Source organism: Rutidosis leptorrhynchoides, chromosome 11 (assembly GCF_046630445.1).
Source record: "Rutidosis leptorrhynchoides isolate AG116_Rl617_1_P2 chromosome 11, CSIRO_AGI_Rlap_v1, whole genome shotgun sequence".
Classification (NCBI taxonomy): Eukaryota; Viridiplantae; Streptophyta; class Magnoliopsida; order Asterales; family Asteraceae; genus Rutidosis; species Rutidosis leptorrhynchoides.
In genome coordinates, this window is record NC_092343.1 from 85946710 (window position 1) to 86018798 (window position 72089).

The following is a 72089-nucleotide window of genomic DNA, read 5'->3' on the forward strand; positions in this document are numbered from 1 at the left end:
GAACGTCTGGTAGATGAGGTTGTGGCTCCCCCTGCTCAGCACCGTCATTTTCCTCATTATCTTCTACTTCCGGTATTTCATCTTGCATTGTATGTTCATGTCTTATAAATGATTCTGTTGTTGCCTCTGGCACCTGAGCAGCAACATTTGACTTCTGAGATATTGTAGGCTTTTCAATATCTTCTATTGTCTGGCTTTCATGGAATACCATGTCCCTACTGACTTCTTCTCCTTTGGATCCCATAATCTGTAACCAAATTCTTCATCTCCATAGCCTATGAATATGCATGGAGTGGTCCTTGCATCCAGCTTCTGTGTGAGCTCTTTGGATACATGTTCGTATGCCAAACATCCAGATACTCTTAAGTGAGAGTATGATGGGTCCTTTCCAGACCAAAGTTTCTCCAGAACTTTAAAATCTAATGGTACTGATGGAGATCGGTTGATCAAGTAACATGCGGCTCTGACTGCTTCTCCCCAGAATGGCTTTCGCAGCTTAGCCATACTGAGCATGCTCCGAACACGTTCCATGATTGTTCGGTTCATTCTTTCTGCTATACCATTGTGTTGAAGGGTACGCGGAACTGTCTTCTCATGTCGGATGCCATATGATCTGCAATAGGCATCGAACTGCCTGGAAGAGTATTCACCGTTGTTGTCAGATCGAAGGCACTTTAACATCTTTCCTGTCTCACGTTCTACCATGACATGGAACTATTTGAAGTAATCAAAAACCTGGTCCTTCGTCCGTAAGAAATATACCCACACCTTTCGAGAAGCATCATCGATAAACTTTAGAAAGTATCGATTTCCGCCAATTGATTCAACTTCTAAGGGACCGCAAACATCAGAGTGCACTAGACTGAGTAACTCTGATCTTCTCGTTGAAGATGAATTAAACGAGACTCTATGCTGCTTACCAAACAGACAATGATTACAAGGATTTAGTGCAGCGTCCTTGTCTACATTGATAAGCTCCTTCTTTATTAGGGTAGACAACCCTTTTTCACTCATGTGACCGAGTCTCTGGTGCCATAAATTTTGTGACGCCTCTTTTTCTGCAACATTAAGGACATCTGTACAGATCTTCACATGAGTTTTGTATAGTGTGCCACAAATGTGTCCTCGAGCGACTATCATAGCGCCTCTTGACAATTTCCATGTGCCTCTACTGAAATGACTATCATAGCCCTGTTTGTCAAGAGCTACTCCAGAAAGTAGATTTAGCCAAAGATCTGACACATGGCGAACATCCTTCAGAGTGATTGTGCTCCCGGAAATTGTCTTTATCGTGACATCACCAATTCTGACAATCTCAGCAAAACTGGAATTTCCCATTTTCACAGCTCCAAAGTCACCAGCTTTGTATGTTGTGAAGTATTCCTTATATGGAGTCACGTGGTAAGATGCTGCAGTATCTACCACCCATTTCGTGTCTTCTCGTGAGACGTGAAGGCATGTCTCATCATGGGTTGAACAATAAGCTACATCACCAGTGATAGTAACTAATGTTTCTTCACCCTTATTCTTCGATTGTGAACTGCTCTGACCTTGTTCTTCTTTCAGTCTTGTGACGACCCGGAAATTTTCGATCAAATTTAAACTTAATCTGATTATAATTCCGACACGATAATCAAAGTCTGTAATGTTGAGTCTTAAAATTTTTAATTTGTTTTTTATATATTGAATTACCCTGTAACTATTTCCAATGATTCACGAACCATTAATTGTAAATAGATATGTGTGTATGTATATATATATAATAATTCGAAATATAATTTGAAGTATTATATGTTGTTGTTATCAAAAAATTAATAAAATAAAAATAGGATATTATAATAATTATTATTTAAAATATATCTCTATATATAAATAAAGTATATTAAAAATAAATATTAAAAAGTAGTAATACTCGTTTGATGTTTTGATTGATATTAAGCAAGTTAAATTCAAACTTATGTAATTTTAAAATAAACAGTGATACGAAAATGAGTTCTATAAATTTTAGGCCTATTAAAAATGTATTTAGGAACTATTTGTTAAGTTTTAACACTTTTTATATTTTACACAGAAATGAGAGGGAGGTTGATGTAATTTTTATTTAATACATTAATGACCAATTTTATACCATAATGACCAAAATAAATAAATGTAGCTAATTTAAAAATATGGGATTTTTCTTAAGACTTTTATTCGTCACCAATTATCAACGGAGTACGAAATAGTAGTCCTCCAAAACTGTCGGTACAACTAATCATAATAAAGGGCGAACTATTTCTGATTGATATAATCACACATTTAAATCTTAAATCATATTATAACTACTAATTGATACTATGCTTAATTGAAGAATTTATATGATTACTGTGTTTGTAGATACATATATGTTTTAAGCAAATAATCGAATCTTTCTGGCTGTCTTTGTTTCCATTCATTATCATATATGTAATATATATACTCATATAACTGTGCAAGATGTATCACCTTTCCATCCATCTTTCCATATTATTGTAGTGACCCGTCCTAATCCACTTGGACGAAGTCTTCAGCAGATGGTCCCATTGCGAGGTACTAACCTCTATATGTCATGAACGACTCCATGTAATATCTTTAAAATGAGCAAATGCACTGCGGAAGATTTCTTTCATACCTGAGAATAAACATGCTTTCAAGTGTCAACCAAAAGGTTGGTGAGTTCATAGGTTTATCATAAACAATAAAATTCATCATTTTGATAGACCACAAGATTTAAATGCTGCATGGTACAAATGGGCCCGAATCCTATACCCACCTGTAATGTACATGCAATATCTTTTAAATACAGTACACCTTTCTCGTGTACGAAAACCATTTTTCATAAATCTTAGTAACCGTACACATATCTTGTGCACAAAAATAACATACACATAACCTGTGTATAAAATCATTCTCTCGATACATAACATTCACTTTTCATTTCTTTCATAGCTTGGCTTGGTAACCGACCTTAACATATAATGCGCATAATAATATCCCCAAAACAGAACATCTCGTCTGTATAATAATCATATAAACTTCGAAGTACTAAACACCACTGAAATGTCCCGTTCATATTGATTATAAACGTTCCATATTAATTGATTTCGTCGCGAGGTTTTGATCTCTATATGAGACTTTTTTCAAAGACTGCATTCATTTTTAAAACAACCATAACCTTTATTTTATCGATAACGGTCTAAAAAGCATTACGTAGATTATCAAATAATGATAATCTAAAATATACCGTTTACACACGACCATTACATAATGGTTTACAATATGAATATATTACATCAAAAATAAGTTTCTTGAATGCAGTTTTACATAATATCATACGAGCATGGACTCCAAATCTTGTCCTTATTTTAGTATGCAACAGCGGAAGCTCATAATAATCACCTGAGAATAAACATGCTTAAAACGTCAACATAAATGTTGGTGAGTTATAGGTTTAACCTATATATTATCAAATCATAATAATAGACCACAAGATTTCATATTTCAATATACATCCCATACATAGAGATAAAAATCATTCATATGGTTTGAACATCTGGTAACCGACATTAACAAGATGCATATAAGAATATCCCCATCATTCAGGGACATCCATCGGACATGATATAAAAACTCGAAGTACTAAAGCATCTGCTACAACGGATGGGGTTTGTTGGGCCCAATAGATCTATCTTTAGGATTCGCGTCAATTAGTAGACTGGTTTACTAATTCTTAGGTTACAAGTAAAAGGGGCATATTCAGCTTCGATCGTTCAACCATAGAAAGTAGTTTCATGTACTTGTGTCTATTTTGTAAAACATTTATAAAGCTGCATGTATTCTCATCCCAAAAATATTAGATTTTAAAAGTGGGACTATAACTCACTCTCACAGATTTTTACTTCGTCGGGAAGTAAGACTTGGCCACTGGTCGATTCACGAACCTATAACAATTATGTACATATATATCAAAGTATGTTCAAAATATATTTACAACATTTCTAATACGTTTTAATGTTTTAAGTTTATTAAGTCAGCTGTCCTCGTTAGTAACCTACAACTAGTTGTCCATAGTTAGATGTACAGAAATAAATTGATATATATTATCTTGACCCAATCCACTACCCAGTGTATACACGTGTCAGGCTAGATCACAACTCAAAGTATATATATTTTTGGAATCAACCTCAACCCTGTATAGCTAATTCCAACATTACTGCATATAGAGTGTCTATGGTTGTTCCAAATAATATATATAGATGGGTCGATATGATATGTCAAAACATTTGCATACGTATCTATGGTATCCCAAGATTACATAATATATTAGAATATATGTATTATACAATATAAGTTAGCTAGGATATGATTAATATAGATTTGTTACCAATTTTCACGTAGCTACAACAAGTAAAAATATCCAATTTTGTTTTACCCATAACTTCTTCGTTTTAAATCCGTTTTGAGTGAATCCAATTTATATGGTTTCATATTGAACTTAAATTTATGAATCTATACAGAAAAAGTATAAGTTTATAGTCGGAAATACACGTTTTTGTAAAGGTAGTCATTTCAGTCGAAAGAACGACGTCTAGATGACCATTTTGGAAAACATACTTCCACTTTGAGTTTAATCATGATTTTTGGATATTATTTCATGTTCATAAGAAAAATCATTTTCCCAGAAGAACAACTTTTAAATCAAAGTTTATCATAGTTTTTAATTAACTAACCCAAAACAGCCCGCGGTGTTACTACGACGGCGTATATCCAGTTTTACGGTGTTTTTCGTGTTTTCAGGTTTTAAATCATTAAGTTAGCATATTATATAGATATAGAACATGTGTCTAGTTGATTTTAAAAGTCAAGTTAGAAGGATTAACTTTTGTTTGCGAACAAGTTTAGAATTAACTAAACTATGTTCTAGTGATTTCAAGTTTAAACCTTCGAATAAGGTAGTTTTATATATATGAATCGAATGATGTTATGACATCATTACCACCTCAGGTTTTGTGGATAAACCTACTGGAAATGATAAAAATAGATCTAGCTTCAAAGGATCCTTGGATGGCTTGAAAGTTCTTGAAGCAGATTCATGACACGAAAACAAGTTCAAGTAAGATTTTCACTCGAAATAAGATTGTTATAGTTATAGAAATTGAATTAAAGTTTGAATATGAGTATTACATTGTATTATAAAGATATCTTACTATAAATAAGAAAGATTTCTTGAGGTTGGATGATCACTTTACAAGATTGGAAGTAAGCTAGCAAACTTGGAAGTATTCTTGATTTTATGAAACTAGAACTTATAGAATTTATGAAGAACACTTAGAACTTGAAGATAAAACTTGAGAGAGATCAATTTAATGAAGAAAATTGAAGAATGAAAGTGTTTGTAGGTATTTTTGGTCATTGGTATATGGATTAGATATAAAGGATGTGTAATTTTGTTTACATGTAAATAAGTCATGAATGATTACTAATATTTTTGTAATTTTATGAGATATTTCATGCTAGTTGCCAAATGATGGTTCCCACATGTGTTAGGTGACTAACATAGGCTGCTAAGAGCTGATCATTGGAGTATATATACCAATAGTACATACATCTAAAAGCTGTGTATTGTACGAGTACGAATACGGGTGCATACGAGTAGAATTGTTGATGTAACTGAACGAGGATGTAATTGTAAGCATTTTTGTTAAGTAGAAGTATTTTGATAAGTGTCTTAAAGTCTTTCAAAAGTGTATGATTACATATTAAAACACTGCATGTAAATACGTTTTAACTGAGTCGTTAAGTCATCTTTAGTCGTTACATGTAAATGTTATTTTGAAACCTTTAGGTTAACGATCTTGTTAAATGTTGTTAACCCATTGTTAAATTATTGCATTATCATGATATTATTATATATTAATATATCTTAGTATGATATATATACAGTTAAATGTTGTTACAACGATAATCGTTACATATATGTCTCGTTTCGAAATCATTAAGTTAGTAGTCTTGTTTTTACATATGTAGTTCATTGTTAATACACTTAATGACATGTTTACTTATCATTTATCATGATTAAACATAGTGTATCAATATCTTAATATGATTCATATGTATTTAGTAAGATGTTGTTATAACAATAATCGTTATATATATCGTTTCGAGTTTCTTAATTCAATAAACTCAATTTTATGTATATAACCCATTGTTAAAATATCTAATGAGATACTTACTGAAACGACCCGTCCTTATCCACCTGGACGAAATCATCAACATTTGGTCCCATTGCGAGGTGTTATCCTAAATATGCCATGAATGACTTCATGTAATATGAGCAGATGCACAGCGGAAGACTTAATTCGTACCTGAGAATAAACATGCTTAAAAGTGTCAACCAAAAGGTTGGTGAGTTCATAGGTTTATCTTAACAATCATTTCAATATATTAATAGACCACAAGATTTCATATACACAAATGTTTTAATAAAAATATTCTAAGTGGTTGAGCACTTGGTAACCATACTTAACATTTAATCAACGTCGCATATTCCCTTTGTTATGAAATCTCACTACACCGTACCAAGTGTAGTCTACAAAACGAAGTACTGTGCAATCGTTAAATACTGGTCGTCCAGTCCGGTTGGGGTTGTCAGGCCCGATAGATCTATCAACAGGATTCGCGTTTACAATACCCATGTAAATAGTAGTTACCAAGCTACAGGGAAATATGCCAGTGGTACAACTCAACGTAGAATGTATTTTTAAGTATTTGTGTCTATTTCGTAAACATTTATAAAAGCAGCGCATGTATTCTCATCCCAAAAATATATATTGCAAAAGCAATTAAAAAAGGAGCAAATGAAACTCACCATACTGTATTTTGTAGTAAAAAAACATATGACGTCATTTAACAAGTATATGGTTGACCTCGGATTCACGAACCTTTATCATTTATTTTTATATATTAACGCACATAATTGTAATCGAATAAATTTATATAAATACATCTTAAATTATATATACCTTATATATTTAGTTTGTAATAATAATATTGTTAATATGAAAATAATAATAATAATGATGATAATAATAAAAATGATAATTTTATACATAATGTTAATTTTAATAAAAATATAATTTTAGTAAAAATGATAACTTTTAACAATCATGATAATAAAATAAAAAGTTGTACTATGTTTACCATAAAAATTACAATTTTGATAATGACTCTTAATACTAATAATACTTGATAGTAATTAATGTTAATAAGAAAAAAATATTAATGGTAATAATAGTTATAATTTTTATGATAATAATAATAATGATAATAATAATAATAATAATAATAATAATAATAATAATAATAATAATAATAATAATAATAATAATAATAACAATAATAATAATAATAATAATAATAATAATAATAATAATAATAATAATAATAATAATAATAATAATAATAATAATAATAATAATAATAATAATAATAATAATAATAAATAAACTACCTTTAAGCTTTTCCCAAAAAAAAATGTCTTGGACAGGTCTCACACCCGAGACCTCTCGGTACACAAACAAACAACCTCCTAAACCATTGAACTATATCCCTAATCTTGTTTTAATTCCTTTGATTTAATATTTATTATGCTCGAATCCGTTTACCCTTCTTCTTAACTAACAAACTATCATCATCGTATCTCTTTATCATAATCATAAACGATTATCATCATATTCAAATCATCATCCTCATTATTTATCCTAATCACATAAAATCATAATGATATCATCTTAAATCATCTAACCCTCATCATCAACTTTATAATCAACCTCACGCTCATTCTGTGTAGTATCCCATCGCCATTACATTACAATGCAATTCTTCTTCTTCTAATTATGATTCGGGGCCCAACAATTCTCGGCCCAATAGAAAAAGAAAGAAACAAGGCCCACGATGTACAAACATAAATGAAGCCCAATAAGGGTTTCGGTGTTTAAGTTTTTAAAAGGAAAATCTCAGCCGACATTTTATATACATAAGGGATGATTCGAGCAGGAACTCCATCATACACACATTATCTTTATCTTTACAGCTCATCATCATTAATCATAAAACAATTGCTATTAAATCATCATCATTATCGTCTTCCATCTCTATCAACATCTTTCATTCATCACCATATTCACTGTAACCGCCAAAAATCGAAACAGGAATAAAAAATGATACAGCAGCAGCAGTAGCGAAACCAAACTAGCTACGGTGCGAGTGGCGATTATTAGAAAGAGTGGTTAAATGGTGGTGAAGTGGTGATCATTGCAGCTGAAACAAACCAAAAAATATAAACAAAATAGTGGCGGTTATAGGTGGTTTATGGTGGTGGTCTCGGTGGTTGTGTTTTAATTCGAACTGTAAACAGAAACAGAAAGAAGGAACTGCAGTTGTCTATAGCAATTATGATCGTGTGTAATATGAAGGTGTTTCACTGCTGTAGCAGTAGAATAAGCTTGCTAGTGCACGAAAAAAAATATATATATATATATATAAGAAGAGAGGGAGTAGGTATTGGTGAGGTGATCGTGTTGTAGTTGTTTATGTTGGTACCCAAACACCGAAACAGAAGCAGTTTAGCCAACGGGTCTTATGGTGTTGGTTTGTGGGTGGATTGAAACAAAACAAGAAGAATGATATGTATGTGGTATATGTTGGTTCTTGTTGGTTGTCCAACGGTTTAGTATTGACCATGATGTCTTGGTTTTTGATGAAGATGGTGATCGTGAGTATTTGAAACGGAACAAAAATTTAGAACAGTTTGATGGTGGTGTTTGTGTGGTCTTACGAGGTGTAGGTGTTGCAACGAAGAAGAAGAAGAAGAGGTGTAGGAGTAGTAGAAGATTGTTTGAAACATGAGTAGAAACAATTGGTTTTGTGTTGGAATTAGATGGTGAGTTGGGTTGATAACTTCATTGATATGTATATAAATATATATAATTATAAAAAGAATGGATGATGGGTTTTATTGATTTACCTATATGTGTGTGTCGGCAAGAGTATCACAAGTCAAACAGGAGAGCAAAAATATAAAGTTGAAGTGGATGTCTACCAGAATTTGTGAAATCATGTTTGTCTTAGAGTAATTAAAAGTTTGCTTCCAGACAGGAAAACAAAAATGAATACAGTTTGATAGTGAACTTAAACGGATTCATAATATTAATTAAGTTCATATTTTATATATAATATTAATCATTAATAATCAAATACTAATAATAATGGAATTAAAAATATTAATATCAAATATTAATAATAATAAGAATAATGATAAAATTAATTAAAAACAATGATAATAATATTTTTTTAAATAAAAATGATATTTTTTAGTAATAATAAGGATAATAATCATAATAACTAAAATTAAAATTTTCTACTAACCATAATAATAGTGATATTAATAATGATAGTAATATTATTAGAAATATTAATAATAATATAACAAATTAAATGTTTCAAATTCTTTTATATCTATAGATGCATTTATTTACAAATAGTTGTTCGTGAATCGTCGGGGATAGTCGAAAGTCAAACGAATATGTGAAATAGTTCAAAATTTTTGTGACTCAACATTACAGACTTTGTTTATCGTGTCAAGAATATTAAATCGTATCGAGAGTTTGGTTTAAAATTAGTCGAAATTTTCCGGGTCGTGACAGTACCTACCCGTTAAAGAAAGTTCGTCCCAAAATTTGAGTGAGGTAGTCATGGCTAACAATAAAAATGTTTTCATGAAGAATATGAATTGATAAATAGAGTTTTATCATCATTGAGTAATATGAATAAAACAATTCGATTACTTGAAGTGTATGAGTGGAGCTATCACAAATGAGTTAAATGAGAAAATAAAGATTCGTTTTGACTTTTTGACGTAGTCACGGTGGATTTTCAGAATTCAAGGAATATAAAGAAAATCTTCTAATCAGAAAGAAAATATATTAGCACAAATTATTAGCAACTATTGGAATTACGAAATAACGGAAATATCAAGGAAATATTTCAGTGATATGCTTAGAGATTAAGTAGAATGAAAGAGTTGTGTAACATGGCACATGATGATGGTACTGAGAATCATCACGTTTCATTAGAAACTCAGCATGACTTACTGTAATATAATTACGTTGGCCAAGCGCATTATATTATACTAACTCATGCCCCAGTTCCCAACACTTATCCACAATTCATTCATAATTTTTACTCAGATTTTTACAGAAGTTTCCAATATAATGGAATATAGAAAACACGAAGAGGTAGATAATTTCGGACAAGAATATTTATGAAAATATCTTCAGAAATATCGAAGATATTTATGACGATATTTTTGGAATTTCTAAGTTCGATGGTTGATGGAAAAGATTTTCCGCAAGATTTTAACATGAGTAAGGAGCAAGATATTCGTTGAAAGTTTCAACGGATCCAGAATTACCTGGATTCTTTGAATATAGGGTATGGTCTTTGTATTTGTCCTTGGTCTCCTTCATGGTTAGCTCAATCCGTTTTTCAGTACCAAATTTTCTATCGAGCGTTCCTAACAATCCCTTCTTTATCATCAAACTTTTGGCCGTTTAAACCATCTACAATTTTTCTGTTTCCTCTGCATTTAATGCAGCCATATCTGCATCGTCGGTTATCATTTCGAGGTGTTTTCAGGAGAATTATGTTTTTAGATGATTAAACGCTGATGGTAAAATGGTGGAATATAAAAGATTCTCCGGTAACGAAGGCGAAAAGACAACGTATATATCAGGGTTATAATTTGCTAATCTGAGTGAAAAGTCGAAGTTGACTTGTTGAAGCTGTGACAAAATTGGCTAATTTGGAAAGGAATTGCATAGTTATTTTGGGTAATAATAATACTAAAGGAATTAACACAGCTATGTGTTAAACGTTTATTCAATTTCTGAGGGTTTTTCAGGTGCATATCTATATGCATCAATCTTTTCTTCCGTAGGTGAAGTGCAGCTGGTTCATCCTCTCGATTGAGGTGTTTTCAAGAATCATGAAAGGTTCGAACGCAGATTGTAATCGTCAAGATACAAATGAGGTTTAAGATGAAATCATGTGGCAAACATGAAGAAATGTTTAGTTTCATATGTTATAATCAGTATTTTAATTCATTTTAATTGTCCAATATTATTAGTCCACAGTCGATAGTCCACACTTAACAGTCCAATAATTCATATATAGTTTAATATATAATATTCGAATTAATTAATACGTTTCGTGACCCGTATACGTCTCAGACTCGATCACAACTCAAACTATATATATTATTGTAGAATCAACCTCAACCCTGTATAGCTAACTCCCGCATTACTGCATATAGAGTGTCTATGGTTATTCCAAATAATATATATAGATGCGTCGATATGATATGTCAAAACCTTGTATACGTGTCCCGATTTATCCGACGATATGTAAAGTGCGTAAAATAAATAACAGAAATTAAATGACGATAAATAAAATTACGATAAATAAATTGTGAATAATAAAATGTAATCAGTTAGCTAGGAACAGTTAGCGTAGATTCTTAACAAAATTTCAATTAGTTAATTCGTTTGTTTCTAACAAATTTTATCTTGTCCAATGTTTTCTTCATTATGCCACTTGTTGGATTCTGATAGGTCAAAAACCAAATATAAAATTGAATGAAAATGATTATTCTGCGGTGATCTGATTCGTATCTTTGTGGATGTAAGTAGGATAGTAAATGACTGTTGAATCGGATTTAAAGAATGTACAGTGTAACTTATTAATGTGAAACCCAAATATTCCTCGGGTATTACCTACGCGTTAAAATATTTTCATCATTAACAGTTGGTACAAAAGAATTTTTTTTAATTACAATCTTTATGAAAATATACGTACATATATATTTTCTTCAGATGTAATCATGGATTTAATGAGTCAATAAAATATTAAACTCATTTGATTTATCGTTAATACTAGATTACATAATCTCTAGAACTTTAGAAATTACATAATCGCCATGTTGAGGGGAGATAATCGATGTAGAATAATATGTAGAACGAAGATAAAGTAGATAGAATGATACGTAGAACGATGATTATGCCCGAGATACAGAATGAGATGTTGAGGCGTGTGATGTTGAAACTTGGGTTGTTGGTGGTACTGGTGTTGATGTTGGTGGTACTGTTGGTGTCGGTGTTGACGGTGATGCCTGCAAGTTGTGCATCGTACTCTCCAAAGCTACTACTCGAGCACGAAGTTCGTTGACTTCTTCTATTATTCCAGGATGATTGTCGGTCGGAACGAGCGGATGGATAAGGTTTAGAATTGTAGATATTATATAATCGTCGCGAGCTATTCTAGAAATGAGGGTGAAAAATAGTGTTTCGGATAGGTTCGCCGGTAAGTGCTTCAGGTTCTTCGCCAAGAGGGAAATTTGGTTGATGAAAAGTATCGCCTTTTTCTTGTCTCCAATGATTAAGTCGACTACGAACCCATCAGATGAATTGGGGATGGCTGATTGCTTGATTCATTCTGGTGATGCTGCTTCTGGAGCTGGAGTGAGACTCCATATCGGAATCCGAGGGATTTGAACTAGTGGTGAGTTCCATTGCGTACGATTGAATAAAGGATTTTTCGATATGAAATGATTTTCGGATATCAGATGATATTCTAATTACATAGAATACATATACATAGTACAGAAGATCCCGTAGATTACGATGGAAATTAAGGAAACGTGTCAGATAAGGTCTACAGTAACAGATACGATTAGCAAATACGCTAAGATATGAATTTTGTCTATACACTATTCATCAAATAAGTGCAGGAAGTCGTGTCTAAACTTAGGAATGATAAGCAGGTGATTTTCCACTAGGAATGATAAGCAAAACTTTTAACATGCAGATTAGGTTCAAGTCCAGACTTATTAATATATCCTAACAACTACTAGGTCGAAGTTCAGACTCACTAATGCATTTAAACAACTACCAGTTAGACACACTAATGCAAGACCTGGTTCACTAGGACCAACGCTCTGATACCACATGAAACGACCCGTCCTTATCTACCTGGACGAAGTCATCAACATTTGGTCCCATTGTGAGGTGTTGTCCTAAATATGCCATGAATGACTCCATGTAATATGAGCAGATGCACAGCGGAAGACTTAATTCGTACCTGAGAATAAACATGCTTAAAAGTGTCAACCAAAAGGTTGGTGAGTTCATAGGTTTATCTTACCAATCATTTCAATATATTAATAGACCACAAGATTTCATATACACAAACGTTTTAATAAAAATATTCTAAGTGGTTGAGCACTTGGTAACCATACTTAACATTTAATCAACGTCGCATATTCCCTTTATTATGAAATCTCACTACACCGTACCAAGTGTAGTCTACAAAACGAAGTACTGTGCAACCGTTGAATACTGGTCGTCCAGTCCGGTTGGGGTTGTCAGGCCCGATAGATCTATCAACAGGATTCGCGTTTACAATACCCATGTAAATAGTAGTTACCAAGCTACATGGAAATATGCCAGTGGTACAACTCAACGTAGAATGTATTTTTAAGTATTTGTGTCTATTTCGTAAACATTTATAAAAGCAGCGCATGTATTCTCAGCCCAAAAATATATATTGCAAAAGCAATTAAAAAGGGAGCAAATGAAACTCACCATACTGTATTTTGTAGTAAAAATACATATGACATCATTTAACAAGTATAGGGTTGACCTCGGATTCACGAACCTATATCATTTATTTATATATATTAACACACATAATTGTAATCAAATAAATTTATATAAATATATCTTAAATTATATATACCTTATATATTTAGTTTGTAATAATAATATTGTTAATATGAAAATAATAATAATAATGATGATAATAATAAAAATGATAATTTTATACATAATGTTAATTTTAATAAAAATATAATTTTAGTAAAAATGATAACTTTTAACAATCATGATAATAAAATAAAAAGTTGTACTATTTTTACCATAAAAATTACAATTTTGATAATGACTCTTAATACTAATAATAATTGATAGTAATTAATATTAATAAGAAAATAATATTAATGGTAATAATAGTTATAATTTTTATGATAATAATAATAATAATAATAATAATAACAACTATAATAATAATAATAATAATAATAATAATAATAATAATAATAATAATAATAATAATAATAATAATAATAATAATAATAATAATAATAATAATAATAATAATAATAATAATAATAATAATAATAAATAAACTACCTTTAAGCTTTTCCCAAAAAAAAAATGTCTTGGACAGGTCTCACACCCGAGACCTCTGGTTACACAAACAAACAACCTCCTAAACCATTGAACTATATCCCTAATCTTGTTTTAATTCCTTTGATTTAATATTTATTATGCTCGAATCCGTTTACCCTTCTTCTTAACTAACAAACTATCATCATCGTATCTCTTTATCATAATCATAAACGATTATCATCATATTCAAATCATCATCCTCATTATTTATCCTAATCACATAAAATCATAATGATATCATCTTAAATCATCTAACCCTCATCATCAACTTTATAATCGACCTCACCCTCATTCTGCGTAGTATCCCATCGCCATTACATTACAATGCAATTCTTCTTCTTCTAATTATGATTCAGGGCCCAACAATTCTCGACCCAATAGAAAAAGAAAGAAACAAGGCCCACGATGTACAAACATAAATGAAGCCCAATAAGGGTTTGGGTGTTTAAGTTTTTAAAAGGAAAATCTCAGCTGACATTTTATATACATAAGGGATGATTCGAGAAGGAACTCCATCATACACACACTATCTTTATCTTTACAGCTCATCATCATTAATCATAAAACAATTGCTATTAAATCATCATCATTATCGTCTTCCATCTCTATCAGCATCTTTCATTCATCACCATATTCACTGTAACTGCCAAAAATTGAAACAGGAATAAAAAATGATACATCAGCAGCAGTAGCGAAACCAAACTAGCTATGGTGCGAGTGGCGATTATTAGAAAGAGTGGTTAAATGGTGGTGAAGTAGTGATCATTGCAGCTGAAAAACCGAAAAAATATAAACAAAATAGTGGCGGTTATAGGTGGTTTATGGTGGTGGTCTCGGTGGTTGTGTTTTAATTCGAACTGTAAACAGAAACAGAAAGAAGGAACTGTAATTGTCTATAGCAATTATGATCATGTGTAATATGAAGGTGTTTCACTGCTGTAGCAGTAGCATAAGCTTGCTAGTGCACGAAAAAAAAAAATATATATATATATATATATATATATATATATATATATATATATATATATATATATATATATATATATATATATATATATATATAAGAAGAGAGGGAGTAGGTATTGGTAAGGTGATCGTGTTGTAGTTGTTTATGTTGGTACCCAAACACCGAAACAGAAACAGTTTAGCCAACGGGTCTTATGGTGTTGGTTTGTGGGTGGATTGAAACAAAACAAGAAGAATGATATGTATGTGGTATATGTTGGTTCTTGTTGGTTGTCCAACAGTTTAGTATTGACCATGATGTCTTGGTTTTTGATGAAGATGGTGATCGTGAGTATTTGAAACGAAACAGAAATTTAGAACAGTTTGATGGTGGTGTTTGTGTGGTCTTACGAGGTGTAGGTGTTGCAACGAAGAAGAAGAAGAAGAAGAAGAGGTACAGGAGTAGTAGAAGATTGCTCGAAACATGAGTAGAAACAATTGGTTTTGTGTTGGAATTAGATGGTGAGTTGGGTTGATAACTTCATTAATATGTATATAAATATATATAATTATAAAAAGAATGGATGATGGGTTTTATTGATTTACCTATATGTGTGTGCCGGCAAGAGTATCACAAGTCAAACAGGAGAGCAAAAATATAAAGTTGAAGTGGATGTCTACCAGAATTTGTGAATTCATGTTTGTCTTAGAGTAATTAAAAGTTTGATTATAGACAGGAAAACAAAAATGAATACAGTTTGAGAGTGAACTTAAACGGATTCATAATATTAATTAAGTTCATATTTTATATATATTATTAATCATTAATAATCAAATACTAATAATAATGGAATTAAAAATAATAATATCAAATATTAATAATAATAAGAATAATGATAAAATTACTAACCATAATAATAGTGATATTAATAATGATAGCAATATTATTAGAAATATTAATAATAATATAACAAATTAAATGTTTCAAATTCTTTTATATCTATAGATGCATTTATTTACAAATAGTTGTTCGTGAATCGTCGGGGATAGTCGAAAGTCAAACGAATATGTGAAATAGTTCAAAAATTTTGTGACTCAACATTACAGACTTTGCTTATCGTGTCAAGAATATTAAATCGTATCGAGAGTTTGGTTTAAAATTAGTCAAAATTTTTCGGGTCGTGACACTTACTTATCATAATATCATGTTAACTATATATATAATCATATATATGTCATCATATAGTTTTTACAAGTTTTAACGTTCGTGAATCACCGGTCAACTTGGGTGGTTAATTGTGTATATGAAACCTATTTAAATTAATAAAGTCTTGACAAGTTTGATTGCTTAACATGTTGGAAACACTTAATCATATAAATAACAATTTCATTTAATATATATAAATATGGAAAAGTTCGGGTCACTACGGTACCTACCCGTTAAATAAATTTCGTCCCGAAATTTTAAGCAGTTGGAGGTGTTGACGTATCTTCTGGAAATAAGTGCGGGTATTTCTTCTTCATATGATCTTCTCGTTCCCAGGTGAACTCGGGTCCTCTACGAGAATTCCATCGAACTTTAACAATTGGTATCCTGTTTTGCTTAAGTCTTTTATCCTCACGATCCATTATTTCGACGGGTTCTTCGACGAATTGAAGTTTTTCATTGATTTGGATTTCGTCTAACGGAATAGTGAGATCTTCTTTAGCAAAACATTTCTTCAAATTTGGGACGTGGAAAGTGTTATGTACAGCCGCGAGTTGTTGTGGTAATTCAAGTCGGTAAGCTACTGGTCCGACACGATCAATAATCTTGAATGGTCCTATATAACTTGGATTTAATTTCCCTCGTTTACTAAATCGAACAATGCCTTTCCAAGGTGCAACCTTAAGCATGACCATCTCTCCAATTTCAAATTCTATATCTTTTCTTTTAATGTCGGCGTAGCTCTTTTGTCGACTTTTGGGCGGTTTTCAACCGTTGTTGAATTTGGATGATCTTCTCGGTAGTTTCTTGTATTATCTTCGAACCCGTAATCTTTCTATCCCCCACTTCACTCCAACAAATCAGAGACCTGCACTTTCTACCATAAAGTGCTTCAAACGGCACCATCTCAATGCTTGAATGGTAGCTGTTGTTGTAGGAAAATTCTGCTAACGGTAGATGTCGATCCCAACTGTTTCCGAAATCAATAACACATGCTCGTAGAATGTCTTCAAGTGTTTGTATCATCCTTTCGCTCTACCCATCAGTTTATGGATGATAGGCAGTACTCATGTCTAGACGAGTTCCTAATGCTTGCTGTAATGTCTGCCAGAATCTTGAAATAAATCTGCCATCCCTATCAAAGATAATAGAGATTGGTATTCCATGTCTGGAGACGACTTCCTTCAAATACAGTCATGCTAACTTCTCCATCTTGTCATCTTCTCTTATTGGCAGGAAGTGTGTTGATTTGGTGAGATGATCAACTATTACCCAAATAGTATCAAAACCACTTGCAGTCCTTGGCAATTTAGTGATGAAATCCATGGTAATGTTTTCCCATTTCCATTCCGGGATTTCGAGTTGTTGAAGTAGACCTGATGGTTTCTGATGCTCAGCTTTGACCTTAGAACACGTCAAACATTCCCCTACGTATTTAGCAACATCGACTTTCATACCTGGCCGCCAAAAATGTTTCTTGAGATCTTTGTACATCTTCCCCGTTCCAGGATGTATTGTGTATCTGGTTTTATGAGCTTCTCTAAGTACCATTTCTCTCATATCTCCAAATTTTGGTACCCAAATTCTTTCAGCCCTATACCGGGTTCCATCTTCCCGAATATTAATATGCTTCTCCGATCCTTTGGGTATTTCATCCTTTAAATTTCTCTCTTTTAAAACTCCTTGTTGCGCCTCCTTTATTTGAGTAGTAAGGTTATTGTGAATCATTATATTCATAGCTTTTACTCGAATGGGTTCTCTATCCTTTCTACTCAAAGCGTCAGCTACCACATTCACCTTCTCCGGGTGGTAACGAATCTCAAAGTCATAATCATTCAACAATTCAATCCACCTGCGCTGCCTCATGTTCAGTTGTTTCTGATTAAATATATATTGGAGACTTTTGTGGTCGGTATATATAATACTTTTGACCCCATATAAGTAGTGCCTCCAAGTCTTTAATGCAAAAACAACCGCGCCTAATTCCAAATCATGCGTCATATAATTCTGCTCGTAAATCTTCAATTGTCTAGACGTATAAGCAATTACCTTCGTTCGTTGCATTAATACACAACCGAGACCTTGCTTTGAAGCGTCACAATATATCACAAAATCATCATTCCCTTCAGGTAATGACAATATAGGTGCCGTAGTTAACTTTTTCTTTAACAATTGAAATGCTTTCTCTTGTTCATCCTTCCATTCAAATTTCCTCCCTTTATGCGTTAATGCAGTCAAGGGTTTTGCTATTCTGGAAAAATCTTGGACGAACCTTCTGTAGTAACCAGCTAGTCCTAAAAATTGGCGTATATGCTTCGGAGTTTTCGGGGTTTCCCATTTTTCAACGATTTCAATCTTTGTTGGATCCACCTGAATACCTTCTTTGTTCACTATGTGACCGAGGAATTGAACTTCTTCCAACCAAAATGCATACTTTGAAAACTTACCGTACAGTTTTTCTTTTCTCAGCAACTCTAGCACTTTTCTTAAATGTTCTTCATGCTCTTGATCATTTTTTGAGTAAATAATTATGTCATCGATGAAAGCAATGACAAACTTGTCAAGATATGGCCCACACACTCGGTTCATGAGGTCCATGAACACAGCTGGTGCATTCGTCAATCCAAACGGCATAACCATAAACTCGTAATGACCGTAACGCGTCCTAAAAGCAGTCTTTGGAATGTCATCCTCCTTCACCCGCATTTGATGATACCCAGAACGTAAATCAATCTTTGAATAAACCGACAAGTCTTGTAGTTGATCAAATAAGTCGTCGATTCTCGGTAGTGGGTAGCGGTTCTTGATGGTAAGTTTGTTCAACTCTCGGTAGTCGATACACAACCTAAATGTACCATCTTTCTTCTTGACAAACAAAATGGGAGCTCCCCACAGTGATGTGCTTGGTCGAATGAAACCACTCTCTAAAAGTTCTTGTAATTGGCTCTGAAGTTCCTTCATTTCGCTAGGTGCGAGTCTGTATGGAGCACGGGCTATTGGTGCAGCTCCCGATATAAGGTCTATTTGAAATTCAACGGATCGGTGTGGAGGTAGTCCCGGTAATTTTTTTGGAAATATATCAGGAAATTCTTTTGCGACTGGAACATCATTGATGTTCTTTTCTTCGGAATTGACTTTCTCGACGTGTGCTAGAACAGCATAACAACCTTTTCTTATTAGTTTTTGTGCCTTCAGGTTACTAACAAGATTTAACTTCGCGTTGCTCTTTTCTCCGTACACCATTAAGGGTTTTCCTTTTTCTCGTATAATGTGAATTGCATTTTTGTAACAAATGATCTCTGCTGTTACTTCTTTCAACCAGTCTATACCGATTATCATATCAAAACTCCCTAACTCTACTGGTATCAAGTCAATCTTAAATGTTTCGCTAACCAGTTTAATTTCTCGATTCCGACATATATTATCTGCTGTAATTAATTTACCGTTTGCTAATTCTAGTAAAAATTTATTATCCAAGGGCGTCGGTGAACAACTTAGTTTAGCACAAAAATCTCTACTCATATAGCTTCTATCTGCACCCGAATCAAATAAAACATAAGCAGATTTATTGTCAATGAGAAATGTACCCGTAACAAGCTCCGGGTCTTCCTGCGCTTCTGCCGTATTAATATTGAAAACTCTTTCGCAGCCCTGCCCATTAGTATTCCTCTGATTCGGGTAATTTCTACTAAAGTGGCCTGGTTTTCCACATCCAAAACAAACTATGGCGGTATTATTTGTTCCGACATTATTTGTTCCTTTAGTTCTGTTATGCATTGGTCCTTAGATTTCGCACTTCTTCGTGCTATGACCATTTCTTTTACACCTGTTGCAAAATGTCGTGCAGAACCCCAGGTGATGCTCTTCACATCTTTGGCATGGCTATTTTTGATTTTTGTTGCCATTGTTATTATTGAGATTGTTGTTGGGATTGTTATTGTTGCTATTGTTGTTGTTGTTATTGTTATTGTTGTTGGGTGAAATGTCCCATTCTTATTGATTAAAAACGTTCCATATTAATTGATTTCGTTGCGAGGTTTTGACCTCTATATGAGACGTTTTTCAAAGACTGCATTCATTTTAAAACAAACCATAACCTTTATTTCATCAATAAAGGTTTAAAAAGCTTTACGTAGATTATCAAATAATGATAATCTAAAATATCCTGTTTACACACGACCATTACATAATGGTTTACAATACAAATATGTTACAACAAAATAAGTTTGTTGAATGCAGTTTTTACACAATATCATACAAGCATGGACTCCAAATCTCGTCCTTATTTAAGTATGCGACAACGGAAGCTCTTAATAATCACCTGAGAATAAACATGCTTAAAACGTCAACAAAAATGTTGGTGAGTTATAGGTTTAACCTATATATATCAAATCATAATAATAGACCACAAGATTTCATATTTCAATACACATCCCATACATAGAGATAAAAATCATTCATATGGTGAACACCTGGTAACCGACATTAACAAGATGCATATATAAGAATATCCCCATCATTCCGGGACACCCTGCGGATATGATATAAATTTCGAAGTACTAAAGCATCCGGTACTTTGGATGGGGTTTGTTAGGCCCAATAGATCTATCTTTAGAATTCGCGTCAATTAGGGTGTCTGTTCCCTAATTCTTAGATTACCAGACTTAATAAAAAGGGGCATATTCGATTTCGATAATTCAACCATAGAATGTAGTTTCACGTACTTGTGTCTATTTTGTAAATCATTTATAAAACCTGCATGTATTCTCATCCCAAAAATATTAGATTTTAAAAGTGGGACTATAACTCACTTTCACAGATTTTTACTTCGTCGGGAAGTAAGACTTGGCCACTGGTTGATTCACGAACCTATAACAATATATACATATATATCAAAGTATGTTCAAAATATATTTACAACACTTTTAATATATTGTGATGTTTTAAGTTTATTAAGTCAGCTGTCCTCGTTAGTAACCTACAACTAGTTGTCCACAGTTAGATGTACAGAAATAAATCGATAAATATTATCTTGAATCAATCCACGACCCAGTGTATACGTATCTCAGTATTGATCACAACTCAAACTATATATATTTTGGAATCAACCTCAAACCTGTATAGCTAACTCCAACATTCACATATAGTGTGTCTATGGTTGTTCCGAAATATATATAGATGTGTCGACATGATAGGTCGAAACATTGTATACGTGTCTATGGTATCTCAAGATTACATAATATACAATACAAGTTGATTAAGTTATGGTTGGAATAGATTTGTTACCAATTTTCACGTAGCTAAAATGAGAAAAATTATCCAATCTTGTTTTACCCATAACTTCTTCATTTTAAATCCGTTTTGAGTGAATCAAATTGCTATGGTTTCATATTGAACTCTATTTTATGAATCTAAATAGAAAAAGTATAGGTTTATAGTCAGAAAAATAAGTTACAAGCCGTTTTTGTAAAGGTAGTCATTTCAGTCGAAAGAACGACATCTAGATGACCATTTTAGAAAACATACTTCCACTTTGAGTTTAACCATAATTTTTGGATATAGTTTCATGTTCATAATAAAAATCATTTTCTCAGAATAACAACTTTTAAATCAAAGTTTATCATAGTTTTTAATTAACTAACCCAAAACAGCCCGCGGTGTTACTACGACGGCGTAAATCCGGTTTTACGGTGTTTTTCGTGTTTCCGGGTTTTAAATCATTAAGTTAGCATATCATATAGATATAGAACATGTGTTTAGTTGATTTTAAAAGTCAAGTTAGAAGGATTAACTTTTGTTTGCGAACAAGTTTAGAATTAACTAAATTATGTTCTAGTGATTACAAGTTTAAACCTTCGAATAAGATAGCTTTATATGTATGAATCGAATGATTTTATGGACATCATTACTACCTTAAGTTCCTTGGATAAACCTAATGGAAAAGAGAAAAATGGATCTAGCTTCAATGGATCCTTGGATGGCTCGAAGTTCTTGAAGCAGAATCATGACACGAAAACAAGTTCAAGTAAGATCATCACTTGAAATAAGATTGTTATAGTTATAGAAATTGAACCAAAGTTTGAATATGATTATTACCTTGTATTAGAATGATAACCTACTGTAAGAAACAAAGATTTCTTGAGGTTGGATGATCACCTTACAAGATTGGAAGTGAGCTAGCAAACTTGAAAGTATTCTTGATTTTATGAAACTAGAACTTTTGGAATTTATGAAGAACACTTAGAACTTGAAGATAGAACTTGAGAGAGATCAATTAGATGAAGAAAATTGAAGAATGAAAGTGTTTGTAGGTGTTTTTGGTCGTTGGTGTATGGATTAGATATAAAGGATATGTAATTTTGTTTTCATGTAAAGAAGTCATGAATGATTACTCATATTTTTGTAATTTTATGAGATATTTCATGCTAGTTGCCAAATGATGGTTCCCACATGTGTTAGGTGACTCACATGGGCTGCTAAAAGCTGATCATTGGAGTGTATATACCAATAGTACATACATCTAAAAGCTGTGTATTGTACGAGTACGAATACGGGTGCATACGAGTAGAATTGTTGATGAAACTGAACGAGGATGTAATTGTAAGCATTTTTGTTAAGTAGAAGTATTTTGATAAGTGTCTTGAAGTCTTTCAAAAGTGTATGAATACATATTAAAACACTACATGTATATACATTTTAACTGAGTCGTTAAGTCATCGTTAGTCATTACATGTAAATGTTGTTTTGAAACCTTTAGGTTAACGATCTTGTTAAATGTTGTTAACCCAATGTTTATAATATCAAAAGAGATTTTAAATTATTATATTATCATGATATTATGATGTACGAATATCTCTTAATATGATATATATACATTAAATGTCGTTACAACGATAATCGTTACATATATGTCTCGTTTCAAAATCATTAAGTTAGTAGTCTTGTTTTTACATATGTAGTTCATTGTTAATATACTTAATGATATGTTTACTTATCATAATATCATGTTAACTATATATATATAACCATATATATGTCATCATATAGTTTTTACAAGTTTTAACGTTCGTGAATCACCGGTCAACTTGGGTGGTCAATTGTCTATATGAAACCTATTTCAATTAATCAAGTCTTAACAAGTTTGATTGCTTAACATGTTGGAAACATTTAATCATGTAAATATCAATCTCAATTAATATATATAAACATGGAAAAATTCGGGTCACTACAGTACCTACCCGTTAAATAAATTTCGTCCCGAAATTTTAAGCTGTTGAAGGTGTTGACGAATCTTCTGGAAATAGATGCGGGTATTTCTTCTTCATATGATCTTCACGCTCCCAGGTGAACTCGGGTCCTCTACGAGCATTCCATCGAACCTTAACAATTGGTATCTTGTTTTGCTTAAGTCTTTTAACCTCACGATCCATTATTTCGACGGGTTCTTCGATGAATTGAAGTTTTTCGTTGATTTGGATTTCATCTAACGGAATAGTGAGATCTTCTTTAGCAAAAAATTTCTTCAAATTCGAGACGTGGAAAGTGTTATGTATAGCTGCGAGTTGTTGAGGTAACTCAAGTCGGTAAGCTACTGGTCCGACACGATCAATAATCTTGAATGGTCCAATATACCTTGGATTTAATTTTCCTCGTTTACCAAATCGAACAACGCCTTTCCAAGGTGCAACTTTAAGCAGGACCATCTCTCCAATTTCAAATTCTATATCTTTTCTTTTAATGTCAGCGTAGCTCTTTTGTCGACTTTGGGCGGTTTTTGAACCGTTGTTGAATTTGGATGATCTTCTCGGTAGTTTCTTGTATAATCTCCGGACCCGTAATCTGTCTATCCCCCACTTCATTCCAACAAATTAGAGACCTGCACTTTCTACCATAAAGTGCTTCAAACGGCGCCATCTCAATGCTTGAATGGTAGCTGTTGTTGTAGGAAAATTCTGCTAACGGTAGATGTCGATCCCAACTGTTTCCGAAATCAATAACACATGCTCGTAGCATGTCTTCAAGCGTTTGTATCGTCCTTTTGCTCTGCCCATCAGTTTGTGGATGATAGGCAGTACTCATGTCTAGACGAGTTCCTAATGCTTGCTGTAATGTCTGTCAGAATCTTGAAATAAATCTACCATCCCTATCAGAGATAATAGAGATTGGTATTCCATGTCTGGAGACGACTTCCTTCAAATACAGTCGTGCTAACTTCTCTATCTTGTCATCTTCTCTTATTGGCAGGAAGTGTGCTGATTTGGTGAGACGATCAACTATTACCCAAATAGTATCAAAACCACTTGCAGTCCTTGGCAATTTAGTGATGAAATCCATGGTAATGTTTTCCCATTTCCATTCTGGGATTTCGGGTTGTTGAAGTAGACCTGATGGTTTCTGATGCTCAGCTTTGACCTTAGAACACGTCAAACATTCTCCTACGTATTTAGCAACATCGGCTTTCATACCCGGCCACCAAAAATGTTTCTTGAGATCCTTGTACATCTTCCCCGTTCCAGGATGTATTGAGTATCTGGTTTTATGAGCTTCTCTAAGTACCATTTCTCTCATATCTCCAAATTTTGGTACCCAAATCCTTTCAGCCCTATACCGGGTTCCGTCTTCCCGAATATTAAGATGCTTCTCCGATCCTTTGGGTATTTCATCCTTTAAATTTCCCTCTTTTAAAACTCCTTGTTGTGCATCCTTTATTTGAGTAGTTAGGTTATTATGAATCATTATATTCATAGATTTTACTCGAATGGGTTCTCTGTCCTTCCTGCTCAAGGCATCGGCTACCACATTTGCCTTCCCCGGGTGGTAACGAATCTCAAAGTCGTAATCATTCAATAATTCAATCCACCTACGCTGCCTCATATTCAGTTGTTTCTGATTAAATATGTGTTGAAGACTTTTGTGGTCGGTATATATAATACTTTTGACCCCATATAAGTAGTGCCTCCAAGTCTTTAATGCAAAAACAACCACGCCTAATTCCAAATCATGTGTCGTATAATTTTGTTCGTGAATCTTCAATTGTCTAGACGCATAAGCAATCACCTTCGTTCGTTGTATTAATACACAACCGAGACCTTGCTTTGATGCATCACAATAAATCACAAAATCATCATTCCCTTCAGGCAATGACAATATAGGTGCCGTAGTTAGCTTTTTCTTCAATAACTGAAACGCTTTCTCTTGTTCATCATTCCATTCAAATTTCTTCCCTTTATGCGTTAATGCAGTCAAGGGTTTTGCTATTCTGGAAAAGTCTTGGATGAACCTTCTGTAGTAACCAGCTAGTCCTAAAAACTAGCGTATGTGTTTCGGGGTTTTTGGGGTTTCCCACTTTTCAACAGTTTCTATCTTTGCCGGATCCACCTTAATACCTTCTTTGTTCACTATGTGACCGAGGAATTGAACTTCTTCCAACCAAAATGCACACTTTGAAAACTTAGCGTACAATTCTTCCTTCCTCAATACTTCTAACACCTTTCTCAAATGTTCACCGTGTTCTTGGTCATTCTTTGAGTAAATAAGTATGTCATCAATGAAAACAATGACAAACTTGTCAAGGTATGGTCCACACACTCGGTTCATAAGGTCCATGAACACAGCTGGTGCATTAGTTAAACCAAACGGCATGACCATAAACTCGTAATGACCGTAACGTGTTCTGAAAGCAGTCTTTGGAATATCATCTTCTTTCACCCGCATTTGATGATACCCGGAACGTAAGTCAATCTTTGAATAAACAGACGAGCCTTGTAGTTGATCAAATAAGTCATCGATTCTCGGTAGTGGGTAGCGGTTCTTGATGGTAAGTTTGTTCAACTCTCGGTAGTCGATACACAACCTGAATGTACCATCTTTCTTCTTGACAAACAAAACAGGAGCTCCCCACGGTGATGTGCTTGGTCGAATGAAACCACGCTCTAAAAGTTCTTGTAATTGGCTTTGTAGTTCTTTCATCTCGCTGGGTGCGAGTCTGTAAGGAGCACGAGCTATTGGTGCAGCTCCTGGTACAAGATCTATTTGAAATTCAACAGATCGATGTGGGGGTAATCCAGGTAATTCTTTCGGAAATACGTCGGGAAATTCTTTTGCAATGGGAACATCATTGATGCTCTTTTCTTCAGTTTGTACTTTCTCGACGTGTGCTAGAACAGCATAGCAACCTTTTCTTATTAGTTTTTGTGCCTTCAAATTACTAATAAGATGTAGCTTCGTGTTGCCCTTTTCTCCGTACACCATTAAGGGTTTTCCTTTTTCTCGTATAATGCGAATTGCATTTTTGAAACAGACGATCTCTGCTTTCACTTCTTTCAACCAGTCCATACCGATTATCACATCAAAACTCCCTAACTCTACTGGTATCAAATCAATCTTAAATGTTTCGCTAACCAGTTTAATTTCTCGATTCCGACATATATTATCTGCTGAAATTAATTTACCATTTGCTAATTCGAGTAAAAATTTACTATCCAAAGGCGTCAATGGACAACTTAATTTAGCACAAAAATCTCTACTCATATAGATTCTATCCGCACCCGAATCAAATAAAACGTAAGCAGATTTATTGTCAATAAGAAACGTACCCGTAACAAGCTTCGGGTCTTCTTGTGTCTCTGCCGCATTAATATTGAAAACTCTTTCGCGGCCTTGTCCATTCGTGTTCTCCTAGTTCGGGCAATTTCTAATAATGTGGCCCGGTTTTCCACATTTATAACAAACTACATTGGCATAACTTTCTCCGACACTACTTGCTCCGCCATTACTCGTTCCGACACCATTTGTTCCTTTCGTTCTATTAACCCCTGGTCCGTAGACCTCACACTTCGCCGCGCTATGACCATTTCTTTTACACTTGTTGCAAAATTTGGTGCAGAACCCCGAGTGATACTTTTCACACCTTTGGCATAGCTGCTTCTGATTGTTGTTGTTGTTGCGGTTATTATTGTTGTTGGGATGATTGTTGTAGTTGCTGTTGTTGTTGTTGTTGTTGTTGTTGGGCCGTTTGTTGTAGTTGCGATTGATGTTGCGATTGTTGGGATAATTTTTGCGATTATTGTTGTAATTGCTGTTGTTGTTGTATTGGTGATTCTTATCACCGTTTTCCTCCCACTTTCTTTTGACTTGCTTCACATTGGCCTCTTCAGCAGTCTGTTCTTTAATTCTTTCTTCAATCTGGTTCACTAGTTTGTGAGCCATTCTACATGCCTGTTGTATGGAGGCGGGCTCGTGTGAACTTATATCTTCTTGGATTCTTTCCGGTAATCCTTTCACAAACGTGTCGATCTTCTCTTCCTCATCTTCAAATGCTCCCGGACACAATAGGCACAATTCTGTGAATCGTCTTTCGTACGTGGTAATATCAAATCCTTGGGTTCGTAACCCTCTAAGTTCTGTCTTGAGCTTATTGACCTCGGTTCTGGGACGGTACTTCTCGTTCATCAAGTGCTTGAATGCTGACCACGGTAGTGCGTACGCATCGTCTTGTCCCACTTGCTCTAGATAGGTATTCCACCATGTTAACGCAGAACCTGTGAAGGTATGCGTAGCGTACTTCACTTTGTCCTCTTCAGTACACTTACTTATGGCAAACACCGATTCGACCTTCTCGGTACACCGTTTCAATCCGATCGGTCCTTCGGTTCCATCAAATTCCAAAGGTTTGCAGGCAGTAAATTCTTTGTAGGTGCATCCTACACGATTTCCTGTACTGCTAGATCCAAGGTTATTGTTGGTATGTAGCGCAGCCTGTACTGCGGCTATGTTTGAAGCTAGAAAAGTACGGAATTCCTCTTCATTCATATTCACGGTGTGTCGAGTAGTCGGTGCCATTTCCTTCAAAATAGTCAAATGGAACAAGTTAATCATACAGAATATTAAGAGTAGTTAATAGTATTTCGTAGCATAATATGAACTCATTTATAAAAGCTTTTTCTTCATATTAGCGTTTTATAAGTTTAAATTCGGGTATTACCTACCCGTTAAGTTCATACTTAGTAGCTAATATACAATTCAACTACTACAATTCTATATGAAAAACTGATTATAATAATATTTCGCGTTCAAACTTTTATACAATATTTTACAAACTTACAATACCGCTTATTTTACATAAAGCATGAAATATAGCACACAATAACTTTGATACAAGATAGTTGTGAAGATAATTCTAGCTAGTACACAAGTCGTTCAGCAAAGGCAATAAAGACACGTAATTCATACGTCCAGAAACAAGTCATGCATTCTGGTTTTACTAGGATTACTTCCCATCCTTGGTCTTGTGGAACATAACCGTTATGGCCGTTGATAAGACAGCGTGTTGTAACGTCGTCAAAGGGACGAGGGTTACGTAATGTCCAACAGTCCCGTAACAATCTAAAAACCTCATTTCTTACCCCAATTACCGACTCCGTCACTTGTGGGAACGTTTTGTTTAATAGCTGTAGCCCGATGTTCTTTTTCTCACTTTGGTGAGAAGCGAACATTACTAACCCGTAAGCATAGCATGCTTCTTTATGTTGCATGTTAGCCGCTTTTTCTAAATCATGAAGTCCTATATTCGGATACATTGAGTCAAAATAATTTCTTAACCCGTTGCGTAAAATAGCATTTGGGTTCCCTGCAATATATGCGTCAAAGTAAACACATCGTAACTTATGGGTTTCCCAATGTGATATCCCCCATCTTTCAAACGAAAGTCTCTTATAAACCAAGACATTCTTGGAACGTTCTTCGAATGTCTTACAAACTGATCTCGCCTTAAATAGTTGTGCCGAGGAATTCTGACCGATTCTAGACAAGATTTCATCAATCATGTCTCCGGGTAGGTCTCTTAAAATATTGGGTTGTCTATCCATTTTGTGTTTTTAAACTGTAAAATAGACAAGAGTTAGATTCATAAAAAAATACTTATTAATACAAGCAATTTTTACATATATCATAAAGCATAATCACACTATATTACATATATTACACCACACGAATACAACTATCTTATTCCGACTCGCTCGTTTCTTCTTCTTCGGTTTTGGTTCGTTTTGCCAGGTTTCTAGGGATATATGATGTTCCCCTAATACGAGCCGTAATTTTCCACATTGGTTTAGAAAAACCTGGTGGTTTAGAGGTTCCCGGGTCATTGTTACAACTTAAGGACTTCGGGGGTTGACGATACATATAAAGTTCATCGGGGTTGGAATTAGATTTCTCTATTTTTATGCCCTTTCCCTTATTATTTTCTTTTACCTTTTTAAATTCAGTTGGGGTAATTTCTATAACATCATCGGAATTCTCGTCGGAATCCGATTCATCGGAGAATTGGTATTCCTCCCAATATTTTGCTTCCTTGGCGGAAACACCATTGACCATAATTAACCTTGGTCAGCTGGTTGAGGATTTTCTTTTACTTAACCGTTTTATTATTTCCCCCACCGGTTCTATTTCTTCATCCGGTTCCGATTCTTCTTCCGGTTCCGATTCTTCTTCCGGTTCCGACTCTTCTTCCGGTTCCTCTTCGGGAACTTGTGAATCAGTCCACGAATCATTCCAATTTATATTTGACTCTTCATTATTATTAGGTGAGTCAATGGGACTTGTTCTAGAGGTAGACATCTATCACATAATATCAAACACGTTAAGAGATTAATATATCACATAATATTCACATGTTAAAAATATATAATTTCCAACAAAATTTGTTAAGCAATCATTTTTCAAGTAAACACGGTCGAAGTCCAGACTCAGTAATGCATCCTAACAAACTTGATAAGACACACTAATGCAAAATTCTGGTTCTCTAAGACCAACGCTCGGATACCAACTGAAATGTCCCGTTCTTATTGATTAAAAACGTTCCATATTAATTGATTTCGTTGCGAGGTTTTGACCTCTATATGAGACGTTTTTCAAAGACTGCATTCATTTTAAAACAAACCATAACCTTTATTTCATCAATAAAGGTTTAAAAAGCTTTACGTAGATTATCAAATAATGATAATCTAAAATATCCTGTTTACACACGACCATTACATAATGGTTTACAATACAAATATGTTACAACAAAACAAGTTTGTTGAATGCAGTTTTTACACAATATCATACAAGCATGGACTCCAAATCTCGTCCTTATTTAAGTATGCGACAACAGAAGCTCTTAATAATCACCTGAGAATAAACATGCTTAAAACGTCAACAAAAATGTTGGTGAGTTATAGGTTTAACCTATATATATCAAATCATAATAATAGACCACAAGATTTCATATTTCAATACACATCCCATACATAGAGATAAAAATCATTCATATGGTGAACACCTGGTAACCGACATTAACAAGATGCATATATAAGAATATCCCCATCATTCCGGGACACCCTGCGGATATGATATAAATTTCGAAGTACTAAAGCATCCAGTACTTTGGATGGGGTTTGTTAGGCCCAATAGATCTATCTTTAGGATTCGCGTCAATTAGGGTGTCTGTTCCCTAATTCTTAGATTACCAGACTTAATAAAAAGGGGCATATTCGATTTCGATAATTCAACCATAGAATGTAGTTTCACGTACTTGTGTCTATTTTGTAAATCATTTATAAAACCTGCATGTATTCTCATCCCAAAAATATTAGATTTTAAAAGTGGGACTATAACTCACTTTCACAGATTTTTACTTCGTCGGGAAGTAAGACTTGGCCACTGGTTGATTCACGAACCTATAACAATATATACATATATATCAAAGTATGTTCAAAATATATTTACAACACTTTTAATATATTTTGATGTTTTAAGTTTATTAAGTCAGCTGTCCTCGTTAGTAACCTACAACTAGTTGTCCACAGTTAGATGTACAGAAATAAATCGATAAATATTATCTTGAATCAATCCACGACCCAGTGTATACGTATCTCAGTATTGATCACAACTCAAACTATATATATTTTGGAATCAACCTCAACCCTGTATAGCTAACTCCAACATTCACATATAGAGTGTCTATGGTTGTTCCGAAATATATATAGATGTGTCGACATGATAGGTCGAAACATTGTATACGTGTCTATGGTATCTTAAGATTACATAATATACAATACAAGTTGATTAAGTTATGGTTGGAATAGATTTGTTACCAATTTTCACGTAGCTAAAATGAGAAAAATTATCCAATCTTGTTTTACCCATAACTTCTTCATTTTAAATCCGTTTTGAGTGAATCAAATTGCTATGGTTTCATATTGAACTCTATTTTATGAATCTAAATAGAAAAAGTATAGGTTTATAGTCAGAAAAATAAGTTACAAGCCATTTTTGTAAAGGTAGTCATTTCAGTCGAAAGAACGACGTCTAGATGACCATTTTAGAAAACATACTTCCACTTTGAGTTTAACCATAATTTTTGGATATAGTTTCATGTTCATAATAAAAATCATTTTCTCAGAATAACAACTTTTAAATCAAAGTTTATCATAGTTTTTAATTAACTAACCCAAAACAGCCCGCGGTGTTACTACGACGGCGTAAATCCGGTTTTACGGTGTTTTTCGTGTTTCCGGGTTTTAAATCATTAAGTTAGCATATCATATAGATATAGAACATGTGTTTAGTTGATTTTAAAAGTCAAGTTAGAAGGATTAACTTTTGTTTGCGAACAAGTTTAGAATTAACTAAATTATGTTCTAGTGATTACAAGTTTAAACCTTCGAATAAGATAGCTTTATATGTATGAATCGAATGATTTTAAGAACATCATTACTACCTTAAGTTCCTTGGATAAACCTAATGGAAAAGATAAAAATGGATCTAGCTTCAATGGATCCTTGGATGGCTCGAAGTTCTTGAAGCAGAATCATGACACGAAAACAAGTTCAAGTAAGATCATCACTTGAAATAAGATTGTTATAGTTATAGAAATTGAACCGAAGTTTGAATATGATTATTACCTTGTATTAGAATGATAACCTACTGTAAGAAACAAAGATTTCTTTAGGTTGGATGATCACCTTACAAGATTGGAAGTGAGCTAGCAAACTTGAAAGTATTCTTGATTTTATGAAACTAGAACTTTTGGAATTTATGAAGAACACTTAGAACTTAAAGATAGAACTTGAGAGAGATCAATTAGATGAAGAAAATTGAAGAATGAAAGTGTTTGTAGGTGTTTTTGGTCGTTGGTGTATGGATTAGATATAAAGGATATGTAATTTTGTTTTCATGTAAATAAGTCATGAATGATTACTCATATTTTTGTAATTTTATGAGATATTTCATGCTAATTTCCAAATGATGGTTCCCACATGTATTAGGTGACTCACATGGGCTGCTAAGATCTGATCATTGGAGTGTATATACCAATAGTACATACATCTAAAAGCTGTGTATTGTACGAGTACGAATACGGGTGCATACGAGTAGAATTGTTGATGAAACTGAACGAGGATGTAATTGTAAGCATTTTTGTTAAGTAGAAGTATTTTGATAAGTGTCTTGAAGTCTTTCAAAAGTTTATGAATACATATTAAAACACTACATGTATATACATTTTAACTGAGTCGTTAAGTCATCGTTAGTCGTTACATGTAAATGTTGTTTTGAAACCTTTAGGTTAACGATCTTGTTAAATGTTGTTAACCCAATGTTTATAATATCAAAAGAGATTTTAAATTATTATATTATCATGATATTATGATGTACGAATATCTCTTAATATGATATATATGCATTAAATGTCGTTACAACGATAATCGTTACATATATGTCTCGTTTCAAAATCATTAAGTTAGTAGTCTTGTTTTTACATATGTAGTTCATTGTTAATATACTTAATGATATGTTTACTTATCATAATATCATGTTAACTATATATATAACCATATACATGTCATCATATAGTTTTTACAAGTTTTAACGTTCGTGAATCACCGGTCAACTTGGGTGGTCAATTGTCTATATGAAACCTATTTCAATTAATCAAGTCTTAACAAGTTTGATTGCTTAACATGTTGGAAACATTTAATCATGTAAATATCAATCTCAATTAATATATATAAACATGGAAAAATTCGGGTCACTACATTGGGCCGGTTATTGTAGTTGTTGTTGGGATGTTTGTTGAAGTTGTTGTTGCGATTGATGTTGCGGTTATTGGGATAGTTGTTGCGATTTTGGTTGTGATTTTTGTTGTTGTATTGGTGACTCTTGTCATTGGTTTCTTCCCACTTTCTCTTGACTTGTTTCATGTTATCATCTTCGGTCGCCTGCTCTTTAATCCTTCCTTCGATCTGGTTCACTAATTTGTGAGCCATTTGACTTGCCTTTTGTATGGAGGCGGGCTCGTGTGAACTCACATCTTCTTGAATTCTTTCTGGTAACCCTTTTACAAATGCGTCGATCTTCTCTTCTTCGTCTTTAAACGTTCTGGGACACAATAGGCACAATTCTATAAATCGTCGTTCGTACGTGGTGATATCGAAACCTTGCGTTCGTAATCCTCTAAGCTCTACCTTGAGCTTATTGACCTCATTCCTGGGATGATACTGCTCGTTCATCAATTGCTTGAATGCTGACCATGGTAGTGCGTAAGCAGCATCTTGTCCTACCTGCTCGAGATAGGTATTCCACCATGTTAACGCCGTACCTGTGAAGGTATACGTAGCGTACTTAACTTTGTCCTCTTCAGTACACTTACTTATGGCAAACACCGATTCGATCTTCTCGGTCCACCATTTCAATCCAATTGGTCCTTCGGTTCCATCAAATTCCAAAGGTTTGCAGGCAGTGAATTCTTTGTAGGAGCATCCTACACGATTTCTTGCGGAATTAGTTCCACTGCTAGATCCAGAGTTATTGTTATTTTGCATTGCAGCCTGCACTGCTGCTATATTCGCAGCAAGGAAAACACGGAAGTCTTCCTCACTCATGTTCAAGTTCTGACGAGTCGCCGGTGCCATTTCCTTCAAAATAGCCAAAAGAATTGAGTTAATCATATAGAATAAAAGAGTAGTCAATAGTATTTCTTAGCATAATATGAACTTATTTATAAAAGCTTTTTCTTCATATTAGCATTTTATAGTTTTTATTCGGGTAGTACCTACCCGTTAAGTTCATACTTAGAAACTATTATACAATTCAACTACTACGATTCTATATGAAAAACTTATTACAATAATATTTCGCGTTCAAACTTTATACAATATTTTACAAACTTACAATACCGTTATAATACATATATGATGAAATATAGCGCATAATAACTTTGCTACTCGGCAGCTATGAAGGCAATTCTAGTTAATACGCAAGTTGTTCAGCAAAAGAAATTAAGACACGTAATTCATAAGTCCAGAAACAAGTCGTGCATTCAGGTTTTACTAAGACGACTTCCCATCCTTGATCTTGTGGAAAATAACAGTTATGACCATTGGCTAGGCAGCATGTTGTAATGTCGTCAAAAGGACGAGGGTTTCGTAATGTCCAACAGCCCCGTAATAATCTAAAAACCTTGTTTCTCACCCCAACTATTGAATCCGTCACTTGTGGGAAGGTTTTATTTAAAAGCTGCAATCCGATGTTCTTTTTCTCACTTTGGTAAGAAGCGAACATCACTAACCTGTAAGCATAACATGCTTCTTTATGCTGCAAGTTAGAAGCTCTTTCTAATTCACGAAATCCTATGTTGGGATATGTTGAGTCAAAATAGGTTCTTAACCCGTAGCGTAAAATTTCATTTGGGTTCCCCGCATTTAACGCTTTAAAGAAAACACGGCGTAACTTACGGTCTCCACAATGTGATATACCCCACCTATCAAAGGAAAGCCTTTTATAAACTAAGACATTTCTGGAAAGTCTTTCAAATGTTTGACAAGTTAATTTCGCCATAACTAAATGTGCTGATGAATTCTGACAGACTCTAGACAAGATTTCCTCAATCATATCCTCTGGTAGGTCTTCTAAAATATTCGGTTGTCTACCCTTAACGTCCATTTTGTTTTTATATTGTAAAATAAACAAGTATTAGATTCGTAAAAGATAATTAACAAACAATACAAGCAATTTTTACATAGAACATAAAAGTACAAGCACATACATATAATACACAACATGATTACAACCCTCTAATCTGAATCACTGGTTTCTTCTTCTTCGGACTTGGTTCGTTTTCCTAATTTTCTAGGAATATATGGTGTTCCTCTAATACGAGCCGTCGTTTTCCACAATGGTTTAGAAAAACCTGGTGGTTTAGAGGTTCCCGGGTCATTGTTACATTTTAGGAAATACAGATATTGCCGATACATATAAAGTTCATCGGGGTTGGAATCGGGTTTCTCTATTTTTATACCTTTTCCCTTATTATTTTCTTTCGCTTTATTAAATTGGGTCGAGGTAATTTCTATAACATCATCAGAATCCTCATCGGGATCCGATTCATCAGAAAATTGATAATCTTCCCAATATTTTGCTTCCTCGGCGGAAACACCATTGACCATTATTAACTTTGGTCCGTTGGTTGAGGATTTTCTTTTATTTAATCAATTTACTATAGGTATCAATATTTCTTCCTCCGGAGCCTCTTCTTCTTCTGGTTCCTCCTCTTCCGATTCCTTTTCTTCCGGTTCCTCCTCTTCCGGTTCCTCCTCTTCCGGTTCCTCTTCTTCCGGTTCCTCTTCGGGAATTTGTGAATCTTTCCAAAATATATTTGACTCTTCATTATTATTAGGTGAGTCGATGGGATTTGTACTAGTGGTAGACATCTATCACACAATATCAAACACATTAAGAGGTTAATATATCACATAATATTTACATGTTAATAATATATAGTTTCCAACAAAAGTGTTAAGCAATCGTTTTTAAAGAAAACACGGTCGAAGTCCAGACTCACTAATGTATCCTAACAAACTCGATAAGACACACTAATGCAAATTTCTGGTTCTCTAAGACCAACGCTCGGATACCAACTGAAATGTCCCGTTCATATTGATTATAAATGTTCCATATTAATTGATTTCGTCGCGAGGTTTTGATCTCTATATGAGACTTTTTTTCAAAGACTGCATTCATTTTTAAAACAACCATAACCTTTATTTTATCGATAAAGGTTTAAAAAGCATTACGTAGATTATCAAATAATGATAATCTAAAATATACCGTTTACGCATGACCATTACATAATGGTTTACAATATGAATATATTACATCAAAAATAAGTTTCTTGAATGCAGTTTTACATAATATCATACGAGCATGGACTCCAAATCTTGTCCTTATTTTAGTATGCAACAGCGGAAGCTTTTAATAATCACCTGAGAATAAACATGCTTAAAACGTCAACATAAATGTTGGTGAGTTATAGGTTTAACCTATATATTATCAAATCATAATAATAGACCAAAAGATTTCATATTTCAATATACATCCCATACATAGAGATAAAAATCATTCATATGGTTTGAACACCTGGTAACCGACATTAACAAGATGCATATAAGAATATCCCCATCATTCCGGGACATCCATCGGACATGATATAAAAACTCTAAGTACTAAAGCATCCTCTACAACGGATGGAGTTTGTTGGGCCCAATAGATCTATCTTTAGGATTCGCGTCAATTAGTTGACTGGTTTACTAATTCTTAGGTTACCAAGTAAAAGGGGCATATTCGGCTTCGATCGTTCAACCATAGAAAGTAGTTTCATGTACTTGTATCTATTTTGTAAAACATTTATAAAGCTGCATGTATCCTCATCCCAAAAATATTAGATTTTAAAAGTAGGACTATAACTCACTTTCACAGATTTTTACTTCGTCGGGAAGTAAGACTTGGCCACTGGTCGATTCACAAACCTATAACAAATATGTACATATATATCAAATTATGTTCAAAATATATTTACAACATTTCTAATACGTTTTAATGTTTTAAGTTTATTAAGTCAGCTGTCCTCGTTAGTAACCTACAACTAGTTGTCCATAGTTAGATGTACAGAAATAAATTGATATATATTATCTTGACCCAATCCATGACCCAGTGTATACACGTCTCAGGCTAGATCACAACTCAAAGTATATATATTTTTAGAATCAACCTCAACCCTGTATAGCTAACTCCAACATTACTGCATATAGAGTGTCTATGGTTGTTCCAAATAATATATATAGATGGGTCGATATGATATGTCAAAACATTTGCATACGTGTCTATGGTATCCCAAGATTACATAATATATTAGAATATATGTATTATACAATATAAGTTAACTATGATATAATTAATATAGATTTGTTACCAATTTTCACGTAGCTACAACAAGTAAAAATATTCAATCTTGTTTTACCCATAACTTCTTCGTTTTAAATCCGTTTTGAGTGAATCTAATTGCTATGGTTTCATATTGAACTTAAATTTATGAATCTATACAGAAAAAGTATAAGTTTATAGTCGGAAATATAGGTTACAAGTCGTTTTTGTAAAGGTAGTCATTTCAGTCGAAAGAACGACGTCTAGATGACCATTTTGGAAAACATACTTCCACTTTGAGTTTAATCATGATTTTTGGATATTGTTTCATGTTCATAAGAAAAATCATTTTCCCAGAAGAAAAACTTTTAAATCAGATTTTATCAAAGTTTTTAATTAACTAACCCAAAACAGCCCGCGGTGTTACTACGACGGCGTATATCTAGTTTTACGGTGTTTTTCGTGTTTTCAGATTTTAAATCATTAAGTTAGCATATTATATAGATATAGAAAATGTGTCTAGTTGATTTTAAAAGTCAAGTTAGAAGGATTAACTTTTGTTTGCGAACAAGTTTAGAATTAACTCAACTATGTTCTAGTGATTTCAAGTTTAAACCTTCGAATAAGGTAGTTTTATATATATGAATCGAATGATGTTATGAACATCATTACTACCTCAGGTTTTGTGGATAAACCTAATGGAAATGAGAAAAATAGATCTAGCTTCAAAGGATCCTTGGATGGCTTGAAAGTTCTTGAAGCAGAATCATGACACGAAAACAAGTTCAAGTAAGATTTCTACTCGAAATAAGATTGTTATAGTTATAGAAATTGAATCAAAGTTTGAATATGAGTATTACCTTGTATTATAAAGATATCTTACTATAAATAAGAAAGATTTCTTGAGGTTGGATGATCACTTTACAAGATTGGAAGTAAGCTAGAAAACTTGGAAGTATTCTTGATTTTATGAAACTAGAACTTATAGAATTTATGAAGAACACTTAGAACTTGAAGATGGAACTTGAGAGAGATCAATTTGATGAATAAAATTGAAGAATGAAAGTATTTGTAGGTGTTTTTGGTCATTGGTAAATGGACTAGATATAAAGGATGTGTAATTTTGTTTACATGTAAATAAGTCATGAATGATTAATAATATTTTTGTAATTTTATGAGATATTTCATGCTAGTTGCCAAATGATGGTTCCCACATTTGTTAGGTGACTCACATGGGCTGCTAAGAGCTGATCATTGGAGTGTATATACCAATAGTACATACATCTAAAAGCTGTGTATTGTACGAGTACGAATACGTGTGCATACGAGTAGAATTGTTGATGAAACTGAACGAGGATGTAATTGTAAGCATTTTTGTTAAGTAGAAGTATTTTGATAAGTGTCTTGAAGTCTTTCAAAAGTGTATGAATATATATTAAAACACTACATGTAAATACATTTTAACTGAGTCGTTAAGTCATCGTTAGTCGTTACATGTAAATGTTGTTTTGAAACCTTTAGGTTAACGATCTTGTTAAATGTTGTTAACCCATTGTTTATTATATCTAAAGAAATGTTAAATTATTGCATTATCATGATATTATGATATATTAATATATCTTAGTATGATATATATATACAGTTAAATGTTGTTACAACGATAATCGTTACATATATGTCTCGTTTCGAAATCATTAAGTTAGTAGTCTTGTTTTTACATATGTAGTTCATTGTTAATACACTTAATGACATGTTTACTTATCATTTATCATGATTAAACATAGTGTATCAATATCTTAATATGATTCATATGTATTGAGTAAGACGTTGTTATAACGATAATCGTTATATATATCGTTTCGAGTTTCTTAATTCAATAAACTCAATTTTATGTATATAACTCATTGTTAAAATATCTAATGAGATACTTACTTATCATAATATCATGTCAACTATATATATAATCATATATATGTCATCATATAGTTTTTACAAGTTTTAACGTTCGTGAATCATCGGTCAACTTGGGTGGTCAATTGTCTATATGAAACGTATTTAAATTAATCAAGTCTTGACAAGTTTGATTGCTTAACATGTTGAAAACACTTAATCATGTAAATAACAATTTCATTTAATATATATAAACATGGAAAAGTTCGGGTCACTACAACCACGCCCACTAGCCCTTCCGTCTAGTGAACATTCTGGGTGGGGGTGTTAAACCCGGTAGCTACCTTTAGAATTCGCCTCAATTAGGCGTGCACTAATTCTCAAAATTAGTGATGTTCCCTAATTCTTAGGTTACCAAGCAATAATAATCAGGCAAAAAATATTCATATCAATTGTGGCAATTATCACGTCCACATAATTCAATGGTGGCAATTATGACGTCCACATAATTCATTCGAGGAATGTTTTGCTTGTGTCTATCTCGTCAAACATTTATAAAAGCATTTCATGTATTCGCAGTTCAAAATGTATTTCAAAATCATTTAATATTGCAGTTGTAAAAACAGCGCATGTATTCTCAGTCCCAAAAATGTAAAGAGTAAAAGGAATCAAATGAACTCACAATACGATATTTTGTAGTAAAAATATGCATACGACTGAACTGAACAATGCAGGGTTGGCCTCGGATTCACGAACCTATATCATTTGTATATCTATTAAAACATATAATCGTAATCAAACAAGTTTATATATATTATTATTAATAATATACTTGTTATCTCATATGTTATATAGATATAGATAAATTTAATATATTTAGTTTATATATTTTATATAGCTAACATAACAATTTATTTTAGAGTTTATACATGATAAAAATATATATTTATCTATATAATGTTAATATGTATTTATATGAGATGTTAATATCGTTATGGTATATGTACTAAATATATTTTGTATAAAAATATTTATTTGTTAAAAATGATAGTTTTTATATTAATGAGTTACTAATAATAATAATAACTTTATTAATAATGATAATACTATTAATAATAATGATATCGTTAATAATGATAATAATAATCCTAAACATGTTGATAATAATAACACACATATTAGTAATGATATTAATTTTAGTAATAACAATATATATCATCATTGTAATTATAATCGTATTAATAATAAATTATATTTACTACTTGTATTAGTAATAATTATAATATTTATGCAAGTGATAATAATAATAATCTTTATAACACTAATAATAACAATAATAACAACACTAACAATAATAATCATAATCATAATAATAATAATAATAATAATAATAATAATAATAATAATAATAATAATAATAATAATAATAATAATAATAATAATAATAATAATAATAATAATAACAATTAATACTTAATAAGGAAAACTACCTCTTTTGAACTCCAAAAAAAAAAAATAGTTGCAGTTGCTGGGGTTTGAACCCACGACCTCTCACTCCATGCAAACACCCTTAACCATCTCTCTGACTGATCCTTTTCTAAAGTAATACTCAATATAATTAATATAACTCGTTTCCTATTCCAAACCCGAGCAGCCCAATCATATTCGGCCCACAGCATAAGCACAGCCCAATACTTAGCCCGTCTGGTGCTGTTATTAGTTGAAAAAGAAAATAAACCGTAGCAGCCTGGATTCGAACTCAAGACCACTTGTTAAATGCAAGCACACACCAACCATTATACTGTCATGTCATTTCTATTTTGAACTCACAGAAATAAATATGTAACCCTATTTCTATCCGATTCTTCTTCTCCTTCTTGTAACATTAAACGTCCAGAATCATCAATTATCATAATCCTACTCTGATGATAATCATAACCTTCCTCATTTATCACGTATGATCATTATCATCATTTAATCCTTATTTTCGTTTCATCATCATCGGTATTATCTGTTAGAATTGTAGTGTATTTAGATTAAGTTATTAGTTTCAATTTAAATGTATTATAATGTTTATGATGTTGAGGGGGTGTTTTAGAAATTATAATGGAGAAGAGTTTTAGAAAGTTGAGTTTTTATTACTTGAAATTGTGTTGAGAGTTTTTGTACATACAATTTGGAAGGCATCAAGCCTATTTATAGGCTTCAATGGAGACTTCCATTTTTATCTAGAATTTTCTGATTTTTTTGTCTAGCTATCATTCTATCAACTTCTTCTAAAATATCTTATAATTAATATCTAATGTCACTTTTAATTCTAGATTAGTCTAGAAAAACATTAGTATCTTAACACTCCTCCTTAATGTTTTTCGGTGTTACTCCGAGCATGTTGCGTAGGAACTCGAACTTGGGTCTTGGTAGTGCTTTAGTGAAAATATCTGCAATCTGCTCTTCGGTCTTGTAGTATTTTAATTCAATATCTTTCTTGGCTGAGCTTTCTCGCAGAAATTGATACTTGATGTCAATGTGTTTTGTTCTACCATGGAACACTGGATTCTTTGCCATCGCGATCGCGGACTTGTTGTCGCAGAATATTTTTGTAGCTTCATCTTGTTTCTCGCCCATGTCTTCTAGTATTCTTCTTAGCCATATAGCTTGATTAGCTGAGTTTGCGGCTGCGACGTACTCGGTTTCGGCTGAAGATTGTGCCACCGTTTCTTGTTTCTTTGATGTCCATGAGAATACACCAGATCCAAGTGTGAATGCGTATCCGGAAGTACTTCTCATGTCATCCACCGATCCGGCCCAATCACTGTCTGTGTATCCATGAAGCTTCGAGTCTGTAGTCGGCTTGTACCATATTCCATAGTCCATCGTACCTTGCAAGTATCTTAACATTCTTTTAGAAGCTCCGTAATGTATTTGAGTAGGGTTTTTAATGTACCTGGATAGTAGACTTGTTGCGTACATTATGTCAGGTCTTGTTGCTGTTAGATAAAGTAGGCTTCCAATGAGACTTCTGAATCTTGAAGCGTCTGCTTTCTCAGATCCATCTTCTTGTCTCATCTTCTCATTGGCAACTAATGGTGTGGCGACGGTTTTGCAACCGTATAGTTTAAATTTCTTCAGGAGATTTTCTGTGTATTTCTTTTGACATATGAAGATGCCTTCATTTTCTTGACTAATTTCGATGCCAAGAAAATAACGCATCAAACCAAGGTCACTCATCTCGAACGTTTTCATCATGTCTTCTTTAAATTCTTGTATCATTCTCTCATTGTTTCCCGTATATATAAGATCATCGACATACAAGGAAAGAATGAGAGTGTAAGAGTTACCTTGGATTTTGATGTAGAGTGTAGGCTCACTTTGACTCCTCCTGAAACCTGAACTTGTGAAGTAGCTGTCAATGCGGCTATACCAAGCATGTGGCGCTTGTTTAAGTCCATATAAGGCTTTCTTGAGCTTTAGGACTTTTTCTTCTTTTCCTTTTTGAATGAACCCTTGTGGTAGCTCGACATATATTTCTTCTTCGAGAAATCCATTTAGAAAGGCTGATTTTACATCTAGTTGGTGAATCTTCCACCTTCGTTGAGCTGCTAATGCCACAAGTGCTCTTATAGTGTCTAGTCGAGCTACTGGTGCAAAAGTTTCGTTGTAGTCGACTCCTTGTTGTTGTGAGTAGCCTTTAGCTACTAGCCTTGCTTTGTGTTTTTGTATAGAACCGTCAGGGTTGAGCTTTGTTTTGTAAACCCATTTAACTCCAATGATTTCTTTATTTTCTGGAGGATCAACTAACTCCCATGTGTTGTTTATCTCAATCATTCTTATTTCTTCATTCATAGCAGCCACCCACTTTTCATCTTTCGATGCAACTTCATAGCTTTCAGGTTCTATAGTTGTGAAGTTGCAAGTCTCGTACACCTCTGCTAACTTTTTAACTCTTCCCGGTGTTGACTCTGGACTTGAATCTTCTTGCGCTGAAGGTAATGTTGCCGAAGGAGAACTTGGCGTAGCAGGGCTCGTTTCTCATGTGCTTTCATGACCAGAATGCTCTGTTTGTAGTGGATGTTGAGCTGGAGTTTCTATAGATATCCGCGGCAGATATGTTTGCTTTTCAACTTTGTCTTCCTCCCAGTTCCAAGAAGCGTCTTCGTCAAACTCCACGTCTCGGCTAATCACGATGTTATTGGTCTTCAGGTTATAGACTCGGTAGCCTTTTGATTGTGTGCTATAGCCCAAGAATATTCCTTTTTCTGATTTTTTATGGAGCTTATGACATTTCTCCTTAGGAATATGGATGTAGCAGATAGATCCAAAAACTCGTAAGTGTTTTGCTGATGGTTTCCTTCCACTCCATGCCTCAATTGGAGTCTTGTTTTGTACTGCTTTCGTTGGACATCGATTCAATATATATACAGCCGTGTATACAGCTTCAGCCCAGAAACTGTTTAGAAGGCCTTTTTCGTGTATCATCGTTTTGGCCATTTCCATTACAGTTCTATTTTTACGTTCAGAGACGCCATTTTGTTCTGGGGCGTAACCAACAGTAAGTTGGCGTTTAACTCCTTCATCTTCACAGAATTTGTTAAACTGTGTAGAGGTGTATTCTTTTCCTCTATCACTCCTTAGCGTTTTTATATAATGGCCACTGCTTTTTTCTACAAAGTTCTTAAACTTCTTGAATATCGTAAATACTTCCGATTTTTCATGCATGAAATACACCCACGTCATTCTAGAATAATCATCGATGAAGAGAATAAAGTACCTGTTTTGATTAAGAGACGGGGTCCTCATTGGTCCACAAACGTCGGTGTGCACCAGATCTAGTATACCTTTCGCTCTCCAGGCTTTGTCAAGAGGAAAAGGTTTTCGATGTTGCTTGCCCATCATACAGCTTTCACACGTGTCAGTGATTTCTTCTATGTTAGGCAAGTCTCTCATCATATTCTTCTGTTGGAGGATTTTTAGTGCGTGAAAGTTAAAGTGGCCAAATCTTCGATGCCATAGCCATGATTCTTCTACTTGAACTTTCATGGCTGTGTCTTGGATATACTGCCAACGAAGCGGAAAGTTGCGGTTCTCCATTGGCACTTCGGCTATTAATTTATAGTTATTTTTCTTGTCACGAATAACGCATGATTTGTCTTCGAAGAGTAAAGAGTATCCGTGCTCCATCATTTGACCAACACTTAGCAAGTTACTTGCTAGGCTTGGTACTAGAAGAACGTCATTGATAGATCGAGTGACGTTATTAGTTTGAACAGTAATAGTACCTTTGCCTTTAGTATCCACGAGTTCTCCATTCCTTAACTTGACACGGGACTTTACGGAGGTGTTGATACTCTGAAATAGCTTCTCATCTCCTGTCATGTGATTGCTGCACCCACTGTCGATCAACCAAGTATCGTCCCTCTGTTTATTTGCGACATGACAGGCATAGAATAGCTGATTTTTGTTCTCCAGTATATCTTCACTTTCTTCCGTGAAGTTAGCTCGATGATTTTGTTTTAAACGGCAATCTTTTTCTAGATGCCCAAATCTTCTGCCGTTATTGCATTGTGGCTTCCCTTTATGGAAACAATCTTTCTCCAAGTGGTTTTTCTTTTTGCAGATAACACATGGAGGATAGTTTTTTCTTCTCTGATCGAGCCCGGTTCTGAGTTTTTCTCCTCCTCTCGAATTTTCTTCATAAATTCTTTTCCCCTCATTTTTAGATTTTTGAGACCTTAATTTGAGTTTAGACTGAAAGGCACTTTCGAGTGAGTTTTCACTACGCCGACTCAGTCTAGCCTCATATGCTTCAAGAGAGCCAATTAATTCTGGTACCGGCAGAGTCTCGATGTCTTTCGACTCTTCGATAGCAGTAATGACATGATCGTATTTTTCGGTCATACTGATAAGTATCTTTTCTACGATCCTTTTATCAGTTATATTATCTCCAAAGGCTCTCATTTGATTTACTATTTCTTTGATTCTAGAGTAGTAGTCTTTAACGGTCTCGCTCTCTTTCATATTTAAATTTTCAAAATCCCGTCTTAGAGTTAGTAGTTTGACGGATCTTACCTTGACGTTTCCTTGAAATTCTTCTTGAAGGATCTTCCACGCCTCTTTGGCTGTCGTAGCTCCCATGATTCGTGGAAAGATAGACGGCGTCAAAGCTTGTTGGATGTAGCCCAGAGCGGCGGCATTTCTTACAACATTTTTGTTGTATTTTTCTTGTTCTTCCGCGGACAGAGTTCCAGCATCTTTCGGAGTTGTAAACCCGACTTCGACAATATCCCATAAGCTTTGTGCTTGGAAATATGTCTTCATTCGGATACTCCAAAAATCATAGTTGTCGCCATCAAAGATGGGGACGGGAATATTGTACGCACCAACGGTAGTCATGGTGTACTCGAACGAACGCCCAAACGGCTCTTGATACCACTTGTTAGAATTGTAGTGTATTTAGATTAAGTTATTAGTTTCAATTTAGATGTATTATAATGTTTATGATGTTGAGGGGGTGTTTTAGAAATTATAATGGAGAAGAGTTTTAGAAAGTTGAGTTTTTATTACTTGAAATTGTGTTGAGAGTTTTTGTACATACAATTTGGAAGGCATCAAGCCTATTTATAGGCTTCAATGGAGACTTCCATTTTTATCTAGAATTTTCTGATTTTTTTGTCTAGCTATCATTCTATCAACTTCTTCTAAAATATCTTATAATTAATATCTAATGTCACTTTTAATTCTAGATTAGTCTAGAAAAACATTAGTATCTTAACATTATCTTAATCATCATCAATCTCATCGCCTAGCATCATCATCATAACATCATCGAACATCTACCATCATCATTTTATCATCTCCTTCATCATACTTCATACATCATTATCATACGATCAACCGTCATCATCATTTACGTTCCAATTATTCCTTCTCCCTCGCCACTATTCATCGTCATCTTACTTCCTATCATCATCATCTTCGCTTATTATCTTTATCCCCATCATTCGATCTTTATTCAACAGTCACCATCATCAATATCTTCATGTCATCATCAACTTTGCTAGTCACCTTCTTCTTCAACATGAACGTTTTACTATTCATCATCATCTTAAATGGGTTTTGAGGTTTTTTTTTTTAAAAAAAAAACTCAAAAGCATAGCAGTATGGCGGTGATGTACGGTGGTGGTGGTGCTCCGGTGGTGTTTCAACAGCAAACAGAGATAAATAAATAAAAAAATACACGCGTAGCAGTGGTGACATACGTAAACGATGATAGTGGTTTTTGGGGTTTTGTTTCTGGCCGAACAGTGACAGTAACTCACACAGTTTAATGATGAAGGTGATGGTTTACGGTGTTGATGAAGGAGATGTCATGGAGTTGGTGGTGATCGTGTGACAGTATTAGAGATGGTGAGGGTTTGGTGATGGTGGCGGTTTAAGGTGGCGATGGTGGTTATCATGATGACGTTTGACGGCGAAACAGAAACAGAAACATAAGTATAACAGCATCCTGGTGGTGTTGGTTTAAGGTGGTGATTTTGTGGTGATGATGATGGTGGTTTTCGAACAATTGTTAGCAAGTAATTGAGCTTAAATAGTTGCATGCATGTGATAGAGTTCAATGGGTTTTAATGGTTGTCGATGATGACGTAGTGGCTAGATGGGTCTCGTGGTGTTCTCCGATGCAATGAAATCACACATACATATATACATAAAAAAATGCATTGAATTATAAGAATAATATAATAATAATATAAGATATTAATAATTCAAATGAATTATATGATAAACAGTTAACAATTAGATGTTGAATGCATGTAGGAAAGTGATGGTGGAAACAAAACAAAAAGATACAGAAATCTTAATTCAACCAATACACTTTACGAATAATGGTAACAAGTGGGTTCCTTTATTTTCAATGGTAATTAATATTATATGATTTTAAAACGTGTGAAAATATAGCAGCCTAAGGTTTATCTTCTTATCAAGTCACGGAGTATTATATCGTGCTCTGTTGTTAAATTAGTGGCGGATAAATGTCTTTGGAAAAATCCCAAATTTTTAGATTGACTATATATATTTATTTTGGTCATTATGGTATAAAATTCAATCATTAATTTAATAAATAAAAATTACATCAACTGTCCCTCTCATATTTGGGTAAAATATAAAAAGTGTTAAAATTAAATATTTAGATCCTAAATATACTTTTAATAAGCCTATAACTTATATGACTTATTTTCGTACCACCGTTTATTTTAAATCATATAAGTTTGAACTTAACTTGCTTAAAATCTATCGGAACATCAAACAAGTATTACATTCATTTAATATTTATTTTTAATATACTTTATTTATATAAAGATATGTTTTAAATAATAATTATTATAATATCTTATTTTTATTTTATTATACTTCAAATTATATTTCGAATTATTATTTATATATACATACACACATATCTATTTACAATTAATTGTTCGAGAATCGTCGAGCACAGTCAAAGCGTAATTGATTTCATGAATATAGTTTCAAAATTTTCGAGACTCAACATTACAGACTTTGCTTATCGTGTAGAAACCATATAAGATTTAGGTTTATATTTGGTCGAAAATTCCCGGGTCGTCACAGTACCTACCCGTTAAAGAAATTTCGTCCCGAAATTTGAGTGAGGCGGTCATGGCTAACAATAAAAATGTTTTCATGATGAATATGAGTTGATAAATTAGAGTTTTATCATCAGCAAAAAATATGGATAGAATAATTTGTTTATATGAAGCGTACGAGTGAAGCTATCACTTAATAGTGAATTAGGGAAATAAAGTTTGTCATAACTTTTGACGTAGTCGAGGTTGAATTCCGGAATTTAAGGAATTTTAAAAAAGTCTTCAGATCAGAAGGAAAATGTAATAGCATGATTAATTAGCAGACTGTTGGAATCACGGTAATGATAGAACTATCAAGAAAATAAATGAAAGAGTTATGTAACATGGCACATGATGAGACTAAGATATGTGAACCATCATCACGTTCCATTAGAAACTCAGCATGACTTACTGTAATATAATCACGTTGGCCAAGCGCATTATATTATACTAACTCATGCTTCAATTTCCAACACTTCTCCAGAATTTATTCATAATTTAAAACTTGAATAGAGAAACTAAAACAGTTTTATTTATGATATAATAAGGATAGCACGAAGAGATAACTAATTTCGGATAAGAAGAGTTATGAAAATATCCTCAGAAATATCGAAGATATTTATGATGAGTGTTGGGCTGTGCTTACGCTGTGGGCCGATGAGTTCGAATCCAGGCTGCTACGGTTTATTTTCTTTTTCAACTAATAACAGCACCAGACGGGCTAAGTGTTGGGCTATGCTTATGCTGTGGGCCGAATATGATTGGGCTGCTCTGGTTTAGAACAGGGAACGAGTTATATTAATTAGATTGAGTATTAATTTAGAAAAGGATCAGTCAGAGAGATGGTTAAGGGTGTTTGAGTGGAGTGAGTGGTCGTGGGTTCAAACCTCAGCAACTACAACTATTTTTTTTTTTTTTTTGGAGTTCAAAAGAGGTAGTTTTCCTTATTAAGTATTAATTGTTATTATTATTATTATTATTATTATTATTATTATTATTATTATTATTATTATTATTATTATTATTATTATTATTATTATTATGATAATTATTATGATTATTATTGTTAGTGTTGTTATTATTAGTGTTATAAAGATTATTATTATTATCACTTGCATAAATATTATAATTATTACTAATACAAGTAGTAAATATAATTTATTATTAATACGATTATAATTACATTGATGATATATATTGTTATTACTAAAATTAATATCATTACTAATATGTGTGTTATTATTATCAACATGTTTAGGGTTATTATTATCATTATTAACGATATCATTATTATTAGTAGTATTATCATTATTAATAAAGTTATTATTATTATTAGTAACTCATTAATATAAAAACTATCATTTTTAACAAATAAATATTTTTATACAAAATATATTTAGTACATATACCATAACAATATTAACATCTCATATAAATACATATTAACATTATATAGATAAATATATATTTTTATCATGTATAAACTCTAAAATAAATTGTTATGTTAGCTATATAAAATATATAAACTAAATATATTAAATTTATCTATATCTATATAACATATGAGATAACAAGTATATTATTAATAATAATATATATAAACTTGTTCGATTACGATTATATGTTTTAATAGATATACAAATGATATAGGTTCGTGAATCCGTGGCCAACCCTGCATTGTTCAGTTCAGTCGTATGCATATTTTTACTACAAAATATCGTATTGTGAGTTCGTTTGATTCCCTTTTACTCTTTACATTTTTGGGACTTGCGCTGTTTTTACAACTGCTTTATTAAATGCTTTTGAAATACATTTTGAACTGTGAATACATGAAATGCTCTTATAAATGTTTGACGAGATAGACACAAGCAAAACATTCCTCGAATGAATTATGTGGACGTGATAATTTCCACCATTGAATTATGTGGACGTGATAATTGCCATAATTGATATGAATATTTTTCTCCTGATTATTATTGCTTGGTAACCTAAGAATTAGGGAACATCACTAATTGAGAATTAGTCACGAACGTTAAAACTTGTAAAAACGACATGATGATATATATATGGATATACATATGGTTAACATGAGATTATGATAAGTAAGTATCTCCATAAGTATATTAACAATGAGTTATATACATATAAACAAGACTACTAACTTAAGAATTTCGAAACGAGACATATATGTAACGATTATCGTTGTAACGACATTTAAATGTATATATATCATATTAAGATATATTAATATATCATAATATCATGATAATAATATAATTTAACATCTCATTAGATATAATAAACAATGGGTTAACAACATTAATTGAGATCGTTAACTTAAAGGTTTCAAAACAACACTTACATGTAACGACTAACGATGACTTAACGACTCAGTTAAAATGTATATACATGTAGTGTATTTAGATGTATTAAAATACTTTTGGAAGACTTCAAGACATATATCAAAACACTCATACTTAACGAAAATGGTTACAGTTACTTTTCCATTCTTTTCTTTCATCAAGAATTCTAGTCGTATTCTTATCCGTATTATACACAGCTTCAAAACGTACTTACTATGAGTATATACCAATAGGAACTAGCATGAGATTCCACTCTTGATTATGTCATGTATGACTAATCAATTTTAACTTCTACCATGAGCTAGTCAACTAACTAGAACTCCTTTTAACCCCACTCACCACTCACCAATTACCACTCATCATTCACTCCATTTCACTTCCAATTCTCTTTCTAATTCTCTCTCAACACACACACACTATTATGAACGTATTTTTCCAGTAGTTAATCATCATCTTCATCAAAAATCACTTCAAGAATCAAGCTATAATCATCATAGGAAGAACACTTCTAGAACACTTCAAAAATCCCTTCAAGTTTACTAATTTACTTCCAAGCTTTCTAATCTATTCCAAGTAATCATCTAAGATCAAGAAACCTTTGTTATATACAGTAGGTTATCTTTCTTATTCAATGTAATATTCATATTCAAACTTTGATTCAATTTCTATAACTATAAACTATCTTAATTCGAGTAAAAATCTTACTTGAACTTGTTTTTGTGTCATGATCCTACTTCAAGAACTTTCAAGCCATCCAAGATCCTTTGAAGCTAGATCATTTCTTGTCACTTCCAGTAGGTTTACCTACTAAACTTGAGGTAGTAATGATGTTCATAACATCATTCAATTCATATATATAAAACTATCTTATTCGAAGGTTTAAACTCTTAATCACTAGAACATAGTTTAGTTAATTCTAAACTTGTTCGCAAACAAAAGTTAATCCTTCTAAATTGACTTTTAAAATTAACTACACACATGTTCTATATCTATATGATATGCTAACTTAATGATTTAAAACCTGGAAACACGAAAAACACCGTAAAACCGGATTTACGCCGTCGTAGTAACACCGCGGGCTGTTTTGGGTTAGTTAATTAAAAACTATGATAAACTTTGATTTAAAAGTTGTTATTCTGAGAAAATGATTTTTATTATGAACATGAAACTACATCCAAAAATTATGGTTAAACTCAAAGTGGAAGTATGTTTTCTAAAATGGTCATCTAGACGTCATTCTTTCGACTGAAATGACTACCTTTACAAAAATGACTTGTAACTTATTTTTCTGACTATAAACCTATACTTTTCTATTTAGATTCATAAAATAGAGTTCAATATGAAACCATAGCAATTTGATTCACTCAAAACGAATTTAAAATGAAGAAGTTATGGGTAAAACAAGATTGGATAATTTTTCTCATTTTAGCTACGTGAAAATTGGTAACAAATCTATTCCAACCATAACTTAATCAACTTGTATTGTATATTATGTAATCTTGAGATACCATAGACACGTATACAATGTTTCGACCTATCATGTCGACACATCTATATATATTTCGGAACAACCATAGACACTCTATATGTGAATGTTGGAGTTAGCTATACAGGGTTGAGGTTGATTCCAAAATATATATAGTTTGAGTTGTGATCAATACTGAGATACGTATACACTGGGTCGTGGATTGATTCAAGATAATATTTATCGATTTATTTCTGTACATCTAACTGTGGACAACTAGTTGTAGGTTACTAACGAGGACAGCTGACTTAATAAACTTAAAACATCAAAATATATTAAAAGTGTTGTAAATATATTTTAAACATACTTTGATATATATGTATATATTGTTATAGGTTCGTGAATCAACCAGTGGCCAAGTCTTACTTCCCGACGAAGTAAAAATCTGTGAAAGTGAGTTATAGTCCCACTTTTAAAATCTAATATTTTTGGGATGAGAATACATGCAGGTTTTATAAATGATTTACAAAATAGACACAAGTACGTGAAACTACATTCTATGGTTGAATTATCGAAATCGAATATGCCCCTTTTTATTAAGTCTGGTAATCTAAGAATTAGGGAACAGACACCCTAATTGACACGAATCCTAAAGATAGATCTATTGGGTCTAACAAACCCCATCCAAAGTACCAGATGCTTTAGTACTTCGAAATTTATATCATATCCGAAGGGTGTCCCGGAATGATGGGGATATTCTTATATATGCATCTTGTTAATGTCGGTTACCAGGTGTTCACCATATGAATGATTTTTATCTCTATGTATGGGATGTGTATTGAAATATGAAATCTTGTGGTCTATTGTTACGATTTGATATATATAGGTTAAACCTATAACTCACCAACATTTTTGTTGACGTTTAAAGCATGTTTATTCTCAGGTGAATACTAAGAGCTTCCGCTGTTGCATACTAAAATAAGGACAAGATTTGGAGTCCATGTTTGTATGATATTGTGTAAAAACTGCATTCAAGAAACTGATTTCGATGTAACATATTTGTATTGTAAACCATTATGTAATGGTCGTGTGTAAACAGGATATTTTAGATTATCATTATTTGATAATCTACGTAAAGTTTTTTAAACCTTTATTTATGAAATAAAGGTTATGGTTTGTTTTAAAAATGAATGCAGTCTTCGAAAAACGTCTCATATAGAGGTCAAAACCTCGCAACGAAATCAATTAATATGGAACGTTTTTAATCAAAAAGAACGGGACATTTCAGTTGGTATCCGAGCGTTGGTCTTAGAGAACCAGAAAATTTGCATTAGTGTGTCTTATCGAGTTTGTTAGGATGCATTAGTGAGTCTAGACTTCGACCGTGTTTTCTTTAAAAATGATTGCTTAACATTTTTGTTGGAAACTATATATTTTTAACATATGAATATTATGTGATATATTAATCTCTTAACGTGTTTGATATTATGTGATAGATGTCTACCTCTAGAACAAGTCCCATTGACTCACCTAATAATAATGAAGAGTCAAATGTAAATTGGAATGATTCGTGGACTGATTCACAAATTCCCGAAGAGGAACCGGAAGAAGAGTCGGAACCGAAAGAAGAATCGGAACCGGAAGAAGAATCGGAACCGGAAGAAGAAATAGAACCGGTGGGGGAAATAATAAAATGGTTAAGTAAAAGAGAATCCTCAACAAACCGACCAAGGTTAATTATGGTCAATGGTGTTTCCGCCAAGGAAGCAAAATATTGGGAGGATTACCAATTCTCCGATGAATCCGATTCCGACGAGAATTCCGATGATGTTATAGAAATTACCCCAACTGAATTTAAAAAGGTAAAAGAAAATAATAAGGGAAAGGGCATAAAAATAGAGAAATCTAATTCCAACCCCGATGAACTTTATATGTATCGTCAACCCCCGAAGTCCTTAAGTTGTAACAATGACCCGGGAACCTCTAAACCACCAGGTTTTTCTAAACCAATGTGGACAACGACGGCTCGTATTAGGGGAACATCATATATCCCTAGAAACTTGGCAAAACGAACCAAAACCGAACAAGAAGAAACGAGCGAGTCGGAATAAGATAGTTGTATTCGTGTGGTGTAATATATGTAATATAGTGTGCTTATGCTTTATGATATATGTAAAAATTGCTTGTATTAATAAGTATTTTTTTATGAATCTAACTCTTGTCTATTTTACAGTATAAAAACACAAAATGAATAGACAACCCAATATTTTAAGAGACCTACCCGGAGACATGATTGATGAAATCTTGTCTAGAGTCGGTCAGAATTCCTCGGCACAACCATTTAAGGCGAGATCAGTTTGTAAGACATTCGAAGAACGTTCTAAGAATGCCTTGGTTTATAAAAGGCTTTCGTTCGAAAGATGGGGGATATCACATTGGGAAATCCATAAGTTACGATGTGTTTACTTTGACGCATATATTGCGGGGAACCCAAATGCTATTTTACGCAACGGGTTAAGAAATTATTTTGACTCAGTATATCCGAATATAGGACTTCGTGATTTAGAAAAAGCGACTAACATGCAACATAAAGAAGCATGTTATGCTTACGGGTTAGTAATGTTCGCTTCTCACCAAAGTGAGAACAAGAACATCGGGCTACAACTATTAAACAAAACGTTCCCACAAGTGACGGAGTCGGTAATTGGGGTAAGAAATGAGGTTTTTGGGTTATTACGAGACTGTTGGTCATTACGTAACCCTCGTCCCTTTGACGACGTTACAACACGATGTCTTATCAACGGCCATAACGGTTATGTTCCACAAGACCAAGGATGGGAAGTAGTCCTAGTAAAACCAGAATGCATGACTTGTTTCTGGACGTATGAATTACGTGTCTTTATTGCCTTTGCTGAACGACTTGTGTACTAGCTAGAATTATCTTCACAACTATCTTGTATCAAAGTTATTGTGTGCTATATTTCATGCTTTATGTGAAATAAGCGGTATTGTAAGTTTGTAAAATATTGTATAAAAGTTTGAACGCGAAATATTATTACAATCAGTTTTTCATATAGAATTGTACTAGTTGAATTGTATATTAGCTACTAAGTATGAACTTAACGGGTAGGTACTACCCGAATTTAAACTTATAAAACGCTAATATGAAGAAAAAGCTTTTATAAATGAGTTCATATTATGCTACGAAATACTATTAACTACTCTTAATATTCTGTATGATTAACTTGTTCCATTTGACTATTTTGAAGGAAATGGCACCGACTACTCGACACACCGTGAATATGAATGAAGAGGAATTCCGTACTTTCCTAGCTTCAAACATAGCCGCAGTACAGGCTGCGCTACATACCAACAATAACCTTGGATCTGGCAGTACAGGAAATCATGTAGGATGCACCTACAAAGAATTCACTGCCTGCAATCCTTTGGAATTTGATGGAACCGAAGGACCGATCGGATTGAAACGGTGGACCGAGAAGGTCGAATCGGTGTTTGCCATAAGTAAGTGTACTGAAGAGGACAAAGTGAAGTACGCTACGCAAACCTTCACAGGTTCTGCGTTAACATGGTGGAATACCTATCTAGAGCAAGTGGGACAAGATGATGCGTACGCACTACCGTGGTCAGCATTCAAGCACTTGATGAACGAGAAGTACCGTCCCAGAACCGAGGTCAATAAGCTCAAGACAGAACTTAGAGGGTTACGAACCCAAGGATTTGATATTTCCACGTACGAAAGATGATTCACAGAATTGTGCCTATTGTGTCCGGGAGCATTCGAAGATGAGGAAGAGAAGATCGACGCGTTTGTGAAAGGATTACCGGAAAGAATCCAAGAAGATATAAGTTCATACGAGCCTGCCTCTATACAACAGGCATGTAGAATGACTCACAAACTAGTGAACCAGATTGAGGAAAGAATTAAAGAACACACTGTTGAAGAGGCCAATGTGAAGCAAGTCAAAAGAAAGTGGGAGGAAAACGGTGATAAGAATCACCAATACAACAACAACAGCAATTACAACAATAATCGCAACAATTATCCCAACAATCGCAACATCAATCGCAACTACAACAAACGGCCCAACAACAACAACAACAACAACAACAACAACAACAACAACAACAACTACAACAATCATCCCAACAACAATAATAACCGCAACAACAACAACAACAATCAGAAGCAGTTATGCTAAAGGTGTGAAAAGTATCACTCGGGGTTCTGCACCAAATTTTGCAACAAGTGTAAAAGAAATGGTCATAGTGCAGCGAAGTGTGAGGTCTACGGACCAGGGGTTAATAGAATGAAAGGAACAAATGGTGTCGGAACGAGTAATGGCGGAGCAAGTAGTGTCGGAGCAAGTTATGCCAATGTAGTTTGTTATAAATGTGGAAAACTGGGCCACATTATTAGAAATTGCCCGAACCAGGAGAACACGAATGGACAAGGCCGCGGAAGAGTTTTCAATATTAATGCGGCAGAGGCACAGGAAGACCCGGAGCTTGTTACGGGTACGTTTCTTATTGACAATAAATCTGCTTACGTTTTATTTGATTCGGGTGCGGATAGAAGCTATATGAGTAGAGATTTTTGTGCTAAATTAAGTTGTCCATTGACGCCTTTGGATAGTAAATTTTTACTCGAATTAGCAAATGGTAAATTAATTTCAGCAGATAATATATGTCGGAATCGAGAAATTAAACTGGTTAGCGAAACATTTAAGATTGATTTGATACCAGTAGAGTTAGGGAGTTTTGATGTGATAATCGGTATGGACTGGTTGAAAGAAGTGAAAGCAGAGATCGTTTGTTACAAAAATGCAATTCGCATTATACGAGAAAAAGGAAAACCCTTAATGGTGTACGGAGAAAAGGGCAACACGAAGCTACATATTATTAGTAATTTGAAGGCACAAAAACTAATAAGAAAAGGTTGCTATGCTATTCTAGCACACGTCGAGAAAGTACAAACTGAAGAAAAGAGCATCAATGATGTTCCCATTGCAAAAGAATTTCCCGATGTATTTCCGAAAGAATTACCGGGATTACCCCCACAGCGATCCGTTGAATTTCAAATAGATCTTGTACCAGGAGCTGCACCAATAGCTCGTGCTCCTTACAGACTCGCACCCACTGAGATGAAAGAACTGCAAAGCCAATTACAAGAACTTTTAGAGCGTGGTTTCATTCGACCAAGCACATCACCGTGGGGAGCTCCTGTTTTGTTTGTCAAGAAGAAAGATGGTACATTCAGGTTGTGTATCGACTACCGAGAGTTGAACAAACTTACCATCAAGAACCGCTACCCACTACCCGAGAATCGACGACTTATTTGATCAACTACAAGGCTCGTCTGTTTATTCAAAGATTGACTTACGTTCCGGGTATCATCAAATGCGGGTGAAAGAAGATGATATTCCAAAGACTGCTTTCAGAACACGTTACGGTCATTACGAGTTTATGGTCATGCCGTTTGGTTTAACTAATGCACCAGCTGTGTTCATGGACCTTATGAACCGAGTGTGTGGACCATACCTTGACAAGTTTGTCATTGTTTTCATTGATGACATACTTATTTACTCAAAGAATGACCAAGAACACGGTGAACATTTGAGAAAGGTGTTAGAAGTATTGAGGAAGGAAGAATTGTACGCTAAGTTTTCAAAGTGTGCATTTTGGTTGGAAGAAGTTCAATTCCTCGGTCACATAGTGAACAAAGAAGGTATTAAGGTGGATCCGGCAAAGATAGAAACTGTTGAAAAGTGGGAAACCCCGAAAACTCCGAAACACATATGCCAGTTTTTAGGACTAGCTGGTTACTACAGAAGGTTCATCCAAGACTTTTCCAGAATAGCAAAACCCTTGACTGCATTAACGCATAAAGGGAAGAAATTTGAATGGAATGATGAACAAGAGAAAGCGTTTCAGTTATTGAAGAAAAAGCTAACTACGGCACCTATATTGTCATTGCCTGAAGGGAATGATGATTTTGTGATTTATTGTGACTCATCAAAGCAAGGTCTCGGTTGTGTATTAATGCAACGAACGAAGGTGATTGCTTATGCGTCTAGACAATTGAAGATTCACGAACAAAATTATGCGACGCATGATTTGGAATTAGGCGCGGTTGTTTTTGCATTAAAGACTTGGAGGCACTACTTATATGGGGTCAAAAGTATTATATATACCGACCACAAAAGTCTTCAACACATATTTAATCAGAAACAACTGAATATGAGGCAGCGTAGGTGGATTGAATTATTGAATGATTACGACTTTGAGATTCGTTACCACCCGGGAAGGCAAATGTGGTATCCGATGCCTTGAGCAGGAAGGACAGAGAACCCATTCGAGTAAAATCTATGAATATAATGATTCATAATAACCTTACTACTCAAATAAAGGAGGCGCAACAAGGAGTTTTAAAAGAGGGAAATTTAAAGGATGAAATACCCAAAGGATCGGAGAAACATCTTAATATTCGGGAAGACGAAACCCGGTATAGGGCTGAAAGGATTTGGGTACCAAAATTTGGAGATATGAGAGAAATGGTACTTAGAGAAGCTCATAAAACCAGATACTTAATACATCCTGGAACGGGGAAGATGTACAAGGATCTCAGGAAATATTTTTGGTGGCCGGGTATGAAAGCCGATGTTGCTAAATACGTAGGAGAATGTTTGACGTGTTCTAAGGTTAAAGCTGAGAATCAGAAACCATCAGGTCTACTTCAACAACCCGAAATCCCGGAATGGAAATGGGAAAACATTACCATGGATTTCATCACTAAATTGCCAAGGACTGCAAGTGGTTTTGATACTATTTGGGTAATAGTTGATCGTCTCACCAAATCAGCACATTTCCTGCCAATAAGAGAAGATGACAAGATGGAGAAGTTAGCATGACTGTATTTGAAGGAAGTCGTCTCCAGACATGGAATACCAATCTCTATTATCTCTGATAGGGATGGCAGATTTATTTCAAGATTCTGGCAGACATTACAGCAAGCATTAGGAACTCGTCTAGACATGAGTACTGCCTATCATCCACAAACTGATGGGCAGAGAGAAAGGACGATACAAACGCTTGAAGACATGCTACGAGCATGTGTTATTGATTTCGGAAACAGTTGGGATCGACATCTACCATTAGCAGAATTTTCCTACAACAACAGCTACCATTCAAGCATTGAGATAGCGCCGTTTGAAGCACTTTATGGTAGAAAGTGCAGGTCTCCGATTTGTTGGAGTGAAGTGGGGGATAGACAGATTACGGGTCCGGAGATTATACAAGAAACTACCGAGAAGATCATCCAAATTCAACAACGGTTGAAAACCGCCCAAAGTCGACAAAAGAGCTACGCTGACATTAAAAGAAAAGATATAGAATTTGAAATTGGAGAGATGGTCATGCTTAAAGTTGCACCTTGGAAAGGCGTTGTTCGATTTGGTAAACGAGGGAAATTAAATCCAAGGTATATTGGACCATTCAAGATTATTGATCGTGTCGGACCAGTAGCTTACCGACTTGAGTTACCTCAACAACTCGCGGCTGTACCTAACACTTTCCACGTCTCGAATTTGAAGAAATTCTTTGCTAAAGAAGATCTCACTATTCCGTTAGATGAAATCCAAATCAACAAAAAACTCCAATTCATCGAAGAACCCGTCGAAATAATGGATCGTGAGGTTAAAAGACTTAAGCAAAACAAGATACCAATTGTTAAGGTTCAATGTAATACTCGTAGAGGACTCGAGTTCACCTGGGAGCATGAAGATCAGATGAAGAAGAAATACCCGCATCTATTTCCAGAAGATTCGTCAACACCTTCAACAGCTTAAAATTTCGGGACGAAATTTATTTAACGGGTAGGTACTGTAGTGACCCGAACTTTTCCATGTTTATATATATTAATTGAGATTGATATTTACATGATTAAATGTTTCCAACATGTTAATCAATCAACTTGTTAAGACTTGATTAATTGAAATATGTTTCATATAGACAATTGACCACCCAAGTTGACCGGCGATTCACGAACGTTAAAACTTGTAAAAATGACATGACGATATATATATGGATATACATATGGTTAACATGAGATTATGATAATTAAGTATCTCCATAAGTATATTAACAATGAGTTATATACATATAAACAAGACTACTAACTTAAGGATTTCGAAACGAGACATATATGTAACGATTATCGTTGTAACGACATGTAAATGTATATATATCATATTAAGATATATTAATATATCATAATATCATGATAATATAATAATTTAACATCTCATTAGATATAATAAACAATGGGTTAACAACATTAATTGAGATCGTTAACTTAAAGGTTTCAAAACAACACTTACATGTAACGACTAACGATGACTTAATGACTCAGTTAAAATGTATATACATGTAGTGTATTTAGATGTATTAAAATACTTTTGGAAGATTTCAAGACATATATCAAAACACTCATACTTAACGAAAATGGTTACAGTTACTTTTCCATTCTTTTCTTTCATCAAGAATTCTAGTCGTATTCTTATCCGTATTATAAACAGCTTCAAAACGTACTTACTATGAGTATATACCAATAGGAACTAGCATGGGATTCCACTCTTGATTATGTCATGTATGACTAATCAATTTTAACTTCTACCATGAGCTAGTCAACTAACTAGAACTCCTTTTAACCCCACTCACCACTCACCAATTACCACTCATCATTCACTCCATTTCACTTCCAATTCTCTTTCTAATTCTCTCTCAACACACACACACTATTATGAACGTATTTTTCCAGTAGTTAATCATCATCTTCATCAAAAATCACTTCAAGAATCAAGCTATAATCATCATAGGAAGAACACTTCAAGAACACTTCAAAAATCCCTTCAAGTTTACTAATTTACTTCCAAGCTTTCTAATCTATTCCAAGTAATCATCTAAGATCAAGAAACCTTTGTTATATACAGTAGGTTATCTTTCTTATTCAAGGTAATATTCATATTCAAACTTTGATTCAATTTCTATAACTATAAACTATCTTAATTCGAGTAAAAATCTTACTTGAACTTGTTTTTGTGTCATGATCCTACTTCAAGAACTTTCAAGCCATCCAAGATCCTTTGAAGCTAGATCATTTCTTGTCACTTCAATTAGGTTTACCTACTAAACTTGAGGTAGTAATGATGTTCATAACATCATTCGATTCATATATATAAAACTATCTTATTCGAAGGTTTAAACTCGTAATCACTAGAACATAGTTTAGTTAATTCTAAACTTGTTCGCAAACAAAAGTTAATCCTTCTAACTTGACTTTTAAAATTAACTACACACATGTTCTATATCTATATGATATGCTAACTTAATGATTTAAAACCTGGAAACACGAAAAACACCGTAAAACCGGATTTACGCCGTCGTAGTAACACCGCGGGCTGTTTTGGGTTAGTTAATTAAAAACTATGATAAACTTTGATTTAAAAGTTGTTATTCTGAGAAAATGATTTTTATTATGAACATGAAACTATATCCAAAAATTATGGTTAAACTCAAAGTGGAAGTATGTTTTCTAAAATGGACATCTAGACGCCGTTCTTTCGACTGAAATGACTACCTTTACAAAAACGACTTGTAACTTATTTTTCCGACTATAAACCTATACTTTTCTGTTTATATTCATAAAATAGAGTTCGATATGAAACCATAGCAATTTGATTCACTCAAAACGGATTTAAAATGAAGAAGTTATGGGTAAAACAAGATTGGATAATTTTTCTCATTTTAGCTACGTGAAAATTGGTAACAAATCTATTCCAACCATAACTTAATCAACTTGTATTGTATATTATGTAATCTTGAGATACCATAGACACGTATACAATGTTTCGACCTATCATGTCGACACATCTATATATATTTCGGAACAACCATAGACACTCTATATGTGAATGTTGGAGTTAGCTATACAGGGTTGAGGTTGATTCCAAAATATATATAGTTTGAGTTGTGATCAATACTGAGATACGTATACACTGGGTCGTGGATTGATTCAAGATAATATTTATCGATTTATTTCTGTACATCTAACTGTGGACAACTAGTTGTAGGTTACTAACGAGGACAGCTGACTTAATAAACTTAAAACATCAAAATATATTAAAAGTGTTGTAAATATATTTTAAACATACTTTGATATATATGTATATATTGTTATAGGTTCGTGAATCAACCAGTGGCCAAGTCTTACTTCCCGACGAAGTAAAAATCTGTGAAAGTGAGTTATAGTCCCACTTTTAAAATATAATATTTTTGGGATGAGAATACATGCAGGTTTTATAAATGATTTACAAAATAGACACAAGTACGTGAAACTACATTCTATGGTTGAATTATCAAAATCGAATATGCCCCTTTTTATTAAGTCTGGTAATCTAAGAATTAGGGAACAGACACCCTAATTGACGCGAATCCTAAAGATAGATCTATTGGGTCTAACAAACCCCATCCAAAGTACCGGATGCTTTAGTACTTCGAAATTTATATCATATCCGAAGGGTGTCCCGGAATGATGGGGATATTCTTATATATGCATCTTGTTAATGTTGGTTACCAGGTGTTCACCATATGAATGATTTTTATCTCTATGTATGGGATGTGTATTGAAATATGAAATCTTGTGGTCTATTGTTACGATTTGATATATATAGGTTAACCCTATAACTCACCAACATTTTTGTTGACGTTTAAAGCATGTTTATTCTCAGGTGAATACTAAGAGCTTCCGCTGTTGCATACTAAAATAAGGACAATATTTGGAGTCCATGTTTGTATGATATTGTGTAAAAACTGCATTCAAGAAACTGATTTCGATGTAACATATTTGTATTGTAATCCATTATGTAATGGTCGTGTGTAAACAGGATATTTTAGATTATCATTATTTGATAATCTACGTAAAGCTTTTTAAACCTTTATTTATGAAATAAAGGTTATGGTTTGTTTTAAAAATGAATGCAGTCTTTGAAAAACGTCTCATATAGAGGTCAAAACCTCGCAACGAAATCAATTAATATGGAACGTTTTTAATCAATAAGAACGGGACATTTCAGAATGTTCACTAGACAGAAGGGCTAGTGGGCGTGGTGTTTAGTACTTCGAAGTTTATATGATTATTATACATACGAGATGTTCTGTTTTGGGGATATTATTATGTGCATTATATGTTAAGGTCGGTTACCAAGCCAAGCTATGAAAGAAATGAAAAGTGAATGTTATGTATCGAGAGAATGATTTTATACACAGGTTATGTGTATGTTATTTTTGTGCACAGGATATGTGTACGGTTACTAAGATTTATGAAAAATGGTTTTAGTACACGAGAAAGGTGTATTGTATTTAAAAGATATCGCATGTACATTACAGGTGGGTATAGGATTCGGGCCCATTTGTACCATGCAACATTTAAATCTTGTCGTCTATCAAAATGATGAATTTTATTGTTTATGATAAACTTATGAACTCACCAACCTTTTGGTTGACACTTGAAAGCATGTTTATTCTCAGGTATGAAAGAAATCTTCCGCTGTGCATTTGCTCATTTTAAAGATATTACATGGAGTCGTTCATGACATATAGAGGTCAGTACCTCGCAATGGGACCATCTGCTGAAGACTTCGTCCAAGTGGATTAGGACGGGTCACTACAGGTGGTATCAGAGCGGTGGTCTTAGCGAACCAGGTCTTGCATTAGTGTGTCTAACTGATAGTTGTTTAGATGCATTAGTGAGTCTGGACTTCGATCGTGTCTGCATGTCAAAAGTTTTGCTTATCATTCCGTGTCGAAAATTACCTGTTTATCATTCTTAGGGAATCACTAGCTTATCATTCTTAGACTAGACACATCTTACTGCATTGATTGCATAAATAGTGTATAGACAAAATTTATATCTTAGCGTATCTGTTACTGTAAACTTTGCCTGGCATATTCCGTAAATTCCTCCGTAATCTACGAAATCTTTTGTTCTATATATACGGATATTCTATGTAATTAGAATATCATCCAATATCCGAGAATCATTTCATATCGAAAATCTTTTATCTAACCGTGTAAGATGAATTCTGCAATCAGTTCAAGTTCCTCGGATTCCGACAGCTATTCCGATATGGAGTTTCACTCAACCTCCGAAAGTAGTATGACCAAAATGGATCAGCCAATCAGCCATCATCAATTCATCCGATGAGTTCGTAGCCTACTTAGTCATTGGAGACAAGAAGAAGGCGATCCTTTCCACCCACCATATTGCCCTCTTGGCAAAGAACCTGAAGCACTTACCGGCGAACCTGTTCGAAATACCATTTTCTCTCTCATTTTCAGAGTATCTTTTCATGGTTATATACTATCTCAAATTCTAGATCTTATTCATCCGTTAGCTCCGACAGACAATCATCCCGGAGTAATAGAAGAAGTCAACGAGCTTCGCGCTCGAGTAATGGCTTTGGAAATTATGGTGCAAAACGTACCAGCTTCAGCAACAACACTGACATCAACAACACCAATACCATCAACAATCCAAGCCTCAATTTCACAATCTGTCTCACGAACATCAACATCATACGCAACATAGATACCAAGGAGTACCAACAACAATGAACAATGAAGTATTGATCCATACCTTTATTGAAGAAATATTCTGCGAAGAATATGTGGTTCCTAATAGTTTTGGAGATTACTTATTCTAGCTCAAACCGAAAATCATATGAGTTTAATATCACATTAACTCATTAAATCCATGATTACATCTGAAGAAAATATATATGTATATATGTTTTCATAAAGATTGTAATTAAAGATTCTTTTGTACAAACTATTAATGGTGAAAATATTTTAACGGGTAGGTAATACCCGAGGAATATTTAGTTTCACATTAATAAGTTACACTGTACACTCTTCGAATCTGATTCAACAGTTATTTACTATCTTACTTACAACCACAGATATACGTATCCGTTCACCAAAGAATAACCATTTTCATTCAAATTTAATTTCATATTCGGATTTTGACCGATCAAAATCCAAGTCAAGATTTAACAGAAGACATCACTTTTAGATTCCTACATCTTTCAAAGCCATACTTTGAATTCAAAACTGTGCCAGATCTATTGGCGTGTTATTACCGAAAATAACTTTACAATACCTTTCCAAAATTAGCCAATTTTGTCACATCCCCAGCAAATTCAACTTCGACTTTCATTCAGATTAGCCTTATTATAACTTTGATATATAAGTTTGCCACTTGATTTCATCATAAACAATCATTCGTATCTTGAAGATTAACATCAGCGTTTAATCATCTAAAAACACAAATTCTCTTGAAACCACCTCGGATTAATAACCGATGATTCAGATATGGTAGCATTAAATGCAGAGGAAACAGCAAAATTATAGATGGTCTAAATGGGCAAAAGTTTGATAATAAAGAATGGAATGTTGGGAACGCTCAATAGAAAATTTAGTACTGAAAAACGGATTGAGTTAACCATGAAGGAGATCAAGGACAAATACAAGGACCAAACCCTATATTCAAAGAATCCATGTAATTCTAGATCTGATGAAATCTTTAGAGAATATCTTGCTCTGTACCCATGATAAATCTTGTGGTCTATCAAAATGGTGAATTTTATTGTTTATGATAAACTTATGAACTCACCAACGTTTTGGTTGACACTTGAAAGCATGTTTATTCTCAGGTATGAAAGAAATCTTCCGCTGTGCCTTTGCTCATTTTAAAGATATTACATGGAGTCGTTCATGACATATAGAGGTCAGTACCTCGCAATGAGACCATCTGCTGAAGACTTCGTCCAAGTGGATTAGGACGGGTCACTACAATTACTTGTCAAAGCCAACAACCACTATCATATTTAGTATATTATATATAAATAAATGATCTTTGCAAAACTTGAGTCACTTGTGTTTATCTTCTTCCCGTCGACCAAAAACACCATCTGAACCCATCACCATGTTCACCACCTCAAGCGAACACTTTGTCACCACCTACAACCATAAACTGCCTCCATCACCATGAAACATTAATCACCACCACTCTCAACCCAACACCACCACCGAATCATCACTTTCTTTAACCACCAATGCACCACTACTACTACCCTCTTTTGTTTCAATATTATAAAGACACCACCTTGTAATTGTCCTAACCCATTACTATTTCCATGATTCGATGATCGAACAACTTCTAATATTAATTTATGCTATGACTGTTAATGATAAACTTCTGAACAACGAACCCATGATCACCACCTTCACCATATATTTTTCTTTCTTTTGTTTCCATTTCGATTTAGCAACTCATGCAGCTACTGCTGCAGTGGTTTTCGACAGGATCACTACCACCAACATCATGAAATCTCCATCATCGAGCCACCACCATGCCTACATCAAGGAAGTATATATTTTTTTCTTCTCTTTTCCTATACGCTGTTCACATCACCACCACCATCTTGCAACCTCTACTACTACCTTCCTATTTACCTTTTTCTTGCTACCTATTGTCACTGCTTTTGTTTTCGTTCAATATTGACACAAACCAAACACCTTTTTGATTCAATATTATTACTTTCTGTTACGTTTTAATATATAATAAAAACACCTTTTTGACTTATGATATTTGGCTAGTGGATGGATTTAAATAAACAAGACTATCAAAGTGGAATGTCACGTTCCTGTCACCAGTTTTACTTTATTTTTGTTTAATTACAGGCTCAAAACTCATTTGGGTCATAATTGTTGATAGGCCAAGATCCAATTCGTTAGGCCTATTTGTAGTTGGGCCTTGACATCGTGAACCCTTATCACCATAATCCAAGTTCGAACACCACCAAAGCATGCAAACTGCTACTTCATCTTCTATTATTACGGGCTAAACCCAACCCACTTTGTTTCTATTCTCATTCGTTTCCGGTATTGTTTTAAATTGAAACCCACAAAAACAATACAGTGATATTAATTGATGATGATGTTTAACGAAGATATAATGATTATGATAAATGATGGTAATGATCAACGTTCAAGGTGGTACGAAAATGATGTAAGTGATGATGAACAGTAAATGGGTAACGTGAATGATGATGTTAGCTGTGAAAGAATAACTGGATTAAATTCAGAGGTTGAGTGTGTTTGTTGTTGTTCCTGTAAACAGACGAGCCCCACCATCCAAATTACATCGTGCAAGTAATTTAAACATATCGTTGGGCTGAGTATTCTTTTCCTATTTCTATTGGGCTCTAATTGGGCCATGATCGGGCTTGTGTTGTTGTTGGACTACGATGATGATGATCCATAGAGAGGATGATGATGATATACGTATGATGATATTATGATGATGAAGAATGATGACAACGAATATGATCTTGATGGTGGCGTATGATATTATGATGGTGATCATGATATGAAAAAGGAAACGAAAAAGATAAAGATGGCGAGAAGATGATGATGATGATGGTTACGGTTATGATGATGATGATGAAGTTATGTGATGATGATGATTATGATATTGATATTGATGAGATGGATGATGATAATGTCGTAGATTGATGATGATGATTGTATGATGACATGATGATAATGATGGTATAACATTATTACCTTTATATTATTAGTATCTTTATATTATTATTATTATTATTATTATTATTATTATTATTATCATTATTATTATTATTATTATTATCAATAAAATTATTATTATTATTACTAATATTAATATTATTATCTTTATTGTTATCATATGTAAAATTATTAAAAATTATTATTATTTTACTATCATTATCATTAAAAATTAACACTTTTTAATTATCACTTTTATTAAAAAAATATCATTATTACTAAAATTACTATTATTATTATTATTATTATTATTATTATTATTATTATTAGAATTATCATTATTTTTATTATTAATATCATTATTATCATTTTATGAATATTAATATTATTTTTATGAAATGACTATTATTATTAATTTTACGAATATTATAATTATTGTTATTATTATCATTATTAATACTATCTTTAACATTAATATTATTTTTTTTACATCATTATTATTAGTATCATTTTTATATATTATTGTTATTATCAATATTACTATTAATACTATTATTATTATTAAAACAAATATAACTTACCTAAAATGTATCTAACACATATATAATGCCTATATTAAAATTACAAACTATTTTGTTTCCAAAATAAAATGTTAATATTTTATTAATTAAATTACATATAAGATATAAATATATTTTAATATAACCATATATATAAATTTTAATATATTATATATGTTTTAATTAAAATACTTCAATAAGAATCCGATATATATAAATATAAATATTAAAAATTAAATTAAAATATATAAAATAGATATAATTAATATATTTATTAAGGCAACATATAAATCATTAATATAACTAGCATATTAATAACATCAACTTGTCTAAATGTTATTATATGTTTTAATATATATATAAATGATATAGGTTCGTGAATCTGAGACCAACCTTGCACTTGTTCAATGACGTCATATGTATTTTTACTACGAAATACAGTATTGTGAGTTTCATTACTCCCTTTTTAAATGCTTTTGCAATATATATTTTTGGGACTGAGAATACATGCGCTGCTTTTATAAATATTTTACGAAATAGACACAAGTAATCGAAACTACAATATATGGTTGAATGATCGAAGCCGAATATGCCCATTTTGCTTGGTAACCTAAGAATTAGTAAACCAGTCTACTAATTGACGTAAATCCTAAAGATAGATCTTGATGTGCGTAGAAGTGTATATGAAATAGCTTATATTTTACTAGGAAATACTATTAAATATGATACAATTTTACACAAGATATTTATTTATTTATAGAATGGATATACCTAAACCTTGCTACAACACTTATAGGCAGTGTACCTGTACAGTAGTGTAGTTTTTAGTAAGTCCGGTTCGTTCCACAGGGAAAATCTTTTAAACAAAGCTTAACGCTATATTAGTTTTATTTTATAAAAATACAAATATATATAAGTAATATTATTATTATAAAAAGGGGGTTTTTACCATTTAATGACCGGTTTGTCAATTTTAAAACTTTAGTCGCAGTTAAAACCTAATGTAAAATATTAAATAAATAAAAGACTTAATTTAAAGCGTAAAGTAAATAACGATAATGAAATTCCAATAAATAAAAGTGCGATAAAATAAACTTGCGATAATTAAAGAGTACGATAATTAAAAGTGCAATTAAATACAATGACAATAAATAAAAGTGCAATTAAATACAATAACAATAAATAAAAGTGTAATAATTAGAAGTGCAATTAAATATGAAAATAAAGGAATTATGCTTATTTAAACTTCCGTAATCATGATGTTTGACGTGTTGATTTTAGTTTATTCCCATGGGTTAATTATTCTTTGTCCTGGATTATTTAATATATCCGTCAGGTTTTTGTCCATAACAGTCCATCAGTCATAAATATAAAGTGCGAGTGTCCTCGTCAAATTATCCTTATACCCGAAGTCAAATATTCCAACTAATTGGGGACTTAAACTGTAACAAGGTCTTAATACTTTGTTTAATAATTACACCAGGATATCGACTGCGTGTAACCCAAGGTTTTAATACTTTGTTATCAATTATGCCAAGTGTCATTGTACATAATTTCACCCCTGTTTTAATAATTTCATAGACTATTAATCCATTCCCGTGTCCGGTTAAATGAACGATTATTCGTACATATAAATATCCCGCCCATCGTGTCTGATCGAGTGTATATGGTTATTTATAGGGACATCCAATTGTAAATCTTTATATTAAAATTAACAAACTATCATTTAGTTAAACAAGTATAAAGCCCATTAATAGCCCATAGTCTAATTTCCACAAGTGTCGTTCTTTTGTCGAAACCCCAATTATGGTACAAAACCCAATTACCCAATTTTAGTAATTAGCCCAACATCATGATTACTTCGTTTTAAATAAGCATAATAATAACTTAGCTACGATACATTAATGTAAAAAGGTTGAACATAACTTACAATGATTAAAAATAGCGTAGCGTTACACGGACAGAATTTCGACTTACACCCTTACAATATTTGCTAACATACCCTTATTATTAGAAATTAAAATTAAAATTAAAATTATAATATAAATATATATATATATATATATATCGTGTGTGAGATAGAGAGATGGATTGATATATATTTTTTTTTCACCAAACTGCGACTTTTATAGGCATGTGGGCTGGAAAAGGGCCTCATGCGATCGCATGGGCTTTGCCCTTCAAGGCCATGCGATCGCATGGCCAGCTGGGGAGGCTTACATGTGGTTGTTTTCTTCTGCCGACGGTTTTATAATATAATATAATATATATATTAATTTTAAGAAATAATTATATATTATATTATATTCATGTGCATAGTTGACTTGTAATTTTTAGTCCGTTGCGTCGAGCGTTGAGAGTTGACTCTGGTCCCGGTTCTGGATTTTCGAACGTCCTTGCGTACAATTTAATATCTTGTACTTTGCGTTTTGAATCTTGTACTCTTGTAATTCTGAGACGTTTCTTATCAATAATTGGAACCTCTTTGATTGTACTTTGTACTTTTGAGCTTTTTGGTCGTTTGCGTCTTCAATTCATCGAATCTGTCTTTTATCTTCACCTTTTATTATTTAAACGAATATCACTTGTAAATAGAACAATTGAAACTAAAAGCTTGTCTTTCTTGAGGGATAATGCTATGAAATATATTTTCATTTTTAGCATTATCAAATATTCCCACACTTGAGTGTTGCTTGTCCTCAAGCAATATAGTCTAGAAATACTAGAATCACCTCTTTATTCTTCACACTTTGTACATCAGTGATTTCTATACGGCGGTATAAACAATGGTAGTAACGATGTGGTTTACAGTCACACATGACTATAAAAATTTTAGATCCTTTAAGGAAATTGGATCTTTATGAAAACATTTGATCTTTTGAAAATTAAATCTAGCTTTTACCTTAGATAAGTTTTCTGAAATAACCCTTCACCGGTGTTTGCAAATTCTTTTTGTGGGTTTGGTGGGTTTCAGATTTTAAAATTTTAACTCAAAACTTGTGGTTTTGTGTCACCCACTTGCTAACCTTGTATTGGGAAAGCAACACGTCCAGTATACTTGCTCCGTATATTACCTTTCGGTAAACTACCGTCCGGTTGTAAAGGAAAGCGTTGAACAAGCAACTGTTCAGGCAATGTCCCCTGACATGCTTTTAATTATGGTCTATAACGTGTCGGACGCAATTACTATCCTTTGTAGGAGCAATAGTAAAGCTCACCCTTATAATTTTTCGGTCTGGCACAAGGTCCTGTCTTTGACCATGCTATGCAACCACCGTTCTTACGGTTGACACTCGATTTGGTTCAGGTGACCTAATGAATTCCAGGTGAATTCCTAGGATTTTACGTTCAATGGTAATGAACGCATTGAAAATAGGTTTTCAGAAAATAAATCGGTTTGTAATTTTGATCAAAATATTTTCTCGTTCAAGCTCGAGTTTAGATATCATCGAATTCCATGAGTTTGTAATTCTCAATCTTTAAGGTCGATCTCTAGGATTGAGTAATATCAGTCTTAACAGCTGATATTTGATCTTTAAGGAGATTATCCTTTCTGGGGATCTGATTCATTAGTCTTATCCAGCTAATTTGCACGGCGTCCTCCCCATTTTACGAGACAGATCCTCTCATGGTTAGGATAAGTCTGACCACTTGACGACCCTGTTTGATGCTGAGGTCCGTGGATTTCCTGCTGATTTTAGTGATGACTTTTCTAGATTTTTCGTCAACCTACAGCTGGTCTGGACGACAACTTCATGAC